At 28.5% G+C, this 72,089-nt stretch overlaps 5 protein-coding genes, 2 long non-coding RNA genes and 1 other non-coding gene across 9 annotated transcripts; 4 read left to right on the forward strand and 4 right to left on the reverse strand.

The window, feature by feature from the left end:
• The first annotated feature begins 6,368 nt into the window (after positions 1-6,368).
• On the forward strand, positions 6,369-9,046 carry LOC129322768 (F-box protein At3g56470-like). Its single transcript, XM_054969140.1, has 2 exons — positions 6,369-6,525; positions 7,485-9,046. Exon 2 carries the CDS (start codon positions 7,486-7,488, stop codon positions 8,791-8,793), a length of 1,308 nt encoding a protein of 435 aa, XP_054825115.1. The 5' UTR covers positions 6,369-6,525; position 7,485; the 3' UTR covers positions 8,794-9,046.
• A 12,257-nt stretch (positions 9,047-21,303) lies between these two features.
• LOC129321500 (uncharacterized) lies at positions 21,304-24,874 on the forward strand (the record flags this gene model as incomplete). Its single annotated transcript, XM_054967275.1, has 6 exons — positions 21,304-21,564; positions 21,931-22,142; positions 22,828-23,116; positions 23,234-23,319; positions 23,398-23,489; positions 24,127-24,874. Coding segments are annotated over 6 exons (1,170 nt in total), but the record flags the coding sequence as incomplete, so codon positions are not given.
• Positions 24,875-26,797: 1,923 nt separating this feature from the next.
• LOC129284644 (non-specific lipid-transfer protein 2-like) lies at positions 26,798-27,461 on the reverse strand. The gene has a single exon (XM_054920169.1). It carries the CDS (start codon positions 27,444-27,446, stop codon positions 27,057-27,059), a length of 390 nt encoding a protein of 129 aa, XP_054776144.1. The 5' UTR covers positions 27,447-27,461; the 3' UTR covers positions 26,798-27,056.
• A 4,920-nt stretch (positions 27,462-32,381) lies between these two features.
• Positions 32,382-34,427, forward strand: LOC129321275 (reticulon-like protein B14). Its single transcript, XM_054966994.1, has 5 exons — positions 32,382-32,529; positions 33,199-33,379; positions 33,609-33,738; positions 33,876-33,945; positions 34,052-34,427. Exons 1-5 carry the CDS (start codon positions 32,430-32,432, stop codon positions 34,219-34,221), a joined length of 651 nt encoding a protein of 216 aa, XP_054822969.1. The 5' UTR covers positions 32,382-32,429; the 3' UTR covers positions 34,222-34,427.
• A 751-nt stretch (positions 34,428-35,178) lies between these two features.
• Positions 35,179-35,252, forward strand: TRNAN-GUU (transfer RNA asparagine (anticodon GUU)). Its single transcript has one exon. It is a non-coding gene; the product is annotated as a tRNA-Asn (tRNA).
• A 2,021-nt stretch (positions 35,253-37,273) lies between these two features.
• LOC129321723 (uncharacterized) lies at positions 37,274-38,092 on the reverse strand. The gene is made up of 2 exons (XR_008596081.1): positions 37,702-38,092; positions 37,274-37,623 (listed from the first exon to the last, which is right to left on the reverse strand). It is a non-coding gene; the product is annotated as an uncharacterized LOC129321723 (long non-coding RNA).
• Positions 38,093-42,528: 4,436 nt separating this feature from the next.
• LOC129322890 (uncharacterized) lies at positions 42,529-43,585 on the reverse strand. Of its 2 annotated transcripts, none has more exons than XR_008596302.1 (2): positions 43,032-43,585; positions 42,529-42,828 (listed from the first exon to the last, which is right to left on the reverse strand). It is a non-coding gene; the product is annotated as an uncharacterized LOC129322890 (long non-coding RNA). The 2 variants fall into 2 exon arrangements; XR_008596303.1 differs by having other exon boundaries at positions 42,529-42,952.
• Positions 43,586-61,543: 17,958 nt separating this feature from the next.
• LOC129284362 (zinc finger CCCH domain-containing protein 15-like) lies at positions 61,544-64,224 on the reverse strand. Its single transcript, XM_054919819.1, has 3 exons — positions 64,108-64,224; positions 63,111-63,859; positions 61,544-62,378 (listed from the first exon to the last, which is right to left on the reverse strand). Exons 2-3 carry the CDS (start codon positions 63,837-63,839, stop codon positions 62,043-62,045), a joined length of 1,065 nt encoding a protein of 354 aa, XP_054775794.1. The 5' UTR covers positions 63,840-63,859; positions 64,108-64,224; the 3' UTR covers positions 61,544-62,042.
• Between the last annotated feature and the right edge of the window lie 7,865 nt (positions 64,225-72,089).

Genomic DNA, 72,089 nt, shown 5'->3' on the forward strand with positions numbered 1-72,089 from the left:
ATAAAATTATTATTTTAATTTTATCAAAAATTAAATCTGAAAAGTTGAAAAGCTTTAATTCAATGATAATGAGCGGGAAAAGAAGGAAAATGGAGGGAAAGGAAAAAGAGAGACCCCTCCTCGACCGATGGACCTCCATGAAGCTGCAACCATGAAGGTTCCCCTGAGTATCATCCATTCAGATGGGGTTTTGTGGCACGAACCCTGTGAAACCCAGCGAAAAGAGAATACTCTAATTCTGAAGAAGAAAACAGAGTAAACTTTCGTTTCTTGCAATATGATGCAGACATAATAGTTCTAGAGACGAACCCGAACTCAGGTGAAAATGAAGTGTTTGATGGTAGAAGAGAAACAGCAGAGCAGAGGGACATTGATGAGGTTGAGAAATGAGCCCGTTCTCCAAAACATGAATCGAGCCACAAGAAAGGCGAACCTAAAACACCTTTGCATGACGCCAATGTGCAGCAATGCGTAACAGTGGAAGAAAGCATGGCATTGAGCGAAAGTGAAGCTTAGAAGAGAAGTCAGGTGCAGTGAGTTGGTTCTTCGGCTCCATTTGGACATCTGTCGTTGCTGAGCCCGAACTAGATGAACCAGTTGGAGAATTTTTTGTCCTCTTGGCCCAGTCCATTGACTCGTCTTGAAAAATTGTTGTTCTTTGTGTGCTTTGTTTCTTCTTGCAATATGTGGGCTTTTCTTCTGATGCATCAAACCAGTTCCTCCTCAAACACTTGCCTCCGTTATTCCTTCCCATAACTTTCTCTCCATGCGCTGTGAAACTTGAAGACTTGCTCATATGAATTGCAAACCTAAGTGACGCCAGAAGCCCATCAGCACAATTTGAAAAATCTTGCTTCGTCATGGCAAGTTTTCCTGAAGCTCACCAACTTCATGCAGTTCACCATGTAGTGTTGGAGTTGAAGAAAATAAATCTGATGAAAAATCTAAATTGACATGAGCTGAATTTGGCCCAAAAAAAAAATCTACCTATATAATAATCTGTTCTATTTTATAATTTGTTAACCTTGGTATTTTATTCCAAAAATTTAGTACCCCTTGGTGGCTGTTAAATGTGACATGAGAGAAATTCCCATGTTTAATCCAAATCATGGCTCCCATAAGATTATCTTCAATAAGAAGACATCTATATAAAATTAAAAAAATTATGAAGTTGTACATTTACCTTAAGTTTATAATTAAAATCCAAACAAAAACATTGTATAAATGAGTAAATTCCAAACAAAAAATTATATATGCCTTAAATTAAAAAAAAATTGTATAGATTAAAATCCAAACTTCTCCCTGTTATATATACAATTTTTTAAAAAACTGTGTCAAAATGGTACGGCAGAACTACGTGCAATTTTGATGCAAATTAATATATATGATATGAGATAGCAGCAGCAGCAGTATTCAAAATCTATCTCATCCATATTGTTAAGCATTTATTAATCTTAAAGTTATAATTAAAATAATTTCTCAAAATCTTAGAGAACATTAAATTGCGATGGCATTCCTTAAAGTTTGACTACTTATATTAACCAATATTCTTCTTTCAAAAATAAGTGTTTCCTAATATTACAAACGCAACAATCTTTTTCAATCTCTTTCCGAATCCAAGTTCCATCTAAACGGAACTCGTATTTCCACACACCCATTCTCGCAAGAGAAAATGGCAACCCCATCTCACAAGTAAAGACAAACAATATATGGAACCGAAATTATGTCGTCGAAGAAAATGAGAGAGTGTGGAACTGTTTTTGTATTGACCCAACCACACTTGTTTAATTATGCACTTTGATTGATCGGCTTCTTCTATACGGTGGCATGTATTCAACCTGCAGACTAGATCAACGATGGTTGTTACATGTGCGTGTGTGTAAGTCATCACTCAGATTTGTTGAATAGGATGAGAGTGGAGAAGAAAAGATAAGACTCACTAAGACTAGTCAAATAAAATGATATCAACGAAGCCCAACTGTCCGCTCCTCACGACAGTCATGAAGTGTTCAATACGTGAGACATGCACTAAAGTGCAGGAAGAATAAATTTCAAGTGAATGAGTTATACTTCTCGATCTCAAATTATAAAATACTTTTAAATAAAATTTTACATATTAATTTATCTTATTAAATGTATTTAATAATTTTATTTTTCAAAATAAAATTATAAACTTTTAAAGATATCTTTCATTTAATGACCTTAAATCTTGTTTGCACCCAAATTGTGAACATGGAGGCCTTGACCCAGCTCAACTTAATTGACTTTAAAATAATTATATAAAAAAAGAATATTTCTAAAGTTTTAGTCATTAAGTCAAAACCATCACCCATGATGAGTGAACATGATGGAGGAAGTGCTTCCTAAATTGAAAGAAAGTGGCAATCATGGGGTTTGGACACCAAGCCAGGGTCATTTATAAATAGAGTAGCTCTCTCTCAACAATTATCATTAGCATCAACAAACTATCAGTCTTAGACTCCGCGTCTGTTGCTTTATTTTATTTTTTCTTTTATCATGTAGTTTTAGTCTTTATTTTTCATTGTACGGTCAACATGGCGCGCCACATTTTTTCTTTAATTAATGTAACTCTACTTATTTGCATCTACATTAATGGTCTTCACTTCGTATTCTCACATCTGAATGAACTGTAGTAAGGGAGCTTGGGTTCCTCGTGTTTGATTAGAAGTCAGGTACTTCCATCCCTTTGAGACCTTGCATTTCTGGCACGCCTCACGATACCATGTTTGATTGTTTGTTTTTTACGAGCAATTTTTGGCATGCTCAGTGGGACTTGTGTGAAAGAAATGCTTAGGACACATAAGGATCAATATATTGTTAGAAAGAATAGACTTGAGTCTTACGACTTAGAGAATGTGGCTGCACACACAGAACGTGAAGTACAAGCTAATGAGAGGTAAAGAGCTCTATTGCAAACTCTAACGGAGGGGCTAAGGAACATCTCTACTATACTATCTAGATCATCACAGGAGCAAGCCCCGATTGGCTCGCACTTTAGAGAATAGATGGACTCGAGAGGCAGTCTCCTAAAGTGCCCTTCAACCAAAAGATCAATAATAAGGATCGCCATAACATCCTTCAAAAGATAAATGGCATGTCTAATTCAATAGTAGGCCCGTTCAGCCACAAAGGCCAGAGCCATTAGGGCCCGCACCATCAAGGCCGAAGTCATTGGGGCTAACACCATTTGGGCTAGCATCAGAGGGGCCAGAGCCATAAGGGTCGAAGTCATCGGGGCCAAAGCCATTTAAGCCAGTACTAGAAGGGCCGGAGCCATAAGAGCCAGCACTATTGGGGTCGAAGCCATTGGGGTTAGCACTAGAGGGGCTGGAGCCACAAGGGTCATAGTCATTGGAGCAAGCACCATTGGGGCTGAAACCATTAGGGCCAGCACCAGAGGGGCCGGAGTTACAAGGGCTGAAGTCATAAGGGCAACAACTAAGGGGCCGTAGCTTTAAGGGCTGGCACCACAAGGGCCAAAGTCAGAAAGAAAAGTTTTGCAAGGGCCCTTTTTACGAGAGCTCTCTCCTAAAAGGCTCTCTCCACAGGAGCCTTGTAACAGCTAGATTTTACAAAATTAGTCCTTAAAGTTAAAAAACTCGAAAGGCCAATTTCAAAACCAGCTCTTGAGGTCCTAAACCTTGAGAAACTTAATCCTAAGTTGGATCACATGGTCCTTAATCCTCAATCACAAGGGTGTCCTTCAAGAAAAGTACCAGATCAACCATTAATCAGAATAAAAATGAGCCGGTTCTTCAAGATATATCCAGACAAAATTGGCCTACGATGACTTTGGCCAATTTGTATGCTGGGGGCATTGTTTGCACCTAAATTGTGAGCATGGAGGCCTTGGACCAACTTAACTTAATTGGCTTTAAAATAATTATATGAAAAAAAAAGAATATTTATGAAATGTTAGCCATTAAGTCAAAACCATCACCCATGATGAGTAAACATGATGAAGGAAGTGCTTCCTAAATTTGAGGAAAGTGGCAATCATGGGGCTTGGGCACTAAGCCAAGATCATCTATAAATAGAGGAGCTCTTTCTCAACAATCATCATCAGCATCAACAAACTATCAGTCTCAGACTCCGCATCTATTACTTTATTATATTTTTTTATCATGTAGTTTTAATCTTTATTTTTTATCGTACGGTCGGTATAACCCGCCACCTTTTTTCTTTAATTAATGTATCTCTGCTTATTTGCATCTACATTAACGGTCTTCACTTCGCATTCTCACATTTGGGTGAACTGTGATAAGGAAGCTCGGGTTCCTCGTATTTGATTGAAAGTCAAGTTCTTCCATCCCTTTGACACCTTGCGTCTTTGGCACGCCTCGCGACACTATGCTTAATTGTTTATTTTTTACGAACAAATCTACAATTACTCCCTTTGTTTTTTTATTGCTAGAGAAACTATCACATTTGACTTGTATTTTTATAAGCAAAATCACCCATTCTAATAAGTATTTATTACATGTTCTCTATATCAACCTTCATAATTTATATTAATGAAAAACAATTAATGTATGGTTATGTTAATTAACATAGGGCATTTTAATTCACTTTTTTTATTTTCAAACATCATTATTATAGTTAACTGACTTTTTAAAACAGTGTGATACAGTTTTTTCTCTTATATATGGAAACGAAGGGAGTATTAAGTACTACATAAAGAGAGATAAAGGGTAATTGGAATAAGCTTATTTAGCAAAACCTTAATGTTCTCCAAGTATCTTATAATTTTAAATAGCAAATTTTATCTAAAAATATCTTAAATTTAAGATGAAGGGAGTAATGTCTTTTAACTATACCAAAACTCAAGGGTTTGTTTGTGAAAGAAGTCAAGAGAGGAAAAAAAATGAAAACTAGAAAAGTGTCATACTTTGTTGATCTAAAGAGCTTATAATATATAGATTAACCTAATGATAACTAATGGATATATCATAACACCCTCCTCAAACTTAAGATACTCTTGAGTTTGTAAGAGCTTGTACTAATCTGGAAAATCTAAACAAAATTTTGGAGTGATTCTCGAAAGATGAATCACTAAGCAAAAAACTCAAGAGTAAAGAAGCAAGTTCGACCAAAACAAACAAGCTTCTCTCAATCTCTGGCAAACTCGAGAGTGATTCTTGAAGGCATTAATCACTGGGTGGGATACTCGAAAGTGATTTTTGGAGAAACGAACCACTACTTAGGAAACTCAGGAGTGATTCTTCGAAGATGACAAACTAGGGAGTGATTCTCAAAGCAATAAATTACTAGATGAAATATCGAATTGAACCATCATGAAAGCAAAATAAAGAGAGAGGGAGGGATAGAGCCTCACTATATAAAACAAAGCTCCAACCTAGACAAAATTGATTAATCAGGCTCACATACCATGAAGGAAGTCATGAGAGAAAGAAATGGAAACTGGAAAATGTTGTACTTTATTGGTCAGAAGAGTTTACAATATATAGATGAACTTAGTAATAACTAATGAATATCCTAATAATATTTAATGAATGCAAAATATTCTCTAAATCTAAGCAAATACATCTAAACAAAAAAACAAATATAAACAAAATAAATATATATAAATAAAATATCCTAACAATTTCTTAATGAAAAGGATGCAAAAACTTGAGATAACATGCAAATAAGAGGATTTCTTATATCTAAACTAGTTTTTTAAAAAATTTAGGAAGCCTTTATAATATTTCCTTCTCTTCAAGATTTTTTTCAACACCAATTTCTCGTAAGGGAAAAAAAATTATACAAGGTAATAAAAACTAAACATTGAGGCATGGATTTAGAATGTTTTTCAGAGTAAACTCCCACCCTCATACTCATATGATCATGCAGCACACATTCAATTCAATTTCATATTTCACATCGTACGTACGTGCTTGTTTACTGAGAAATTTTATTGCAGGTGAATGCTTTGTTGGAAATCCCCCTCCTCCTCTTATTATTAAGCCTATAATTTTGGACATTTTATAATGGCTTGCTTCTTTTCCTCTTTATGTTGTTATATGATCTGGTATCATGTTTTACTTTAGTTTTATATTATATATAATTTAAATAATTTCTAAGAATTGGAAGAAATTTGGAATTAATTTGCTCTAATATCTGCCAGACAACAAGCTACAACCATATCCTGTTGCTGTTAATTTCTTTTTCAAATTTGTATCGGGGTTCGGGCTATTATTTTCTCAACATTGAGTTGTTCGAAGTGTTTGGCTCAAAAAAACCAGAGAGATGTTCGAAGTGGGCCTAGTTTTTTGACTTGAAAGCCCATTTGCTTTCTAGATATTTCTCTCTCGTTTATCCTTCTTTCCTGTGTCTGTGAATCTGTATCCTGGAGGGTCTATTCATCGGCAGTGAAATCGATCATTGTGGGCGCCGTAGGGCATATGCGTCTGTGTCTGGTTCCACTCGAACGCAGGTTTCTGATTACTTTTGGGTCCCGGCGACTTTGTGAATCGGAACATAGCGAGGTATTGCATGTAAAAGGTATGTGGTAATATCATCAGTTTTTTACGATCGGCTTGGGTGAGGGGTTGGGTATTTGTGAGACAGTTCTTTGACAATGTGGATTTCGTGGAACTGAGAACAAGTGAGTTGGTACAGTGTTACAAGAATTCGTATTGTTTTATGGATAGTAAGCGATTTCATTGTCAGCAATTCTAACTTAGTCCTGTCACTTATTATGTAACTGTTGTTTTCTGGGTTTTCGATTCCGACTCTTTAATCCGGTTTTATATATAAAAACTATTACCAATCTTGTTCTTTAAGAGTCTCAGAACTTACCGATGAATGGTCCTGTTAATGAGTCATGCTCTTCTAATATTCAGAATATGACCCTCTTAGACCTTAGCTACTTGCTGGGTTGCATGACCAAGATTATTGATCCCAGAATTCAACACAAGCTATATGCAAGTATCCCTTGTTGGTACAATTTTGTTTATAATTTTGAATTCAGTTATCCAATGGTATTTTGAAAATCACAAGGAACCTCAATGGATAGTTTCATGTATCTGTATATATGCCGGTGCTTGTAAGTTGCAATAAGTTGAATTTTGACTTGAGAGCAATATTCCTGGCATGGTCATTGCACTTTCATGTTATGTCATCCATCCATTGAATCATTCTCCCCAAGTTAAATGTACCATGTATCACCTTGTAGTTTATTTTACCTCTTTTTTTCATTTTTGGTGAACCTTTTTCCTTGCTTATTACTTAGATGTTATTGCTTTATGCATGTTGCTTAAACAGATGTAAGGGATGAGTAAGTGATGTATTCCAAATCCTCAGTATCCTATGATGCTATGAATATGAATGTTTTTGGGCTTGTTTGATCATGTGATAGATAATTCATAAATTTCTTGGCTTTTTGGTTAACGAGAATCTAATCTGACCTTAACCTCTCTATTTCACCCTTGATGTCTCATTCACTCTTAAACATCAAGCAGGATGCCTCCATTTCTGTTGCAATTCATCAAGAGAAAAAGTATGACCAGAAAGAGGAAAAGAAGACACAAAAGAAGAATATTGAAGGGGAAATACCATGCGGACTGGTCAGGTCTCCCTCAAGGTATCATTGAGATGATTGCGGACAAACTGCCTTTAGTTGATCGCTTATCCCTCAGTAAAATTTGCAGAAGCTGGAATGCCGTTCTTGGTGAAGACCTTCCTTGCTGGCAAAGCCATGGACTTCCTTGGCTTCTAGTGTCAGGTGAGCAATGTAAAGAAAGTAGAACTTGTATCAGCATACTAGATAATCGTGTATGGGAGTTGAAGATGTCAGAGGCATATGGAAAATATTGCTGGGGATCATTTCAAGAGTGGCTAATTATGGTAAAAGATATGAACAGTTTCATTCTTGAAATTAAGTTGTTGAATCCTTTCACAAGAAGCCAATTTACTCTACCTCCGATATGGAACTTTTACCACAAGATAGTGCTCTCAGGGCGTCCCTTTGAGAATGACTTTGTGTGTATGGTTCTACACAGCCAGCACAAGGAGCTGGCTTTTTATGTGCCAGGAGTGCAATCATGGCTTAAACATAAGTTGACTGGTGAACCATTTGAAGATGCTGTATTTTGTAAAGGAAGGTTTTTTCTCCTAGATAGAAGTTCTAATATCTGGCAAATTGATGCTAAAAGTATCCACTCTAGCATTAGTAAAGGTGATATTCATTTTGGAACATTGTCTGAATTAGAAACACAGTGTCATGAAATAAAAATGCCAGATATGCCGCAGTTGAATGAAGTGTTAATATTAGAGAGGCATGCTGAGAATTGCATTTTAAGATACCTTGTGGAATCTTGTGGGGAGGTTTTGCTTGTTTGTAGATATTTTCACCCGAAACAAGATCTTGTGCTTGAGACAAAAAAGTTTGAAGTATATTTGTTGGATCTTTGTCAATATTCTTGGAAGAAACTTGAGGACTTGAAGAGTAGAATGTTGTTCTTGGGAAAATGTTCATCATCATCGTTCTTTGCTGAGGAACTTGGAATTGGAATCAGCAATAGCATATATTTTACCAATGATCAGGCTGCTCCTTGGTGGAATGAATGGGATTCTAACCATTTGAAAGATATGTCAACTCGTCTTGGTTTAGTCAAGAACGTTGGTAGAAACTGGGGCAATTTCAAACTTAGAAATGATGATGGGGAGCTTTTTAACTTCCATGGTGATATAGACAAATGGCCGTACACTTGGTTTACTGCACCCATATGGTGGTGCTGCAAGAATGTTCCCCCAATTGAAAGGTATTGAGTCAAATCACCAATATTAAAACAGGTGAATAAAATTTGACTTGTATTTTAAAGCTAGAACTAGTAGTGGGCTCTTTGTTTCGTTAAGGCTGTTTTTGGTGGGAGAAGCCAACATGTAAATATATATCTTGTACAGCCAGCATGGTTGGTGATATGTTGGTTGTGTGTTTTCATTCTGACTATATACCTCTCTCTTGCGACAAAGCTATGGAAAACTGAATCAGTTAGTGAACTGATTAAAGCGTTAGTTTAAAGATTAATAGTCAAAACTATAATTAAAATTTAATCAAATCAATTATAAATAAAATATTTTATTAAACCGGTCAAAGATACTAGTCTAATGATTTATCAATTCAATTAGGCATACTTGTGTCATGCATGCTCATGCTTAGAATCAAAATGCATAATTTGTTTGGTGCTCAAATATTATCTTATTTGTCCTTGTCTTAAAATTTACTGAGAGAAAGTAGTTTAGAATGTTGTCCCTCTAATTTATTCATTAGAGAAAAAGTAGCACCTTATTGTTTAACTTTAATCTCATCAATCTTCTACTCTTAATTGTTTGGCCAAAAAATTAAAAAAGAAAAAGGGAAATTGAATGCACATGCACACATATACTTGACTTTTTGAACTGTATTAGGAGAGTTTGAACTATTGATCTCTCCCACATTCCATCCTTATTTCATGAGTTAGCTTTCAGTTGCGCCCACGTCTTCATGTTAAAAGTAATTTTGTGTGAAACGTGGTTTGATACTAAATCCAAGCACTTTTCTAAAAGTGGTAATATTGAAAATATATACAATTATTGAGGCAAATCTAGACTTGGACTTTATCTTATTACCATTCTTTTAAATATTTATCATAACAAGATTTAAATGGTAATATTGTTTTAACTAACACTAAAAGAACTAAATTGCTAATTTAATAAATTAAAAAAATACCTTTGTACGCACAATGGAAGGAATTAAATTGTTTCTTTGATTAGAGTAACAATTATTTCAACATCAAGACGGGGATTAATATTGAAATTTGGAAGGATAAAAGTCAGGTCTCAAAAAAATTAAATTAATGATATTTAAGTTTCTAATAATTTAAAAAAAATTATAAATATTGATTTAAACAATTGACGATAAATATAGAAGTTAAAATCTAAGAGCTAAATTTGAAATTGAATGTCTTATTTAAAATTAAATTTTGTGAATTTATAATTTTTTAAATTAATATTTTCAATTCATTTTTCAGTAAAATTTATTAGTGATAAAATATGATATTTTCCATTGTCCTTCGTCCATTAATATTCAGTCGGGTGAGAGAATAATTAAGCGCTTTCAGAAATAAAGTATGATAACAGAAATTTTTTTAAAAAAATCACATAAAATTTATAAATGGACATCTCTTTCTTTTGTGAATTATATTACTGCCAGAAACAGGTGAAAGAATCACCACCAGGACAGGACATGGGGGGTTATAAAGAAAGAATCAATTCTAGATAGATGCTCAAGTATCAACCAATCCTTTTCTGATTTGAATATGCCAATCATAATTCAATTCCACTCCACATCCCCTAAACCTAAAACAATAAACAAATAAATGAATAAAGAACCTTCATTTTCAGAGCATCACCAGTAACCCTTCCTAATTCCCTTCTATTTTCTACCACACTTTCTCCCCCACTCAACATAATAAAATATTGTGATTGAGGTGCCTTCAAGTTTTTTTTTTTTTTTTTTTGGGTTCAGGTCAAAAAAGGTTGTGGAGGCATACCATGATCCCGGTAGTTAGAATTTGGACCATAAATCTATAATCCATAAGATCATGATCAAATCTCATTTTTCATGCAAGGACATTATTGATTGGTGCTATATAATTGTTTTTATAAGAGCTCTTTAATTTAGAAATATGCATTTATTTTGTTGAGTTATTGAGATTTAATTCACATAAACTTTTTTTTTTAATATAAGAAAAGGCTCTTTTTTAAAAAACTTTAATTTCATATTAATTTAGTCCGTGGATAATATTGATATCAAATTTAGATTTATATTAATTTAGTACTCCTTTCATCTCAAATTATGTAATAATTTTAGATAAAATTATATATATTAATAAAATTATTAAATACACTTTACAATCTTATATTTTTTAAACAAAAATACAAACTTTCAAAAATACTCGTCATTTAATACTATATTTGTAAAAGAATATTGAAGAGAAAGAATATAATGAAAATGATAAAATTTAAAAACACATCATTAATAAAACTTTTTTAAATTATTTTATAATTTGGGATAGAAGGAATACTATTTTTCTGTTTTAATAACTATGTTACTGTACTCACATTCACAACTTACATAAAATTAGATCAATTTTTTTAAATTATTAATCACTTAATAACTAAAAACATTAGTATTTACAATTATGTCTTTGCCACTATATTTATTTAATGTTTATGTAATAAAATAATATTCTACACTTGATAGTTCATTACATAATAACTAAAACACTTAATTTTCCCTTTCCGTTGCACATTTTGGAGGACTCCATGCATTTTGTTTGAGATTGACCATACAATACAGCTAGATGGAAAGCTGTGATTAAGGAAGAATATTGGAATATTTTTGGGTAAACTAGAACCTGTCTCATAAAGATGGTGAGAGCTTCACGAGTAAGGCAAATTGGGGAACCCTCTTTGGCTATTTATGTTAGGATATTTGGATAGACAGGTGTAGGAAGGTTTTTGATGTGGACAATGATATTCCTTTACATTTGACACTTCCTACGTTCTTTATAGTTTTACTGATGTTGATTTGGTTAGACTAATGACCTTTGTCCTTACCTGTGATTTTATGAGGCATGGATCCCAAAACCAACCAAGAAATGATGTTTTCAAACTAGAAGCAGATGGGTCTGTTAGATCAAATGGTAGTAGTAACTGTGGTGTTATTTGGGATAATAATAATAATGGGGTCAAGGGTTTTAGTTGTAAACTAATTAATGTTCCTTCCGCAATTGTGAAAATCCTTGCTATCATATAGGGACTTCAATTGTGCTGGTCATATGATCTCAAGGAGATCTATATTTACTATGACTGTGTCAAAGCAATCCAACTAATTCAGAGAGGTTGTGAGGATAATCATCCCTTTAAAGATATTATTGATGATGTTAGATTGCTATATCATAGAGAGTGAAACTTAGCTCTCCATCATTTTCCTATGAATTTTAATTTTTTCTGCTGATCCCTGGTAGTTTGGTTGGGCTGTCACACAATATATGTATCAACTTTTATGTCTTTGATTAAGAGGTGGTGGTTGATGAGAGAGATTTCCTATCAAATCTTGTCATTTTGTAAACTTTGACCATTTATGATGCACTTTTTAGTGAAAAAAAAACATCTAATTTATATATATATATATATATATATAGAGCTGTATGATGACTCTCATTATCAACCGAGGCTAACCTCTCTAAATAATTTGATTTGTAACAATATTTAATTTGTATTTGGATCATCTTATATTGTAAAATATAATGGTTGGTTATTGTTCATCTACAGTTCTTTGAACAGTAACCAACCATTATATTTTTTTACTTTTTTTAAAAAATATAAACTACAAAATTAATTGTAAGAAAATAAAATATAAAAATTAATTTTTATAATATAAAAATTGTATAATAAAATATAAAGCTAAGTGATAAATTATATATAAAATATTTTATTGTTTAAATTTAAATTTTAGCTATCTGGGGATAATACATGTCTTGAAATAATAAATTATTCTTTGTATTTTAAAATGTATAGAGTAACAAATTTTTTAAGCTATTTGCATAAAAATAAACAATTTGTTACCAAAAAGATAAAATGATTTTGAATACCAAAAAAGGAAAGATAAAATAATTTGTTATATTTTAACAGTAACCAAATATTATATTTTTTAAATTTTTTATTTTTTGGATACTATAACAGAAAAATTAATTTTTTACAAAAATTAATTGTATAAAATAAAATAAAAAAATAATTATTCTATTGTAAAAATTGTATAATAAAATAAAATATTTTATTTTTCAAATTTAAATTTTAACTATGTGGGAATAACACACATCTTGGAATAATAAATTATTTTTTATATTCTAAAATTCATAAAGTAACAAATTTTTTTGAGTCATTTGTGTAAACATAAAACAGTATGTTGTTACCAAAAAGATAAAATGGTTTTGATTAAAAAAAATAGATAAAATGATTTGTTGTACATATCATCTTATATTGTAAAGTATAATGGTTGGTTTTGTTAATCTATAATTCTTTGAATAGTAACCAACCATTATATTTTTAAAAAAATTAGTTTTTTAAAAATATAAACTGTAAAATTATTTTGTTACAAAAATTAATTCTATAAAATAAAGCATAAAATGCAAAAATCAATCAATCAATTATTCAATATTCAATATATACTATTTTGAATATCGTGTTTTACTATTCTTTATTTTTGTTTAAATTTGATTAAAAAATAATTAATGGATATTTTGTTAAAAAAATATAGATATAGGACCATAATAAAAAAAGGAAGAAGAAGAAGTCAGTGGGGACCTATCATTAAAAACTAAAAAAAAGGTTATTGCAGGACACGTAATTTAATTAACAAAAGTTCTTTACATTGGTTGAACAATTTTTGCTACATAGATTTTCGTTTTTAAATGTCAAAAATTAGACAATATGCAAAAAAGAATAGGATTTTTTTTGTATTTCTAAATATCATATGGGATCCACAGTAAAAATTGATGGTGGATAAAAAATAATAGATATTAAATATATAATAAAATTATATATTTTATTTAGACAGAGTAGAAAAAGTTGGTAAATAATCTAATGAGTTTTTCTTAAAATAAAAATTATAAATTAAATTAATCTAATCAAAACAAAAAATTTGCAATAAAATGTTACTTTAAATTTTATATGTATAAAATAAAAAAATGTAGAATAAAATATAAAATTGACATAAAAATTAATTTTATATGTAGATGATAATAAAATGTAGGATAATATCCTTTAATTTTATTTTTTTTATTTTTTGGTTTTTTTGTTATTTTAATTTTAACTTTAAAATAATATATCATTTAAATATTTTGAGAATAACTTGAATTATTTTTAAATAACGCTTACCCCTATAGTCTTATTTATAGAGTAAAAAGTAAAAAAAAAATTAATCCTATTTATAAGTTAAATTATTAAATTTTTATTATAAATTTTTCTTTTTAACCTCCATTGAATAATGGAGACAAAAAATATGTTTTTAATATATATATATATATATTTAATAAGGACAAAGTTAAAAGTTTATTAAATTTTTTGATAGAGTTAATGAATTTTAAATTTTTTAAAATTTTAATTAAACATGTTAAAAGTAACTCATAAATAGGACTAGAAAAGTATATTTAAAAAGTGACTGAAATGAAAATTTATATAAAATTAAAGGATTAAAAATATACTCTAACTTATTTTTAAAATAGAAGAGGGATATCTAAAATTAAAATAAGATAGAGGAGAGGGCAACATAGAAACGGTTCCTTAATTTTTTTTTTAAAAAAAAAGTGAGTGTACGTGAGACTCATAATAAAAAAAAAAGTGTGTTAGAGACATACTATTAAAAAAAATATGAGGTGAATATGAAATTCATAATTTAATTAATAAAATATATTTATATATGGAGAAAAATATATTTTTTATTTATAAATTTTAAAAATTTAGACAAGGCGTAAGAAATAATAAGATTTTATATTTTGAAAAACCATATAAAATCTACAGTAAAAACTAGCAGTGAATGTAAAATATTTGATAAAAATAATATATACTTCATCCATTTAAAAATATAAGGCATTTTTAACCGAATCTCACCATTCAATAAAGTAGTTACTTACTTTTAAATTAACCATATTTTTTTATACTTATCCCTATTAAATACTCTATAATAAATATAAAATCACTATCAATAAAGGCACTCAAAAGAGGTAATGATTACTTTTAAAAAAAAGATAATGATTACACCTCAAAAGATTAAAAATGTCTTATATTTTTAAATATCCAACTCTTTAAAAAATATCTTAAATTTTTGAATGGAGAGAGTAGGTATTAGATATATAATAAAATTAAAAAATTTATTTTGAAAAAGTATAAAAAGTACATAGGTAAGCTAATGAGTTTTATTTTGAAATTTAATTTACTCTAATAAAAAATTATAAATAAAATAATTTATTACTTTTACATTTATATGTATAACATAATAAATTGTAGAATAAAATATAAAGCTAAGTGATAAATTATAAAATGAAATATTTCATTGTATAATTAGGGAATAACACATGTCCTAGAATAATAAATTATTCTTTATATTTTAAAATTCATACAGTAACAAATTTTTTAGGTTATTCGTTTAAAAATATAACAATATATATATATATATATATTCTTAACACAGATGAATATGTTATTTGTGTTTTTATCATGCAAAAGGATAAAAAAATTCTTAAATAAAGCAAGCTTTTATTTAGTAAAACAACACGTGTTTAAATTCAAAATTTATATGGAATAACACAATCTGGGATAACAATTTTTTCTATTTATTTGTCATCAATATGGGATAACAAATAATAAAATAGTTCGTATGAGAATAAAATAAATTATTGTTCAGTGCATGTAAATACATGAGACAATGAAATTTTAAAAAATAATAAGTTAGATTATATTTCAAGCTGTAGGAGGTAAGAAATTTTAAAAAATATTAATATTTTTTAATATATATATATATATATATATAAGGGTAACACAATGTATGTAAGACCCATAATAAAGAAAAGTGAGTATGGGACATACTATTAAAGAAAATATGGGGTAAATGTGGAACTTGTAATCTAATTAATAAAATTTATTTACACATTGAGAAATTTTTTTCTATATATATATATATATATTTTATTTGTAAGTTTTAAAAATTTAGGCAATGTGTAAAAAATAGTAAACTTTTTGTATTTTGAAAGACTGTGTAGGATTCACAATAAAAATTGAGGATGAATGTAAAATTTTTAGTAAAAATAATATATAGGTGTTAGATATGTAATGAAATTAAAAAAATTATTTAGACAAGATATAAAAATAACATAGATAAGCTGATGAGTTTCAATTCAAAATTTAATTTACTGAAAATAATAAATTATAAATAAATTTATTACTTTTAATTTTTATATGTATAAGATAATAAATTGTAGAATAATATATGAAAGCAGTAAGTTTTTTAAATAATTTAAATTTATTTTATTAAAATTATAAATTTTAAATAAAATAAGTATAAATTATATTGACTAATTTATCTCTCATTATATTAAATTCATATTATATTAATTAACCAGAAAAAATCATATTCCATCAAGTTTTTATGCATACATGTTTGAAATATTATTTTAGCAAACTTATATATTTAAGTTTTTTTAAAATAATAAATCAATAACTTTTATAACATGAATAATAATTTAAAAGAATATATAATTTAATTAATGTTTTGGGTGTAATATGAATACTTTGTAGATAACATTTATATTTAAAAATGAATAAATTTAAAAATTTAAATTTAAATATTTTGGGTGTAACATGAATAATTTTTAGATAAAATTACTCCTTCTGTTTAAAATATAAGATATTTTTAACTAAATACCACCCCTAATAAATAAATACTTTTTTCAAACCAACATTATTTTTTCAAATTTAATATTTTTTAATAAGGTGTTTCATCCTAAAATAAATTTAAAGTAATTTATTTAATAAAAATATTTTTAAAATATTAAAAATATCTTACATGTTTTTAAGGGAGGGAGTATATCTAAACAAAGTTGTTTTGATTCAACATATGTAACTTAATTTTTAACTAATAGTTGAGTGAATAAATATGAAAATTTAAAAACAAAAGAAACATTTGTATTTTATATCTATTGATTTTTAGAGATTTATGTAAATTTTAAAAATAAATAAATATTTACAATTAAAATAAAATGGAGGAAGAACAATGTATTTTACTTTAAATTATAAATACTCTAAAATAATTTTAAAATTTTATAATTATTTTAACTTTTATATTTTATATATTAAAATATTCTTGTGCGCTGCACGGGGATTAAATGTAGTTGATTGTAACGTGCTATCATGATTGTGCCAAGCATGAAGGTTCCCTGCTTTTCTATGGGCACTCATTAGTAATTTAGTATATTTACGAATTGACAATTTTTGTAAATTATTAAATTAAAAGAGCATCAAATTGGGCAAAAGGTTGGATGCAAACAATGTAATGAAAATTATTGATTATTGATATTGAAGATGCCAAATAATGGTCCAGAGGATTGGGTGAATTCACCATTAATCAGCGATTCTATAAGATTTTTATTTTTCAGAGATTCTCCATTTCTCCTTATGCTAAATAAATTCCAATTGTCTTTCATAAACAATGAAGGGTCATTTAATTTTGATTTGTCTTCCAAGACCACATCTAATTTTAGAATCTGTGCAAAAGACAATAATTTAAATCTTTTTATAACTATAAAAGGATTTTAATATAATATAGTAAAAATAAATACTTACTAGGTTTTATTATTTTTATTTTTAATTACTATCTCATTCTCTGAATATATTATTTATAATTATAAAAAAATTAATTTACATTACATCATGTATTTATACTTAACAAATCCTCATGTAGTGTATAATTTTGAGAATTAGAAGAACAACTCTAGGAGACTTTATCATGGAGAAATTTGGAGATTAGAAATATATAATAAACATATGGTTTGAGTTCTTCCTTTAAAAAATCAACTAAATATTGATTTCAGTATTAATCCCATATAAAATTTATAGCAAGTTATGTTCTTTAAAGTATGCAAATAATATAACAGATTTTTTAGATTTTGAATGGCACACAAAACCCATCTAGTTTTATAAATTTAAAAATAAAAAATAATTGTAAAATATATTATTTACATATAGTATATAATAATTTTAAAATTTATAGTTTTCAATATGTATACATATTTCTTACACAATGTTTTCCTAGTTATTTTTTTCAAAACTTGTAATGTATATACATGTATAAGATATATCTTAGAAAAATGATTTAAATTTTATAAATATAAAAAAAATCTAATCAATTCAAATCAGTTCCCGATTTTAAGTTTTAACCATAATATTGAACTGGACGTTAGGTTAGTTCTCAATCCGAATTGATTCGGTCAATTTGGTCTAATTTTTTTTAAATATTAGAGGTGCATTTGTGTAGGTGTACTGAATATTTCAAAATATATTTGAATCATATAGTTTTTTTCTTAAATAAAAATAAACTAAAATTAATAAAATATATAAATTATTAAAATTTAATTTAATTTAAGCAATTTAGGTTGGATTTGTATTTAATATATCACCAACTTACGTGGAGTTCAATGTATATCACCAATATCTGTTTATATGTGATATGAGGACAACTCTCAAAAAAAGGTTAGGATTGAATTTTTATTTAGTGTCCTATTTTGAAAGTTATCTCATGTCATTAAAAATTGTGAAGAGTCTAGCATGAGATCAGGACATTCGGTCATCTCGATAAATCAAATAATATGAGAAAAATATTTAAATAATAACATTTATTAAAATTTTAAATCATATAATTTATCAAGTTTAAAATCAAAACAACATGAGGACATAAATTATAATAATTTAAATCAATTATTAAGTTACATCAATCACAACTACAAATATATAACACATTATTATAGCACTTACAAGTGAGCTTTAGGCTATAAGACAATAATAACAGATAAGTCAAGCATAACATTAAGTCATTTTTTTTTCTTTAGTTGAGATATGCTAACCTAATTACTTTTTCAAAAATAAAGGAAGAAATAGAATATAAACAAAAGTTATTAAATAGATGAATATAAGAATAAATTATATTAATATAATTAATATATTATAAAGAAATATATTACCATGTACTGTTTACTCTTGTCATTAAAATTATTAATATAAAAAGGTTTTATTTTTAAATAAAAATTGCTTGTATTAAATTATAATTGATGATATAATTAATATAAGTATAAATTATATTAATATAATTAATATTTTTAAAATAAAAAGTAATATATATGTATGTACGTAGTTGAGATAGAACAGGATGTCTCGAGGATAATCTCGTGTCTCATCCCGAACTTTTTTTTCATTTGAGCCCTCAAAATCTCGTCATGATTGTTTTTAAGTACTCATCTCAATATAATTGAGATACACTGAACCAATTTAAAATAGATACAAGTTAAATATTGTTAAAAGCAACTTTATTAATTTGTTTTTGGATGCCCAATGAATGCCTGCCTGTCCAACACAAAATAATTCACCTAAGGGTGTATCAAATATTAATTTTAACCAAGGAAAATTACATACAAATTTTACTTAATATAATTAATTACTCTTCGATTCATTGATTACTGAGCTTTAGATGTCAATAAACTTGAGTAATCAATTATATTGAGTGAAATCTTAAATTAATTGTCAGTTTTAAATATATTTTTTTCATAAAAAAATTGAACAAAAATCAGTCAATTTGACTAACAGATGTTGATCTTTCAAAACAGATCTAGGAAAATCTTATCAAAGGCTGAACTAAATCAACTAAAACTAATGGAACTTGCAATCGTTGACCAACTATTTTCATACAATCAGAAAAAAGAAAAGAAAAAAAGAAAAGGGGGCTGCAAAAGAAAACTAAACAAACTAACTCTGAGCATCATCACCAGCAATGGTACTCAGAAAAACAATATCAACATGGTGGAAGACAATCAGCATCCTTGGTAGGCTCTCAGCTAATATGAATGAATTATGAACTATGAACTTGAACTAGTTTATTCTAAAATTTCATATTCGATTTCTATCATCAGTAATGGTATTAATCAAATAAATATATTAAAAGCACCTTCAAAATATTTGTAAGATGTTGTCGATAATAATGATCACATACATCAAGAGTTTAAATTAGTTTGGATATAGATCATATGAAGTAATAATGGCAAATTTAATGCTTGAAATATTTACATTTTTAATTCTATCAAAACATTTACTTTTTGAATAAAAATATAATAAATGGATACTTTACGTATTTATGACAATGGCAAACTCAATGATAGATTTAACAATAATGATAAAGATAATATTGTTAATGATAAAATCCAAATATAATTTCGAGATTCAACTACAAAATACATGTTATTAAATATTATTTTTTTAATAGTGTTATTACATTTTTCAGTGTTTGATAAAAAATAATGAAATGAAATGCAGACAATTTACATGTAGACACTCACATATGCTTTCATGAATGAGTTTGATTGTTCATCAAACTAACTCATAACAATTTTGATATTAAATTAAAATTTTTAATATTTCTCTATCTAGGTATAGAAATTTTTTATGATTGGATTCTCGTGATGAGTTTGTAATTACACTGTCTTAATCTGGTTTGCCTTTATTTTTTAAAAAAGGGCGCATTACACATTTTGATACCATTTTATTGATAATCATTTTAATAAAATTAAAAGTCAGTGTTAGAGTATTTTTGAAAAATATTTTTTATTTGGAATAAAATTATGAATTTAAACGTTTTGTCTTTGATCAACTTTATTAAATGATTGTAAGTCAATTGTTTTATATGAGATTGAGAGCGGCAGTTCAATAACATTAGATAGATATCGTTATCATCTAAGAATTAGTAATATTAATTAAGTTTTTTTTAAAATACAACCTTAAATGACCGTTAGATATTAGATATTGTCAATAAAATTGTGCAGCTACCGTTGTTTTGGAAAAATTTATCCGAATTCCAAATTGACCTGCCCAAGAATGAACTTTCGACAAGATCAAAGATTAATGAACTGCTAATTACCAAGCGATCAGAATTTTAAACTTTTTTTCTTTCTTTCTTTTTTAGAAGAATCGTTTTCTAATTTCTTATTCGTTGCCCATTCATTTAGTCAGAGCCTGCTTCGCCCATCACATTCTTCTGTATCTGCATTCTCTCATTGCTGCTTCATCTTCTGTGCAATTTGCAATTTTGCGTCGATCCGTTTTGCCTTTTGATCTATTTACCCTTTTGCCCTTCCTTTGACCCCACCTGCTTTCCTTGCCTTCCCCAACCAGATCCATTCTCTGCCTCCATCCACGTTGGGTCATTTATTTAATTCAATTTCCCATCACGTTTTCATCTGCTCCTTCACAGAACCTTCAAACCCTTTATCAAAACCCCATTTTTTCCCTGCTTTATTTTTCCGATTGGTAGCCATTGATGCGAACTCCCCAATTACGAAGAAGATTGTCCTAATATCGTTGACTTTGTATATACTTCGAGTTCGTCGGATACCAGAAAAGAGAAGTGTTTTGTTTTTTCCTTTTTTCTGGGTCCTTCTCGTAATTCCATTCCTTTGCAAGCTTTTCACTGGGTGTTGAAATGCTGGCACCGGCTTACAATTTGGGCTCTCCCGGGGAGGAGATCGGTTTTATAATCCAGTTAAGGCACGGCGTTCCACTTTGGAAAATGACAGATTACGTAGAGCACACAGCGACTTGACGGAGAGTTGGCCTGCGAATCGTGTAGAGTCTGAGGAAGCCAAAAAGTCCTCTTTCACGCCCGTGGGGAAGCCATTGAGTAATTTAGAGCGGTTCCTTCAAGCGATCACGCCGTCTGTGTTTGCTCAGTATCCATCTAAGGTTACAATTCTTACTGTTACTCAGTTTGATCTTCTAGGTTGAGTGGGTTTTATTTTCCTCTATTAGTTTCATTGGTTGGACACTAGAAAGTTGTTGATGTAGATGAGTGATAAAATTGCGTTTCATTCATTGACTTATCATACTCAAAATATGCTGTTGTTTGTAACGGGCGGATCAATGTAAAATTTTTTGAAAAATTGAGTCTTTATATGGTTTTGAAGGAACAAAAGGAAGCAAAATTTTAGTAAAGTATTTTTGGAGGAATCACGTCTCTGGTAATATGTCAGTCGCTACATCACTTCTCCATGTTCTTTTCATCTAAAGTATTTGTTAACATATATTTTTTCTGTTAACTTGATATTGCAGACGACCATGAAAGTTTTCAAGACGTGTGACGGGGAGTTTCAACCTTATTTTGTTCTTGGTGACTTGTGGGAATCTTTCAGGGAGTGGAGTGCATATGGTGCAGGAGTGCCCCTTGTACTTAATGATAATGTTAGCGTTGTTCAGTATTATGTTCCTTATCTTTCTGGAATTCAAATTTATGCGGATTCTGTGAAGCCATCTGCAAAGCCAAGGTATTCTGGTAACTGTAAAACTTGTTCGAATGATAAGCATCCTTTTTGTTTTGCCCCTTTGCATATAAAATTAGACTGCAATATTGAATGCTTGGTTGTTATTTGTGTGTCATGTGTCATTCTTCAAAATTTTCCTTTCCATACAAAGTGCCGATACATGATGTTTTCTTCTATATTGTGATGGCAGTGCCAATTACATGATAATTAGGTTTTATCTTGAAAAACATTTCTGTTTTTCCTTTAGTTGCCTTCTATTTCATTGCTTCCCATTCCTACACTTTGCGCATATTTATGTTGTTTTCATTTTATTATTTCTTCCTGATGATTGTACCGCCGGCCTGTTACTACTTATTCTCGTTGAAATAGAGATTGAATTCTCTGTTATGGTATTCTATGTGAGTAGAGTATGTCAAACTGTGAATGCTACACGAATCTCAGGGAAACTGTGTAAATATGGTGCCAATTTTGATAGCAAATTGGCTATTGATTATATTTGTGAATTAATAAGACAAATTGACCAACGTTGAAAGCTCACTTCCTGACCTCCCCCCCCCCCCCAAAAAAAAAAAAGTTCTTATTACTCATGTGGCTCTTACTCTTCTTTACTCTTGGATTCTCACCACGGCAGAAAGTTTTTCACTTTAATTGTATGAAACAATAATGCGAGTGTTTCACTTTTTAACAGGCAACCAGGTGAGGATAGTGACACTGATTTCAGGGACTCAAGTAGTGATGGTAGCAGTGATGGTGAACCTGAAAGAGGATTGAAATGCTTGAGGGACCAGAGAAATCTTCAACATCCTTCAGACGAAGTTTCTCATCAGATGGACAGATTATCCTTGAGAGACCACCTTGATGTTCCTCAGGATGGCTTTTCTAGTGATGAAGGTGAGGCTGTCAATTCTCGAGGCCACTTAATTTTTGAGTATCTTGAACGGGACCCTCCTTATAGCCGTGAACCTTTGGCTGACAAGGTGTGTTAACTCATGCTCTTTCCTTTCTACTCAGTTCTCTAAAGCCTAGTTGTCATCTATTGTCATTAGCTCCCCTTTGTTTAGTTATTTGATAATATTATCTTTTCTTTGGGACAGATATTGGACCTTGCTTTTCGTTTCCCTGAGCTGTCAAGGCTTAGAAGTTGTGATATACTATCTGATAGTTGGATTTCTGTAGCATGGTACTATTTGTTTACCAATGTGCTTTGCTGAGGGGCTTACAGATGTTCAAGCAGCTCAAATTTCTATTCTACTTGTAGGTATCCTATTTACAGAATACCAACTGGACCAACATTGAGGGATCTTGATGCTTGCTTTTTGACGTTTCATTCTCTTCATACACCTGTGGGAGGTAGGATGTAATTTTCACTTCATTTCTGTTGTACTGAATTTTTGCTCTGTAATGAAATCTGAGAAATATAATTATGCGTTTAATGAGATTGTTGTATTATTCTCATCTTGGTTAAATTTCATCTATTAATTCACAGATGCATCAAATACAATGTTTTAATAATTCCAGCAGCTGAATGTATCATCTTCTTTCAATAAAATCTGGAATCATCCCTTAGTACAGAATTCTTGGGAATTTGACTTGATATTGTGTGTAGAGTCCCTTTCTTATCCTCTCTATAGATGTTAGCATATCTCTGTACTGTCATTGACATTTAAACTACACATCCCTTCTCAATATTCAGTTTTTGCAACCTTCTCTGTTAATACATTGGAGCGCCTAATATTCTCTGTTTTTTATCAATTGTTTAGTTTTTTAAGGTATCAACGCATACAGCTATGTGCCATTTTTACTTTGTGATTATAGTGATTTTTTAAAATTAATTTTCATTGAAGACATTATTAAACTTCTTTCTAGATTGTTGGTTAACGAATGACCAACTTTATTAATTTCCATGACTCCCATGACGAACAACTTGTTTTCTTTTCATTCATCAATTGCATTTATGGGATTTGATCATTTAACACACATCTTACAGGTTCGCAAGGGGTTCAGGCTCCCATAGTGACATGTCCCTGTGAGATTGATGGCATCCCCAAAATGTCTTTGCCTGTTTTTGGTCTTGCTTCGTACAAGTTCAAAGCATCTATGTGGACCCCAAATGGTGGATATGATTGCCAATTAGCTAGTGCTCTCTTGCAGGCTGCTCGTAATTGGTTAAGATTGCTTCAGGTCAATCACCCAGATTTTCTGTTTTTCTGCCGGTGATGCCGCTGTGAAGGCGGATCTTCCTTTGGCTGTTAAGTGGCAGTCCTAGCTTGGCCCCATTTTCAAATGCCAAGATTTAAATGAATTCTGGAGTTTCTCACTGAATTCACTGGAAGAAAAAGTGAAAAAGAAAATGATAAACTATGTCTTCCGTGATTTCCTGCTTTGGTTATCAAAGCAGTGAAAGTTTGGACAAGCATCTCTACAGAGGTTCCTCTGGGATGTGTTGATGGTGCAAAGTTCGAGAAGCTTTAGTAGTGCTGGCTTAAATATATAGTCCACATTAATTGTTACTGGGTCTTTTGGAACTATATTTATGAAGAGAAGAGGCTGTTTTCCCTCTTATTTCTTGATCTGATATCATTATTTAGGGTCTACCTTTAATTTATGGGGGAATTTTGACAGAAAAAGATTTTGTTAGATCTGCTTGAATTGCCCCAAATGTGTTGTTGAAGTGCCTGTAGAACTTGTTCTAGAGTAGTTTTGATACTAATAAAAGTGTTGTTAGTAGGATAAAATCTGGTTTTTATTTAATATTTTTATCATGATGGTTGGTTTTTAGATGGTGGCTTTTATAATTTTGAAAACTTGAATCAGCTCTCATTAATTAATAACATCAAAATCCCAAACCACTTCTTGAAAGCAAAAGCCTACCTCAACATCTCATTATTTTTTCATATGGTACACAAATTTATGTCACCTTTTAATATCAATGTTCAATATTTCTTATAATTGTGTCTGTTAAATTCTTGAAACTTAGACAATAATTTCTTTAAAGAAAATAAAACTAAATTTTTTTGATGATTTTTTAAAATGAAATGTGATATGAAGTTAAAATGTCATTTTTTTGGGGAGAATACCAAAGAAGTCCTTTTTAATTTAAGTTAAGTTTTAAATGTCAAACTCTAAAAATTTATAACTCAATTTTTTAATTTTATAATTGTGTTGTAATAAATAGGCAACTTATTTTTCAAATTTTAACATGATTAAAGAATAAAAAATTATTTTTCTTGTTAAAATTTGAAATATAAGTTGTAAATTTATCATAAGTTATAAAATTGAAAGATCAAGTTGCAAATTCTTAAAATTTAACATTTGGGACTTAACTTATATTAGTTAGTTCTTTTGGGACTTCTTTGTCATTCTCTCTTTGTTCTTCAACAATTTCAAATCTCTACTCAATCTCTTACCAAGGATTCAAAGTTATTTGTAGGTTTGATCATCTTTAAAGCAAAAAGGAACAAATAAATCTTGTAGGATTTTCAAGAAATTCTTCAAGTTCTTCCTCAAGCATTCATTTGCTTCTCACATTCTAGGACTAGTTGGGACATTGAGGAATATTTAGAAAGGTATTTAAAGAGCCACGGTAATTTGAGTTTTGGAAATTCCATTTGGATTAGTCTGGGTTTTATTAAAATTTCATCAACTTGATGTGGGACAATTTAAGTATGCATTTGGTTTTCAGTTTGTTAAAAATTTATTTGATAAAAGTTCATTTAATAAAAGTTAATTTAGTGAAAGTCAATTGTTGTAACGAAATTTATATTTGAATATATTTTTTTGAAAGTTGGTTTGATACATTTAAAAGTTATTTGGTTTGTGATAATAAAATGTGCTTTTGAATATACAATTATCAAAAAGGACATTGATTTATAATAATTTATAATTTTTATTATACAAATATAATATATCTAAAATATTTAAAAAATATGATAAAGATTTTAAATAACATAAATTTTGATCTATAATACTAAAAATTTGATCTTTAGTTATTTGTATTTTTTAAATTTATAAATTTAGAAAATGTGATAATGATTTATAATTTTTATTATGTATTAATGTTAATTAATATGATTAATTATTCAATTTGTAATGCTCAAAAATTGATACCTAATTATTATTATTATTATTAAAATAATAATTATATTTTAATGAATTAATTTTTGTTTAAATAAAAGAATATTAGACTAAACTTGAGATAATATGATTAAATAACATCCTACTTTTTAAATTTACTTTTCAAAAATTTCAAATAGTTACATTTTAAAAATTCACTTTCAACTTTCAACTATTGTTTAAATGTACTTTTTAAAATGTGCTTTTCTGTAAAATATTTTACTCAAATAACTTTTAATCTGAACGTGAAACGAAAGAAAACCAAACAGGCCCTAAGATTCCAAGTACATTACACAAAGAAAGAGTCATGATAATTCTATGCCTATTCAATTTGTTTGAAGCAAAGATTCCAACAAAAAATCAATCCTTATTTCAGTCATTGAATTTCTCTTCAATTGATCTAACATGTCCTCAATTATGATCATATCTTAGAGAAAGCACTCTAAATCGGACAATTTTTTTTCGCTTGGCCAAAATCTAAAATGGATAATTGAAGAAGCTGCAATCCAGTAGTGTTAAAAAAAAAAAAAACCCTTTGAAAGTGATAACGAATGACCAGAGCTCCTTTAACTCAAAATAAATAGAAGCGGCAAAGGATCACTGTAAGATAGACAGATGAAGAACTGATCTACTTGACACTTGAACAAACATTTCAAGTACATGAATACTAGACCATACTCATAACACCACAAAACACAACACAGCCTGCCAGATATCAATCCAAACAGAACCCAAAAACTGTATAAAACCATATTCTTGACCATCTAAATGGCTACTGTGAAAAAGAAGACGAAGAAAAAGGTTTCAACAAGTGGGAAATGGTGAGGCACAAGCATCAGCAACTTTTCTGGCATTAGGAGAGTTGACAAGTTTCTGAAGGTTAGGATCCTTCAAGTAGCCACAAAGACAAGGTCTTTGTTCTTTGAGTTTGGTGCAGCAAAGTGACGTGGGAGGTGTGGAGGAGGTGATAGCACTCGCACATGCACTGAGCTGAAGAGCATTACAGGTCACTGCCATTGAAACCTGTGTTTCTGCAGAAAACAGAGCAAGCATCACCCACATCAATAATGTCATATGTGGGACCTTCATTTTAAGAATAACAAGAGTGAGTTTCGGAGTTGAGAGAATGTGAGACTCAGATGGATTGATTGGTGATGGAAAATGTGTTGGTGCTAAAACCTGTGGTGGGATCATTCACTATTTATAGACACAGTGAGAGGACAGTGTGGTTTGGAGCAAAATTGAAATTACTTTGTGGATATTGCTGTAGGAAGGCATGCTTGTCGACAGATTAGATAGCCTGTTAACAAGAAATCTCTAGATAGACAGAAAGGGGAATAAATAGGATTTATTATATATAAAGATATGAAAATTACTTATGCTTTAAAGGAAAAATATTTGAATTAGTGGGGGGGGTTTGGGTAAAAAAATTAGCGGATTTTTTTGTTTATTCACATCAATAATTTTATTGTCTATTTTGATTTGTCATCGATTTTCACATTATGTCATCTTATTCATATTTCAAAATATTGTCAATTTACTGAATGCAATAAATCATATAGTACAATAATAGACCAAAAAAACAAAAGAGCGAATTGAATTTATTGTACTTTATGTTTGAAAGAAAAGGTATTTGAAAACATACCAGTTTACGTATACTCTTCCCATTCCATAATAAAAGCATTTTAAGATATTTGCATACATATTAAGAAATGAAATTAATACAAAAATTATATTGTCAAATATGTAGTTAAAACTTAAAAAATTGTTGCTTTAAAGTTATTGGAGTAAATAAAAGTATAATGCGGAAAATATTAATAAATGATATGTTAAACTTAAAAAAAAACATAAAATGAAATAAAAAAATTTCTCCAAAAGAAAAACTTATATTTTGAAACAGAAGTATCAAGATTTCTATTGTTTGTTTTGATTTGCCCCCATGTAGTCAAATCTTATTATTTGATTTATATTAAGATGAGACTAATTAAACATTCAAAGACTATATTGAACCAATATGCTTAAAAAATTTGAGCATGAGAAGCATGAGAATGTAGGACTGTCATCATCAATGTTCTTGAATAGAATGAAATAACAGATCAAGTAGGCGAATTTTTTTTGGCCAATAGTAAGTAAGAGAAATTTAAGTTATAAAATTCGTAAGCTAATTTAATTATTGACTGCCAGGTCACAATTTTTTTTCTTTTTGGTAGAAACTGCCTGGTCATAATCTTGAATTTAAAAGTGGGGGAAAAAGTTTCTGTAGCATGTCACGCTTAATTAGCGACTTTCGGCGATGTAATGCGTAAAAGGCTCATTGGGATTGTTTTAGGGAAAATTGGTCAAAGGGATTAAAGTATTAAACTTTTTGGACGAAGGACCAGTGATTGAATTAAATATTTTAGAAGACCGTAGTCCTAAAGGGAAATTATGTTTGAATCAAAGGGGGAATTACATCAAAGGATTAAAAAGATTGAATTAAATTTAAACAAGGATTAAAAGATTTGAAAATCTGAAATAAGGACCAATGGTCCTTTAGTAAGTTGGTTTAAAAGTTTGGTATTTTCACTCCATGATTTACAACTCTCTAAATGAAAATTTGCAAGTGTGATTCACTAATTCGTAAAAATCACTGAAAATAGTTCTCTGTCTGGCAAATTTTTCATTCATAAATTAGTGGATTTTACATTTTTACTTGTAAATTCTCTTTTTTTTTATGGTTGCAAATTATGGAATGAGAGTAGAAAATTGTTAAACCAATTTTTATATTTTTATTCTTACATCTTTTTTATAATAATTACTCCTGTTTAAAATTATAAAGCATTGTTGTTTTCTCTAAGAGTGACTAATGAAGCTATTTTAAAAATGTCATTGATAAATATTTAAAATTAATGATATTTTTATATTTATTTATGATCAAGTTAATATGAAAAGAGTATATAATTTTTAATAATGTTAAATTTTTTTAAATTAAAAATTAATTAAAAGTTCTTTATAATTTTAAACAGAAAGTATCTTCTTTTTGTTCGACGGAAAAATAATATTATTAGGAGGTATCCAACTATTCATCACATTAAATATTATACATAGACTTATGTTTTCAGGATATAAGAAAAGGAATCAATTCATTATTTAAATAAAATAATCTATTACATGTAGGTAGCACTTGTTATAAATATACTACACATTATGGCCATTCCCATCATGAATCTATCTAAAGTGGACACTCCACTTTGAAAGTGGATCCAATTTACTACATGAGTGCTTCCTCTTCGATAGAGATTCACACACACACACACACACACACACAATACATAAAAGATGTCACTTTAAAATAAAATTATTGGATAATGGTTTCTTCCCTCATCTACAACATGATATATCATATTATTATCTACAAATAAAATAATTAATTACACAATGTTAGGGGGACCATGAGTGAAAACGTTCCTTTATAATAATGCTTGGGAACTTGTAAGTTTGAATTGTACCAAATGATATTGTTATTACCATTATTATTCAAGATTTCCGGTTTGAAATTTATTTAATTTGAGCTTAGCCCTAACAAGAAATTGAGTCCAAAGATTGAAAAGCTTATTTTGGCACTATACTACTGTAAGGACTTTGTACAGTATTGAGAACACGCATAAAATTATAGTAGTATTGTGTATTTCCTACCAAAAATTTGAAATTTAATTTGTTACGTTGTAAAGAATTAATCTGTTCTGATAAACTCAATTTTTAAAATCATACTAGTAAATATACAAATTTACGATGGACATAAAACCAACAAAAAGTTTATTAAAAAAATAACATCGATTATTGCACATTTACATGAGTAACAATTAAAAAAATGGTATACTTCCTCCATTAAAAAATATAAGATATTTTTAATCGAATCTCACACTCAATAAAGTAGTTATCTACTTTTAAACTAACCCTATATTTTTATATTTATCCCTATTAAATACTCTATAATAAATATAAAGTTACTATTAATAGGGGCACTTTTGAAAAAAAAAAGACAATGATTACATTTTAAAAGACTAAAAATATCTTATATTTTTAACATCTAACTCCTTAAAAAATACCTTATATTTTATAACAGAAGGAGTATATAGTTCATAGTTTATATTGATTTTTCTTACAGAGAATAAACTGACATAGTTTACATCAGTTATATATATATATGGGTAAACATAATTTTTTATTCATATACTTTACTTACGTTTTGCTTTTGACCCCTACACTTTTATTTCAGTGTTTTAAGTCCTTCTATAAGCAAAATATAGAGACTTTAGAAGGACAGAAAATAATAAAAAATAAAAGTATAAGGATTTAAAATACAAAAAAAAAATATAAGAATCAAAAGCAAAATATGAGTAAAGTATAACGATTAAAAATTATACCTATTCGTATATATATTTATGGAGAATAAATTCAAGACAGCCTCGACCTTTGTTGCCATTTGAATCTACAAAGAGTATTCCAAGAATCAATCCACTTACGGGGAACGATGCAAGCCAACATCTTTTTTCTAGCTACGTTTGTTAAGCATGCAGGGGACTACTTGTTTCATCTTAGAGTAGTATCTTTGAACTTTACGTATAAAGTGACAAATCACACCTATTTAGTTGCTCAAGACACTCTTGATCATGTTGGTTGCTTTTGTGCTTTTGATCAACCACCATTTTTTTTTTTTTTACTAAGATATGGTGGATGATGAAAACAATAAGCTTCTCAATTTGTGAACTGATTTTTTTTTTTTGGTGGGGAACAATTACCCAATAACCCACTTACTCATCCATATTTACACACTCCTTCCCATAGGAAGGAAGGAAATACATGCACTTACCACAATCCTTCTTGTTACAGGACAAGTGTTGAGCGTTGACGCTACTGGAATCCAGCGAACTGATTTCTCTAGTATCCTTTGTTTGGATTAACGTTGCCTTTTCATATTCAAAAAAATTATCTTTTGCCAAACATTACAATTTGTTATGATATAAGGCACTTGAAACATTTTTTTCAATAGTACTCTTATTTAAATCCATTAACTATGATAGAAAATGTAATGCAATTTTGAAAAAGTTTCATTTAAATTGGAATAAAATTAAAAATTTATTCTATTTTCAAACAAAATTAATAATTTAACTTAGTTCTGATGAGATAATTAAAAATGCTGAATAATAAAGACGGAGAGGGTACATTGATAGTAATTAATACATGATTAGTTATATTATAGAACAATGTTTTCAGAACTGGACCGACCCAAACAATTGAATCGGTTGTACCATCTCCCAAAAAAGAAAGCAATTTGGTTCAACTATTTGGTCTGTTCTTGCAATTGACTTGGGCAATTTTTGAAGACAGAAAAAAAAAAATGTGAGACTCGAAATGATTGGACCGTTATGTTGTGGTTCATTTTTCATTTAAATATTATTTTTTATTTAATTATTATACTACCAATTACACCATGATGAGAATCATAACGTGCTGACGTTTCTGAATTTTAAAACAATATTGCACAACCAATAGAACCAACAAAAGCCATATAAAAGAAAATGCAATTAAATTATAAGCTATATTTGTTGATTATAAACATGAGTTTAATGGAGCCGGGCTTAACTCAAGTTTATATATAAAATCCTTAATAAGGCCCATCCATATATAGACGTAATGTGTTGCAGCGCTGCAGCCTAGACCATTTTCTATTATACTTTCGTATATATTTGATTATGTTAAAGCCATGGGAAAATATATCTCAAACTTTAAATCACATTTAAATAAACTTTCCACATGCACAGAGAGTTCAAAACTCAAATGAGTCACAGGTAATTACCATTATTAATTAGCTGAATAATATTATAAACATTTAATTTATTTTAACCAATATTTTTTTATTATATATATGGGATAAAAAAGAAGAAGAAACAGAGGATAGGTGAAAGGTGCGTGAGAAGGAGGGAAGTAAAAAGCTTAAAGGGCATGCAAAAGGCATCCCTTTCGTCCATCTATGTAATGAATTAAGTTAATATATCTTTGTCACCAAGTTTAGAACAACAATCCCTCTTCTTCAACTCATAACTATGTATATATTTACCATTCATCCATATCTGAGAGAATTATACATCATCATATTAATCAATCAGAGAAGAGAATTAATCTAAGAATCACATCATGCGAAGCCGTTCTCCTTCTTCTTCTTATGAATCTTCAAAACAGCCAAAAAAATTTGGTTATCGGAGATCGCTTCACGCCGCCCTTGGCGGCGGAAAGTGTAAGATACTTCTAACTATATATGCCTCTTTTTAATCAATCACGCACTATATGGTTTTGAAAAGATTAAGGTGTGAGTAGGAAATATTGGATTGTTGTAACAACGTAGGAAGCAAATATATTTTCATTGCATCCATACCTAATGATGTATTTCAATTTTATGCCATTCATGCAATAACCAAATTTAATATTTCAAACAATGTTACATTTTACAACACTTGAAATTAAACGCGACATATATATATGAAGAAATATAAGATTTAATTAAAGGCGACATATAAATGAAGAAATATAAGATTTTCTTTAATTAGTTCCTTTTTGTCTAGAAGATCCTTCTTAGGAATAATTAATCACTTATACATGTATTTAAAATCATATCAGTTATTGAGCCGGTTAAGATAATGATTCAATAATTACTAGTCAAAATTAAAGTTGAATTGTGATTAGGCGGGTCATCATTTACAAAGCATGCATTTCATTAAATTAATTAAGGTACTAGTTCAATAATTGTTTACCAGTTCAATCAGCCAGGTTCATCTAGTTCTTAATACTATGTAAAAATATAATTTTGCCGCCACAATAATTATGGTATATTTCATGATTTGGAAAAATGAATTATTACTAAGGTGCAAAATAATGAACATGATTTTGCATGAATATGAACATGCAGTTGCAGATATAATGCTATGGGAGGACAAGAAGATGACGGGGGCAATAGTAGGAGCTTTCACTTTCATTTGGTTCCTCTTTGAAGGGTTGGAATACCCTTTTGTTTCCCTTCTCTGTCACCTCCTTGTCGCCGCCATGCTCCTCCTCTTCCTCTGGTACAACGCCGCCGGCTTCATCACTTGGTACGTTTGCCTTTCATTTCTTCTTCTATTACAATCTTGGCTTCTTCACCAATGATGATTGGGTCAGGTGGAAGAGACTCGATATTCTTTGAATAAATTAAAGTCATAGGTTTAACCTTATATAAGATGCAACCGGACAATATTCAAATCTAACTCAACTATAATTATTAAAAAGATTCTTTATTTCTTTTTGCAAATTATATATCTTTGAATTTGTTTCTGTTGGCAGGGGTCCTCCAAGTGTTCATGATCTTCAAATCTCAGAATCCACAGTGAGACTCTTCTGTGCGAGAATCAACTGGTTTTTGAGGAAGTTTTACGGCATCTCCATTGGCAAAGATCTCTCCCTCTTCTTTGCGGTACCCATAGCTAAACTAAAAAGCTATTGATTAATTAATTAAATTCATATATAATTTGATTACTCCTCAAACATCATGATTAATTTTATGGGATCAACTAATTAATTAATCGGGTAATTAACTGTTTTGTTCATCAGACGATCGCTGGCCTGTGGATCATGTCGGCCATTGGGAATTATTTCACCACTCTGAATCTGATATACTTCAGTAAGATCTGGAACTGACCTATGCATTATAATTAATTTTTTCTTATTCAGCCCTGTTGTTAGTTAATTAATTATTAATTATTACTATTTTGTGTTGTTTTAATTAGTGTTTATGTGCATGGTGTGCTTGCCTGTGATGTACGAGAGATATGAATATGAGGTGGATTATCTGGCAAGCAAAGGCAATCAAGACTTGAGAAGATTGATGACCGCACTTGATTCCAAAGTTTTCAACAAGATTCCAAGAGGGCCTGTCAAGGAAAAGAAATATAAATAAAATAACATAACGTGTGTGTGTGTGTGTGTGTGTGTGTGTACTAGCTTTATTTGTATTGAAAAATTCATTTTACGATTGATCTGTTCTTTTCTGTTTAATTTCCCACTACTTCACTTTAATCAAATATGATTCATGTTCCTGTACTATATTAGCTCTGTAAATTTCAAACAAGGGCCTGAAATTATTATTTGGTTCAATATTTATAATTTTTATTAAATTATTAAATTATTTTATAATTTTTATAATTTTTATTTTAAAAAATATAATATATAACAATAGATTAAATTTAGAATGTAAATGGTCCAAATTTTATTACATTGACAAACACGATGGGCACCCAAACCCGAATGGATCATGTTTTAGGTTAAAACCTTTCCAAATGAGAAGTCTGCCCTTTGCCATCGATGTACTAAATTTCTAGACTTGCAAATTAGAAATTATTTTTCTAACTCATATACAATAATAAATATTCGGTATTACTGTTATTCTATTTTCGTATCATTTATTATTTTTAATCATGCACATATCTAATCTCGAATCATTATCAACCTAAATTTTCACTTTTAAGCGAAAACCGATTATTAGCCAAATCATGAATATCATAACATAATTTGAGAAGACAAATATATGAAAATTTTAAAATAAATTAATTTTAAAATTTTCTATGTATTTCTCATGTAAATATACAATGAATAAACTAATTGCTTATAATTGGGGGGAAATGGCGTAACCTTGCTTCAGTATTTTATTTTGTTAATAGTAATGAGCACATCAAACATATTCCTCCTGTACAATTATTCATGGGAAAAAAATATTTCGTGCTTAAAGGGAGATAATTATCAAATTTTAATAGGACCTTAAACTATATATCACTTAATTTATGAAAGAAACATTGAATATCAAAGGTGATTTCCATATTAATATTAAATAAATAAAATAAACATCATAAGTTAATTAGCTGGAATAGCTCAGTTGGTTAGAGCGTGTGGCTGTTAACCACAAGGTCGGAGGTTCAAGCCCTCCTTCTAGCGATACTAATTTATTTTGCCACCAATATTGTCCAACATGCAAACAACATTTTGGGCCTTTTTCTCTATGTAAGCTTGACTTTTTTTTTGGATATCTGGACACATCCATATTGCTGCTTTGAAAGCCCCCAAAGTGGGCCTCACAAGTGACGTTAATACTAATTGGGCCTCCTTTTTTTTATTTAGCGTAACTCCCACGAACCAAAGTTTCATTAATTTTTGACCAAAAAGACTAATCATCTGTACATTTCTTTCGACATGCTGAACATGTAAAAAGAAAGATGCAAATCTGCCTATTTTAAAGGAGACATCTCTGTTAAAGACACTGCTTTTACTTGCACTGAAAAGATAAAGCTTCAATCAAAACTCAAACTTGCATTAATAGATCATGATAGATTTCAAGGACTTGATTAGGTTAAATTCGACACTGATGGTTTTATTAATATAAATAGGCATCATCCATGATGAATTAAGGACTTGAATAAAAAGCTTTTCTAACTATCTTGTCTATTTTTTTCAACATTGCTGCTGAACTTGAACATCTTTGAAGGGTTTTATTTTTGTTGACATAGCAAGTTTTTTAAAATCAATGTCTATGAAGCTTTTTTGATCAATGGGCCATGATTTCAACAACAATTATACTCTCTCAAAAACAATCACAAAGATTAAAAACTTTACTATAAAAAATTGAATGATCATTTTTTATTACATCTATAAAAAAATCAAACAATTGTGCAGATTTGTTCACATGTCGTAGCCCTTAATGATAGTCCAAATATTAAAATTTTAGAAAAACTGCCCCTAGAATGCAAAAGCTTTTTGAGCGCTGACTTCATTTGATTGTTATCACTTGCACGGTTCTTGCTGTTGCCCATCTCATTCTCACCCAAAAAAAAAAAAGCGACATTTTGTTCGTCACATACAGATACTGATGCATATGTAATGTATCTTGAATCTTGACCGTCCTCCACCTTGCTGTATACGTTTATGAAATTATGCAAAGACGATGAAAATACAAAATATTATTTCCCCTCCTTAAATGTCTGAAAATCTGTTACAAACTTTAAACATTTGTTAAAAATTTATTTTCTACTTTTTTTTTTCCACTGGTTTATCAAGCTATCGAAATTTTCCATGAATTTCGCCGTTTACTTATTTTCCACCAACTTTCTTGACCCCTGAGCCATTTCCAACTACGCGTGAAGATAACATACGTCGTTCAAAGCAAACTTTTGAAATTATTTTCCTCGATTTATTAGTTTTTTTTTAACAGTGATTATACAAATGCTGAACCTCAGTTTTCCAAAACAAAGAAATGCTGAACCTAATTGGTTTGGTTTGGTTTCGATTCAACTTTCATTGGATTTTGATCCATTTTAAACACCATTAATCCTTAATAACGAAACCTTCCACAAATCCATCTTCCACACATATAAGTATGACATTTGATAAATTTAAGAAAATATAAAAATTATAATTACTAAAATAAAAGTTGATGTATTATTATTAAAGTAGAAAACATTTTTAAATACTAAAAAACTCAAATCAAATCTATTTAAAGAATATATATATATATATTAAAAATAATAAAAACGTTAAATTTATAAATAATAAAAATATCAATTTTTAAAAGGAAATGTGAAAGAATAAATAAGTGATTCAATAAATTTATAATGCATTAAATACTATTAATGATTAAATTTCAATATAATTAATGTAAGCGCTTTAAAATCTTAACTTTTGATTTGTAGTTGAAAAAGAAAAACTCATTTATCAACAACTCCTACCCAAACATATATTTTTTTAACTTGAAACTAACTTTTAAACCAACAAACCATATTTTAAGCCAATTAAACCAAGTAGCCGGCTCATGCTACAATATAACGTCACTCAAACTTAACTGTCCGATTTAACTCAAATCATGAACCAATTTCTTGATCAGTCTAATAAAATAGTTTATTTATGATCCATCTCAGGACTAGATTTTTAGCCAAAATTAAGTATTACCCAATTGAAACAAATAATTTAAAAATTCATCTTAATTAAGCACAGTCCATAAAGTTCATTCACTCAGTACCAAAATTTTTCTTGACGTACTTCTAACAAGTCTAACGCGTGGAGAGAACGGTAAATAATATATATTTCTTCCTGCAGTACTGTGGGAAATTCTGGAGTATGTTGCAGCTCAAAAGACTAGAGCTTCCTAAAGATCAATGACCTCCTAGTCGATTCTTTGTGAGCCATCAGTCAAACACATGAGGGAACTCCAGATTAGAGGCAGGAACATTCAGATCTGACAACTTAAGCCGATCAAAATTCGAGACGAAACAGATCCATAACTCAGTAACAAAATATAAAAGATTTCGTAACAGAGCTGCACGTTAGACAAAGTCAGATCTAACAAGTCATCAAAAGTAAGCAAGATGGAATAAGATTTCTAAAATAGATATACCTGAAGAAGAAGTTGCAGATCCAGATCGACCGGAGAGAATATGAAGGGAAAACTCAAGGGCATGGGAGGCGTCGGAAAAAAAAGATATGTGCGCGTGCTTTTAAACACGCACAGATAAATGGTGTGTTTCTTTCCAAAGCTCCCAAGCCTGTGAGATTTCCCATGTGGTAGCAGAGAGCTGTATGTGTATAGGTGAAGAAGAAGAAGAAGAAGGATGGTGTAGAGAGAGAAAGGGAAAGGCAAGGGCATGGGAGGCATAGGAAAGAGAGATCGGCAAGTATGTGTGTCTGGATCTCTTTCCCACCCTCCCACGCCTATGACTTTTCCATTGAGCTGCTGTCATATCTGTCTTCTCTATCTTTCGAGTCGGCCACTTCCTTCTCCTCCCCCAGTTATGTCCTTTTATATTCCTCTTTGCCCTAAATCCAGGGTTATTTTTGGAATTTCACTTCTTCCCTCCTTTACATTCATTTCATATTTTTATTATTATTATTTTATTATTATTTTTTTGCTTTAAATAATAAGACATTTTTAAATAAAATTTTACATATTAATATATTTTATTAAATATAATTAATAATTTTATTTTGTAAAATATAAATATAAACTTTTTAAAATATTTTTTATTTAATATTTTAAAATTTATAATTTAAGCCAGAAGGAGTATTTCGGCCTCTTTTTATTTTATCGCGCGTGAATATTTACTTTTTGAAACTTTTATTTTTTTGGCCAACACTTGAAACTTGAAAGTAATATGTTCAAAGCACGGTTATATAAAGCACAAAATATAAGCACATCTTTTGATAACAATACGAATCTAGATTCGCAACAGTTGTTAGAAGCTGACTCGTTCATTAAAGTTACATCCAAGGATCCAAATCCAATCAACCAATGGGATTGGAGTGAGAATCTGCCTCTTAGAAACAGTAGTTGGATGCGTGCAAAAGCCCAAAGTCTCTTCATCCCCTCCGTTGATTACAACACTGTACGCAAAGGGATTATTAAGTATGGATTTAATTAGTGAGAATTTAACTTATAAATTATAAAATTATGAGATAAAAGTTGATATAAAAATATTATTAGTGTACAAATTATAAATACATTTGTAATTATTTTTTGAACTTAAAAATATATCTTGATTTTGCCAAATCTCAAAACTTGATTTTTTTTTTCCTTACGAAAGCTTCAAAATTCAATTTACCTAATTTTTTTTATTAAAAATACATTATACACAAAGGGACAAGCTTAGTTTCTCTAACCCCCAACTTTTAACCATATTTTATAAAACTTTTCTTGTATATTCTTTTCAGTTTTATATATAAAATCACTTTTTACAAAAATTGATCATCAATTATTTTTTTACAATTTTTAATAAGTAGATAGTAAAAAGTTACATGTATTATCAATTAAAAAAAGTTATATGAAAAATAAAGTGTCTTTATAGATATTACATTTAAAAAGAGTAAATTGGAAATTTCATTTTTTTTTACACTATTAGAATTTTTTATTTGAACTCTTACAATTTCATAAATGAGGATATTTTTGAAAAAGAAATAATAATTTGCTGATTGCATCGTCCTCATATTAACCAAATTTATGGTTTTGATGATTCAGTATTTTGAATTGTTTGTTTTTTTATGAAAAAGAAATGATGTAGTATTATGTGTGCATGTATCATGTGACTCCATGGTCAGTGCTAATCAAGGGCGGAGGGAGGAACCAGCAAGGCATGGTTGCCCCCAAGTTTTTGGATTTTTTCAATGTTTTTGAGACTCAAACAGACTTGAATGGGTAGACCAATTGAACTGTCGGCTAATAAAGAAAGCGCTTTAATTCAATTATTTAACTCATTTTAATCGTTGGCCCGGGTTAATCTACTATGATTTTAGTAAGTTTTGAAGATTATTACGAGTTTCATATCAAAAAAAACTTTATAGATAGTGTAAAGTTTATAAATTTAATGGATTATTCCTTTAAGTTCATGCTCTTTATATTAGTACTTTTATTGAAAGGCTGGTGTTATGAAAAAGATTACCCACAGAGGGTTCTGACAGATAGAAGGTCAAGTGAAGTGTCTCACATCAGAGAGTCTCACAAATGGTGTGAAGTTTATAAATTCAATGAGCTCTCTCACCTAACAAGCTAATTTTTTGAAATGGACTCTTTCTTTAAATTTGTGCTCGACACATTGGGTAATAAAAAATTTAAAACCTGTAACAATTAGACTGCTTTGAAACTTTTTTTTTTTACTCTTATTTAGGTAATAAACAATTTATTTAACTTAAAAATATCAATGTCACCTTACTTCTAAGTTATTATATTAAAATCATGAATGCATAATTTTTTCAATGACATTATATATTAAAGAGTAGAAAAAAATGTAAAACTCATTTGATTTAAAAGAACAAATAAAGTAAATAAAAAGATACACACACATGAAAAAAAATAAAAAAATTAAATTTAATATTTTATATTGTGAAACTTGTGACTTGCTGACTTTTTTAGTTCATCATCTGTTTTAGTAATTAAAACATTGATCTTTTTAAAACACTATATAGATATTACATATTTCTAGTATTCTAAGATTCAGGAAAGGTTTGTAACATATATTTCTATTAATCTCGGGCCTTTCTTACTAAATATCGGCTCTATTCATGTTTCCAATTAAAATTAATTGTTTTTCCCCCTCCTCCTCCATAGTGGGTTTGAGTCACTATTACTCTCTTTAAAAATTATTAAAGTATATGATATTTTTTAAAAACTTTACTTAAAAAAAATATAAAAAATTGGGTTGGGAATATTTTTTTTTTTTCATTCACACCATAATAATGAGAGTGTTTTAAATCCTTTTAATTGTTTTCAAATAAATTCTTGTGTGTGTGTGTGTGAAAATAAAATAAATCATAAACAATGAAATATTTACTAATTAAAGGACCAAATCAATGTTTAAATTTTCAAAATCAAACCAAACAAATATAAATAAATTAAACAAGTCTTCTATAAATGTCAATAAAATTATAATACCCAAACATTAACAGTATAGTCATGATGGTCATTGCCATATTTAATATCAACAATATTTGATTATATGTGCTTTATTCATCAAATATTAATAATTTGTTTTAATAAAAGACACACACAAATATATGTATGTATGCTTAAACGAGGTCAGCTTTTACCTTTAGAGGGCTTTTTTTAGCTCATTATGACTTACACGTTTAAACAAGTTTTGACATTGGGTTGGCTCGATTTCTTGACTCAAGTCCCATGGAAAATAGTGATAGGAATCACACGCACGATGCTATCGATAGTTACTCCAAATGACTTTTCTTTTACTTTTAATTAATACTCTCCTCATTTACGCATGTCAATAAGATATCTTTAAATTAGAATAAAAAAAATAATGATTTATTTCTTCAGACAAAATACTCCTTTCCATGTTATATATAAATCGCCAAAAGAATTGATATTTTTTTAAGTAAATATAACTTTTATCCTTACATTTTACTTAAATACTTACATTTTGTTTTTGATTTTTATATTTTTTTTATATTTTAAGTTTCTGTACTTTTATTTTTTATTATTTTAAAATTTATTAAAATTCATATACTTTACTCTTAGAGGGATCAAAAATAATAAAAAATAAAAATACAGACTTAAAATACTGAAAAAAATATAAAGACAAAAAATAAAATGTCAGTAAAATACATGATCAAAAATTATGTTTACCTTTTTTTTTTAATAAATCACTTTGCATAACAAGATGTATGATTAATAATTTTTTTCTAATTTTATCCCGTTACAATTGCTGATAAGTAGATAATAAATTTAGTTACGTTTATGAATTCTTTATCAGTATTTAAAATTGCAATGGAATGTTAGTATTTTTAATCAATAGATGGCCAAAAATTCGCAGGAGCCTTTGTCCACGTTCCACAAAGAAGATAATCTGGGTGGTGTTGCACCCAAGTAGAACACCAGGGAAGTCCAGATAGAACAACAGCCGCACAACTAGCCATGCGAAGATATCATTCAAGTATCAAAGAGGCATTTAATATCAACCATTCGTTAATTAATACATTAAAACTTATATAGATAAATTTATATACTTTAAATTCCTTATATTCAATTAAACTAAGACATAATTCTTTTATACATTATTTTTTTCTAATAAATGCTTGATAGTAATTAAATTAATACAATAAAATTCATATGTCATAATTTAATTTATATCAAGTATATAAAATTAAGTACATCAATTTTATCAATTTTATTTTAATACGAAATCATTCACTAATTAATAAATTCAATAATTTTAAAGAAATTAATTGTAGAAAGAAATAAATGTAAATCACATATCTATAAATTATCATTTAATAATTAATAAATATTCATTCACATTTAATTAATAATCATCCACTAATTGATAAAATCAAAAATTTAAAGAAATCAAGTATAAATAATATTTTAATAAATAATTATTCATTCATTAATAAATACCTATTTCAATAAAAAACTATTTTCAAATTCAGAACAATTTTTAAATCCTTGTTAATATTAAATTGTTTTCATGGTACTCAAACGATATTTTCCCAATGGTTAAATTCCTTCTTTTTTTATTTTTTTTACTAGAGAAAATCATATTCAAGAATTTGAAAAAAAAAATATTCCAAAAAAAAGGAGAAACAATAAGTTAAGAATTCATTCCGCATTAATCATACTCCTTATTTGCGAAGTCTCGGATGCCAAGTCTCCTTTTTTTTTTATCACGAAGGAAACACTATTCTTCCTTGGGTAAAAATAAGTAATACCACACGAACTGAAAACTTCAGGCTAACAGTTGGTCCAGTAGTTAACCAGAATCTTTTTAATACATCAAATCAAGCCGTGAAATCAAATCTCATTATTAATGGAAGAGGATACTGTCAATAAACAGTCTATAAGCACCTAAAGACATTGCTTGAAATTGAAGGCATGTCCACGAGTGGATAAGATTCTTAAAAAATAAAATCGAGCCACAAAAATATTTTTGGTTCAGGATCACTTTAAAGAATTTCATTTCTCTGTCGGTCGACCTCAGATTTCACAGACTACAACTTGGCAGCCATTTATCTCTCTCTAAAGCTTCTGCTGCAACCAGACATAAAATTAAAGCTCCACAGTTGAGCAAGAGAAAGAATCTAGCAGCTAATGGATTCCACAAACAATCAGATTACAAAACCTCAAACACCGACCCAAACATGATCAGATCCTGTATGTTAGAAAAAGGCAGATCTGCAGATAACTCAGAACTGAGGATGATCCAATAAGAGAATATAACATATACATACCTCAAGAAGAAGAAGAAGTTGCTGATCCTGAAATCGTTGTGATCCATATTTGAAGATTATGTGAAGGGGAAGAAGATCAAGGGTATGGGAGGCATAGGAAAAAAAACAGAGAAAAATTCAGTGGTATATATATATATATACGTATTTGTGTGGCTATATATGCATAAACATTCTCCTATTTCTTTCCAAACCACCCATACCTGTGACTTCTCCCATTGAAGCAGAAGCAAGAAGATGCAGAAGATATATATGAAGGTGTTGTGATGGAAGAAAAACGAAGGAGAAAATCAAGGGTATGGGAGGCATTGGAAAGAAAATTCCTGAGAAAATATATTCATATCTTTCGCTTATTTTCTTTCCAAGTCTCCCACACCCGTGACTTCTCTCTCAAGCCTCCGGAATCAACTCAGAATGGAGTGAGTCCCATCATGTACTATATATAGATGCGGCCCACGAAACCCTAGCACAGGGTTTCAAATGGGTTTTCACTTCCGCTTGTCCAATTTCTTTGTTTATTGTGTAAGGTGGGTAACTTGGCACGGGACCATCTTGGGTGCTCATCACTTGTTGTGCGTGCTCATCAGGGTAATTTAATTTAGATTATTTAGATCTCTTTGACAACCTATTTTAAAAATAATTTTTTTATTTTTTAAAATAAAAAAATCTGTTTGATAACATGTACTTAAAATATATTTTAAAAAATAAAAAATAAAATATTATTTTAAAAAACAAAAAAATAAAAATAACTTTTAGGTATTTTTAAATTATTATTCTAAAGAATAAAGAAGAATGAAAAAAATATTTATTTTTATTATTTTTTTATTTTCAGAACATGTTTTATAAAATACTAATTTTTAAAATAATAAAATAAAAATAATTTCAAACAGCCTCTTAGATTTTTAATCTGGATCATTCAAATTTAAAGAAGTAATTTAATATTTTTATCTTATATTTTTTAAAAATAAAAATTTATAAAAATTATAAGATAAAAATATTAAAAATTATAAAAAATTTCTAACAAATATTTTGTGACTAATTTAATCTATATTTAATTTAAAAGTTTAATTTAATATTAAAAATTTTATATTTTTATATATTGATTATTCAGATGTATTTTGTACAATTAAATTTAAAATTTTTAATTTTTAATTTTTTTAAAAAATATTTTTAAAAAATTATAATTAAAATATTTTATTTTTTATTTTTTAATATTGTATTCATTAAAATAAAAAATAAAAACTTTAAATTTGGATTTTATATATAAACATTTAATATGGATTATCCAAAATATATGTAGATAGATAATTTAAAAAGTTATAATATTAAATTAAATTAGTATTATTTAAATTGATGATAAATCTATTTATAAAAAAAAATTATAAATTTTTATTTTAATAAATATCAATTTAAATCTGAATGGCTCAGATTTTATTTAATGGATGAGCACCTCGGTGCTCAACAACTTATTGAACACCAAAGACGAACCCAACTTGGCACTATCTTTAAAAATATTTTAAAGGGAAACTACCGTCATTGAAAAATTTTTATATCAAATACTATTTGTAGTCAAAATCTAAATAAAAAAATATAAATAAACTGTTATTAATTTAAAATAAATTATTATTAAAATATAAATATATATTTATTGATATAAAAATTAATTTAAATGAATAAATATTCATTTAAATTTTAATAATAAATAATTTTAAATTGATATAAATTTTATTTATCGTTCTTGATTGATATTTTTTTATTTTAAAAGTATGTTGATAATTTTCAATAATAAGGGTATACCGATGAAAGAGAACCTCCACTTTATTAATTGAATTATACTGAATTAAAGTCTTAAAATATCAAAACGAAAGTTAAAAAATATAAAATAAAATCTGATCTCCTTTTCTAGCCTTCCATTAAACATTTAGAAGATATCTTGATCTTAAAGATAAAAAGTTGCGATAACAATTTTCTTGAATACACGAATTTAAGGTGATAATTATTGGCCAAAAAAAATTAAAGTGGTGATTATTTTGAAAATTTTCCGAAAAACTGCTTGATAAATCATTAGAATTAAGTAATAAATCAAAGCATTAAATTCTTAAACTTTTCTAAGACGAGACTCGGATTTGAATGCATTCTATGCCCTCTATCAATGCCTTTTTCAATTTTTCGGCCAATGGCCCTCGATCAGTACCTACCTCCATGTTTAATGACATCAGTTTACTTAATTATTTATTTAATTTAATAATATAATATTGTTAATTATAGAATTAAAATAAATATATTATTTATTTAATAGCTTACATAATGAAGTAATGAGCCGGTTTGTTTAAAATTAAACAATTAATTATTTTTAAATAGTTTAAAAATTTTATAAAAAAGATATTTATTTTTATAGAAATTTTATGAAAAATAAATATTACTTTATGTTTAGTTATAATAATAAAAATAATTATCAATTTAGTTATTTTTAAATTTTTTAATATCATCCTTGTTTTTGTGTGTCTATTTATTTAAGACAGTTGTTTTTTTAGTGCATTAAATTATTCTTAAAAGTTACTGAAAATAAATTTTTAAAATATGATTATTTTTAAAGGTCTAATCAAGCATTATAAAAACCTAAAAAATAGATTTTTTTTTTTTAATGAGTACTCTTTTTTATAAAAATAAATTAAACAAACTGGCTCAATATGATTAAAATAAACGAGACAGATATATTGGAGGAGCGCATGCAATAATCCAAATCCAAGGCACACTGCAAGGAAAGCAAAAGCTGAATGAATCAGTTGCCGTGCTCGTTGGTTTTGCGTCAGAACTCAGAAGTGAGGGCAGTACAGCTCACCGCAGGAGATTCGGATCATGTGCAGTATCACTTTGTGGCTTTGTGCAATGCAAGGCATATCATAATATTAGATCATAAATTAATAGTTTAATTAAGATTAAACTGAGAGTTGAACCGATAACAAGCCAGTGATACTTAAAATAATATAATTTAAATAAAAAATATTAATTATAAAAATATTTAATCAAATTCAATTACTTAAAAATCTAATAATAATAAAATACAATACTTTAAATATTTATCCTTACAATTACAATCCTTTAATTTAAAAAGTTTAGAGAAAAGATGTAGACAGAGCTGACGAAGAGATGGAGATTGAGTTGGAGAAGAGATGAAGAGTTAGAGACTAAGCCGAAGAAGAGACAGAGATAGAGCTGAAGCCTGGAGAAGAGACGAAGACTGAGCTAGAAAAGAAACGTCGATTAAGTTAGGGCAAGAGAGGAGAGATACAAACAAAAGACCGAATTGAATGCCGTCTGGAAATCTAAATTGGACTTAGCGTACTCTGCCTCTATTTTTTTTAACTTCAGTTTTTTTTTGTTATTCTATTTCTAAACTCAGCACTCTGAAAAATTAAAATTAAAAAAAAAATTTCCCAAAACAATATCATTTTAGGGGTTTTGTCTGAAAAAATAATAACACATTCAACCCACCGAGATGTTCGACTTATATCAGGTTATACTAATTTATTTTCTCATCAGTTTAAAAATAAACTCAGATTGGATAAGGGATTAAGTCACTAATTTATAAATTGATTCGATCAATTCGGTCCGAATTTTAATGTCATGGTGCAATGGTTGAAAAGTAGATGACCATTTCCGTTCACTTTATCCAAAGGCTAAAAAGAGAGAGGTGCATGAAAAGGCAATCTGTACGGTTTATATTTAGGTAATTTGACCGTGATATTATCAAAAAAAAAAATATATATATATATATATAATATACCAATATACTATACTTTTAAAAATATTTTTTTAAAATACTATAAATTTTAAAACTTGATTTCAATGACACTGAATTGCAATTTTTTTTCTGCGTAACAGTACAAAACTTGACTTCATAAAAGTTTAAGTTTTGTACTTATATTTAAAAAAAATAAAAATTGATCCGAATCCCACCGTTAGACCTTAGTTCTACTTCTTTTTTTCTCTTTTTCAATAATTTAGGTGAATTAAAATTTTGGGTGAATTGCAGTCAGCTTTCCAATAAAAAAAAAGTAATCATTTCTTTTTTTCATTTACGAGTCAAATTTCTATACTTATATATTAAATTTTAATATGATAATATTATGTATGGGTTTTGTGGTGCAAATTTATTTATAAATAAATTTCATAAAATTTAAAAATTATAGTCAAGTCTATTAGAACATAAATATAATTTGACATAAGAGTGCAGAGATAATAATTCTCTTATTGAAGATACATTACATCAATTAAATAATTTATAACTATCTTATTAATAATTTATAACTATTATTTTAACTTTTTATAATTGTAATTTCACGTCTCTAGTAGTAAAACTAATAATGCATTACAAGTTTAACACTACTCCCTTTGTTAAAAAATATAAAATATTTTTAATATTTTGAGGTGTAATCATTGCATTTTTTTTAAAGGTGTAATCATTGTTGAAGTAACTAGGCTCTTGGTTGCCTTAATACAATCATAGACTTACACTTAAGTCTAAATCATTCTCCCTTACAAAGGTAATGATTTAACCTCTTTAAACTCTTCGAATTTAAGATTCTCTGTTTCAAGAATATAAAATAAGGATAAACAAAATAAGTTCAAAGATGAACTACTTCTTCAAATACTCTCTAAAAAAGTTATTTTATAATTAATGACTTATAATGAATATAATAGAAGATTGGTGAAACAATAAAAGAGTAAGCTTGCATATCAACTCAATTGTTTGCTATTGTTCACCATCTTCACAGATGGGCCTTTATATAATTTTCTTTGGGAATGGTTCGTTAGACTCAAGTAATTAGCCATTGGAATGTCTTTCTTCTTTTCTTATGTGTTTCTTTGAGAATGAGGTGATTAAACATTGCTTTTTTGTGGAGTTGCAGGTTTTCGATGACTTAAGAAACGTAATGGCTACATGTATTTAATGCTCTAACAATACTTTCATTGAGATGAATATTGGTAAATCCAAATGCTATTCGAGTATAAAGGACAATGAAAGAATTTATAAGTATTTAATCCAACCTGATGCTATGTTTAAAAGGTTTCAAGATAGGTAAGAATGCGAACTCAACACTTGAAATGTGAAAATAATGTGTATGGAATGAGATTTGAGTTGCACAACAAAGAGAACAAAACAAAGCACACAAATTGATATTTACATTGAAATAAGTAGCACTATACTGACACAGTCAAGAACAATATGAAAATATGTGCTAAGATTTTGTTTGAGTGTAAAATAATTGTATCAAAATAGCTTTTCATAAAAGACAATGATTGGAGAGGTTTTATTTGGGAATAAAAATATTTATATCCCAATAAAGGAGATTTATACTTGAATGAGCAAGCTCATACCTAAATAAAGATAGCTATTCTTGAACAGGCGTGGCCATACCTAAATAAATGAACTGTTTTGGAATAATGGTTCAAGACGAGGCTAGGAGGAACAAGACCCATTGTATTGGTATAAAGAGTGATTTTTGATGAATAAGCCCACTATACCAATATAAGGAAGCTTTGTATGGATATAAGGAAGTTATACGAGTATAATCGAAGAAGATAAGGAAATGAAAAGAGCTTTATAAGTATAAACAACACTGTTCTGGTATAAGCCTTTGAGATAGTATGTGTCAACTTTTAACGGTCATTACTCTTTCATTTTAAATCTAAATTAGGCAAAAGACCTATGGTTAGGGAGCTTCGGATGTCTAGTTTTTAGAGAAGAAAACCCACTTGAAAATTCAATCTAGTTGGATAGATATGATCAAAATAATGTGCAAAGGTCAATAACATTTTTCTAAAAAAACTGAAAGCTTTAACAACCAACTTTAAAAAATCATATATATTTCATATAAAATCTATTTTGAATGAAATATATGTCTTTGAAAATATTTACAAGTATATTTTGAAATGAAAGAAGTTTCATATTAAATAGATTTGTGTATTAAGAGATATAAAGAAAATGCAGATTAAGGGTCAAAATTAAATATCTTCAAAACTTTTAAACTCAAAGCATGAACTTCAAGTGTTAATAATTTAATTAAATCGATGCTAGAACTTTTCAATACCCAAGACGGATTCAAGAAATAATTCAAGATAAATTAAACATTCATCCCAATAACAAATTTAAAAAAAACTTGGAGTTTCAGTTAAGATGACAGAGATTAAGCATGTGAATCAATTACCCTTAATTGCCATTAAATATAAATTGAAGTTTCTAAAAAAAGCATATTCTCTATTTCACAATCATCAAAATCAAGATTCAACACTAATAATTTTACAATAGTTGTTTATTCCACAACTTTACTTGTCAAGTTAGTTGTTATGTTCATTAATTACTTGTTAGAGTAATAATATTACTTGTTAACTTCTTTTCGTTACTTGTTAAGTCTTATGTTATTTGTTTAACATCTAACCTACAATAAATATATTAGTTAAATTACTTGTTAAGTATTCCCTCGGGTCATATTTGTAAGGTGCTAATTTTTTATTCAAAATGTACAGTACTTTTTAATAATTAAATTACTTTTTTTAATTTTATTCTTTCATAATTAGCGTGAGAGTATTTAATATAATAATATCATTATTTAAAACTAAGAATAAAAATAAAAATACCTATAAATTTTTTACAATATTAAAAAAATTAATATTTTTAAAAATATGTAAAATAATTAAAAGTATCATGTAACAAGAATAAGAGAAGTAATATACAACTTATTAAACACGTAATATTACTTGTTTATCCCATAATATTTATTGTTCTACTTATTATATTACTTGTTAAGCATATAACCTATAATAACTTATCACTTGTCAAGTTACTTTTTAAGTGATATAACAGTAGAATGACAATTATGATCTGAAAGAATAATTTAATGATAATTAAGTTTCTATAATTTTTTTTAAAAATATATTGAAAATATTGATCTAGGTATTTTAAATTTTGAAATTTCAATTATAAATAAATATTTAATAATCAAATATAACTTTTATATTGTAATAAATTTTTTTTTATAACTCTTTGAATTGACATATATAGTTCATTTTTTTAAAATTTTTTTTGGGGACCTACTTGTTACTAATTTGACCTCGGAAGACTTAACAATAATTCTCTCTAATAAATTGACTTGCTTGATATATAATATTTTTGGTAACTGTTATTGTTACTTGTTAAGTTTCTTGTCCAATTTAATTGAAGAAAGATATTTTAATCATTTTATACTTTAAATTCTATCTAGACCCAAGCAACCTGATCCTCTCAGCGTCGATATTCTTAGAGGCCAAATTTTGATCAATTCAAATGATCAAAGTCTGATGAATATATACATCACATAACTATTTGGAAAAACATGTGAACAATTTATTTTTTAATAATTAAAAATATATTTTGAAATATCACATCTAGGTAGAAATAGGTTAAGTTTAAATTAGATTTTGAATAAATAAGATTAGCCTATTTATACAAACAAGGCTAATTATAAATTTAAGCATGTTTTTTTTCGGTTAAACAAACGAGATCAAAATTTAAATAAGATAGACTGTATGTTTATGTAAGCAAAGTTAGGCCTGTTGAACAAAAAAAGTTGATTATATTAAAATAAGTAAATAGGCTTACAAAGACATATAACCCATCCCGTTTAAATTTTGACATGGTTTGTTTAACAAAAAAAATCATGTTCAAATCTATAATAAGGCTTATTTTTATAAATATATTAAGCTTGTTTATTTAAAATTTATTTTAAATCTATTTTTAACCGAAAATATGATATTTTAAAATATTTTTATTATTTAAAAATAAATGATTTATATATACTTTTAATTGTCATGGGATATGTCTGTTAATCAGATTTTGATCATTTGAACGGATTAGATTTGGCTGCTGAGCGACGGTGAGAATTTTGCCGTGGAGAGGATCCTGATCGTGACTCAACATCCTTTAATAAAGTTTGGGACTATTCGTTTTAAATGAAGCCTGACAGCTGACAAGAACCCAACAACCATTTCTCATAATGACAGAACGAGGGCTCCACGAAATTTCCTGGAAAGATTCATCTCACCTACCAACCACACATTTTTTTAATTTAAATATTTAATGGACGGTAGAAATTTAAAAAATTATAATAAAAAATTAATAACTTAACTTATAAATATAATAAATAAATTTTTTTATTTTAATATTATAAATAGGAGTAAAGGAACATACGTGTGTGGATTTTGCACACAAGAAAATTCCAAAGAATATATTCATTTTTTTCTGCTCCCTTTTCCAAGTCTGCCACGCCTGCGGCTTCTCCAACGAAGGAAGACTCGTCTGGCTGGCAGGTTGCTCCTTTATTTTATTGGGATAAAAGGCAAAAATGTTCTGTAGCTTTTTCTCATGAAACAAAGTATCTTAAATTAAAAAAAAAAAGTGTAACAATATTTATGAACATGTTATAATAAATATAATAATTTTCTTTTCATTAAATTTGACCAGTTTTTGTTGATATTAATTGTTAAAAAATAAAATGAATATAAGATGTAAAAATGTTTAAAAACTTTTTTTCCACTAAATTAACAATGATATATTAGTAATTATTAGCTTTATAAAACCAACCATACACCCAAGTCTAACCCCAAGGCTTTTAAATTTATATAGGCTAGTTTAAATATTTAAATTATTAGCTATTATTTTATTTTTTTCTTAAGTTAATTTCAATTTTTATGTGAAAAAAATTAAGATATTCAATTTTATCTAATTTAATTTTTTATTATTAATGAAAAAGAATCTTGATATTTGGATTAAATCCATTCGGAGTTGCCCTTGGTTCATATTTCTTTAGTTTATTAGGATTGGATCCAAATTAACTGCTTTATTTTTTTTAATTTATTAAAATAACTTTATATTGACTATGAAGTTATAACTCATTAGAATAGAATTTAACAAATAAATTTTTTTTCTATTTAATAAAATTAATAAGCACCCATACATCATCATCATTATTTTAGAATAACAGAAACTTCTGCAAAACAAATAAATATTTTCATATTCTATACTTTTTTTTAGTAGTCAATATTAAAAAAATTTAATTACATTTAATGAAAATTATTGTACTCATTAAAATAAATTTTCACTGTTTTCATTAAAAAATGTAAGGTAATTTTTAAAAAGTTAAAGTAAAATATTTTTAATCTTTTAAGGTATAATCATTATTATTTTTTAAAATAATTTTATTGATAATAGTTTTATATTTATTATAGATTGTTTAATCAGAGTAAATATAACAAAATAAAATTAATTAAAAAATAAATAATTATTTTATTAAAAAATAAAATTTAATTAAAAATAATTTATATTTTTAAATGGGGGGATAAATATTTTTACACTTGCGTGGATTTGTTAATATTGGACGGTCCTTTACAGAAAAGTTGTTCTGCTTTAACCCAGCTTTTTTTAATCAACACTGACAAGAATATTGACGCGACAACCACTCCTTTAGATTTTTGTGCAACACGAAATTTCCTCGAATCTCTTCCAGTCCCCACCGCCCATTCCCTACGTTTCAATATAATATTCACTAAATAATAAAATAATAAATAATTTTAATTAAAAAATATAAAATATTTTTAATTAAATTTTATTTTAATAAAATAATTATTTATTTTTAAATCAATCTTATTTTTTTATATTTATTTTTATTGAATATTATATAATAAATATAAAGTCGTTATTAATATAAATATTTTAAAAAAATAATAATAATTATATTTTAAAAAATTAAAAATACTTCATAATTTTTAATATTTAGTTATTTAAAACATATTTTATATTTTTAAATAGAAAAAAGTATACATTCAATGCTAATATCATTAGTTTCTTGATTAACCAGCCATGGGATGATTCTTCTTCACCATAAATCTCGAGTACTGATTAGATTTTTGGTAGGAGATACACCTATCTAAATCGATCAGATTAATTCAAGTCAGATATTTTTGATATCAAAATAAAAAAAATCATTGTTATCAGCTATGTATGTCATGATATTATCATTATAAAATTTTAAGAAAGCAACAGTATTTATATGTAAATAATCATATAATTTATTTTAGATTTTAAATTGTAATACAATTTTCGAAATATTTCTTCCAAAATAAGATAATTAAACAAAAATAAATTTTTATTAATGATACTCTTTCCATATTTTTTTTATCCCAAATTATAAGACACTTTAAACAATATCACATATACTAACAAAGCTCATTAATTTTTTAAGATAAAAATATAAATTTTTAAAAATATATTTTATTTAATACTCTAATTGTAAAATAATATTAAAGAGAGAGAATATATAAAAAGAATAATATCAAAAAAATATCATTAATAAAATTTTAAAAAATTAATCTTTTAATCCTTCAACTTTTAACTCACTTGTAACTCAGTCCCTCAACTATGATTCGCTGTGACTCAATCCCTCAATTTTTGATTTACCTATAATTTGGTCCTTATTTTTTAATTTTTTAAAAATTTTTTTATCAAATAAGAGGAATAAAAAAATGCTCATATATTATTTTAAAATACTATTCTCTTACTTATTGATGTGAGATATAAGCTAACATGAAAAAAAATTAACAAAAATTCAGGGACTAATTTATAAATGATTTAAAAGTTAAAGAATTAAAAGATCAATTTTTTCATAAAAATTTATTTATTTTAAAGTGTCTTATAATTTGAGATGGAGAAAATATTACCCTCCACTTGCAGAGAAAGTTGTACTATAATAATTAAGTATTTAGATTTAAAATTATATTAAATGAATAGAATTTTTAAATTTTTATATTTTCGTTTTAAAAAATAAATGTGTAAAGCATCATTATTGAATTTTGTTGATGCACATAATTTTGTATTAAATTATTTTATAATTTAAAATAGAAGCACTAATTAAATAGCACACCTCACATGCTTTGCACAAAACGAGACAAGCAATACTAGTAGTAATTACTGATAAATAATGTTTTTTGATATCTTTTTTATTATATTTTTTTCGTTTAAAAATATAAAATATTTTTTAAAAGGTTAGATATTAAAAAAATTAAAATATTTTTAATCTTTCGAGGTGTAATCATTGCTTATTTTTTTCAAAAATACCCCTATTATTTATTAATAATGACTTTATATTAATTATAGAGTGTTTAATAGAGATAAATATAAAAAGTTAGAGTTAATTTAAAAGAAGGTAATTACTTTATTGAAGATAAGATTAAGTGAAAAACATTTTATATTTTTAAGATTAAGTGAAAAACATCTTATATTTTTAAATGAAAGGAGTATATTGTTACCTGATCATAATGTGCCATTGTAACTAATTCAAATTTCATAAAAAAAATTTAGTTGAAATCTTATTTTTTAATAAAAAGTCCACATCTTTACATTTATGCCATTAATTTTTCTAGTAGGATGTGTATGATCTTTAAATATGGAAGATTTAAAGATAAGAAATAAAAAAAAAATCAAGGATATGAACGGTAAAAAAATAAAACTAACTTAATATCTTATATTTTAAACTAAAAAATGATTTTAGATAGCAACTTATATTGTAATCCAAGAATACATAGACATGCATTTATTTATTCTATGTTTAAGGCGAGGGTGTACAGGGATTTAGAAATTGACCATTAAACTTTCATGTCACTACCTGTCATCCTCGTTGTGTCAAGCTTCGGCGTTAAGGAGTACTATTTCTGTATTTCATTTCCATTCATCGTTACTTGGTTACTGTACTGATAATAAAACTTCAATTTTTTAGCGACCAAAAAAAGGATATATATATATATATATATATAATCACATCCTTAGAATTAACATTACTTGAACAGTTCTTGCCTCTAGAGGTTAGGGCTATGCCAAAAAGCCATTGGTTTACATAACCCAAGCTGGTCGGATCCAATCCGATTCAAATAAAAAAAAATAACCCGATGCAATAACCAGACTAACCAAATTGAGCTGGTCTGACCTAGTGTTATGATGAAGTCAGCTTGCCTTTGCTCTATCTTCACGATCGACTTCATCATTCTCGCCGCCTGATCTATGCTTTTGCTCCCTTTTCTCAGTCGCTGTATTGATGGTGGTGGGTAAAGATGTTTAGTGAGGTAGAAATTGCTCTTTTTCTTCATGATCTAAGGTGGATATGTTTGAGAGGTTTGGTTATTTGATTTGTAGTTGTGATACTTTTGTTACAAATTTGTAATAATTGATGTGTTGTTATGTACCCGTTCATCTTTTCTTGAGTATGCCATTCAAAATTGTTCTCTAGATTTTTTTTTTTCCAGAAAAAGGTTTGGTTTGAAGGACTAGTCTAGTGACTCGAAGGATTTAATTTAGTCTAGTGTCGAGATTTATGCTGGGCTGCACCAGACCATAAACTGCCATGTCTAGCCTGATATAAAATTAAACCAAACCTCAAGTTCGGCTCTAACCTGATCTTAAATGTGCAGCCTGCTTGGGACATGGGTGCAAGCCGCCGCCGCCGCCGCCGCCGCCATTGCAACTTCCTTGAACGTTAGATTTAGGGTAATTTCTTAATTTTTATTGTCATGTGATCGCTAGAACATTGAAGCAAAATTCCAAATTCAGCACCAAAGTCCAATCCAAAAAGGCACTGCTGCTTAGCAATAACATTTGCCTGGAATATGTAAACAGGATTCTATAATCATGCGTTAGGACTTTTCATTCATTCTAGCGAGAGATAAGTGCTGGATTCCTCCTTTGCTTTAGCACAGAACAGTTCCCTCTATTTTTTTACCAGGACATGATTTAATTTCTTACGTTAAATATATAAAATTAAGTATATAAATATTTTCGTTTTTATTATTCCTTGACGTCGTTATACATTTTTATTTTTTATTTCTTCATCCCCATCCATCATTGACCTTGAGCGTCAGGTTTTGAGCACCTTTTTTACACTTAAATGATAGTGATATTTTCTCGCCAGAAGCCTGTTTGTAAGAGGAAGTATCCATGGAAGAAACCTTGCAACAATTATTCCAAAACCGGTGAGAGCATAGTTTTCACAATAACAATTAGTGAAACGTTTAACTTAGTGGAGAAAATAAAGGATTAGGAGTTCAAATAGGATTAGAATCAACATGATGTGTTAATTACTAATAAAAGAACCAAATATTTCCAAATCATTATCCGCATAGCCTCACTCAAACAAGAACGAACATCCAAAAATTTGTGAAAAGGTGTTGGCTCAATAAACCTCCAAACAAACGCTCTCCGGCTTTGCCTCTAACACGTAACGGATTGGATCCGTTCTAGAGATTAGTGATAAATAACAAAGCAGAAAGCACGGTTGAAGAATAATCAAAGAGATTAAGAGCAGATCGGAGCCTAAAAGGAAGAAAGCAGAGAAAGAAGAGGAAGAGGGTTACCTGGTGAATCAGATCTGGAATGAATTAAGAAGAGAGGGAAAGAAGAGGAAGGAGAGGAACAGGAGGGAATGATAGGAATGGGTGGAATCGGAAAAAGGAAAAGAAAATCCGTCCATCCAATCGGAAGGAAGGAATCAGATCTGGTTTTCCCGATCCTCCCATTCCCACAACTCCCTCCAGCTTGCTCTCTTTCCATTCTCTCCGATAGGTCTCGTAGATGGAGAAGACAAGGTCCAGCAATCGCAATTATTATAGCGGTGGTGGTGGGGCGTGAGCCGTGTCCCAGAGAAGGACCAATTGTTTATTGTTATTCTGTAATGGGAAAAAGTAAATTCAGTTCCGAAAACGACCCTTCTGTTTGGCGAAATGAAGACGCGTTTTGGGGAAAGAGAAAAAAGAAGTAAAACGACAAGTCGGGATGGGAGGGAATCCATAGTTTCTTGCAGGCGACAAAAGAAAGCGCATCTCCAAGCGCTACTTTTATTCGTGGCACCATTCCCACGGATATCTGCCCGACGGTGCGCGTGTGACCTGCAAAAGCCTCACTTTTTTATATTTTATTCAATTTTATTTTATTTTTTGCCAGGTTTGACTGATTGTTTTGGCCAGAACTCTTAACTTATTAGTTACTAAACTTTTTTTAACTAAATTAATGCATTCAAAATCTAAAACAGGTTACTTGGAGTTCAAAAGTTTGAAGCGATCACTTTCATAATTTACATGGAGTTTCATTTTAGTGACAGGATACTAGGTGATCCAAATTTAGAAGTCTAAAAGGTTAATTTGATCCTAAAAATATAATTCAAGAATAAAAATAAACTTAAATTTTATACATGCATGCATACATACATATAATTTGAATATAAGGCCTCAGATGTCATGCTTAGATAGAAGATCGTCAAAATCAAAATGTCAATATTATCTTTCAAAACTTGATGAGCAAATCAATTGATGTATTTATTGAATTCTCTAAATACATGATTGAAAGTAATAATGCAGTTACTCATGGTGATGCATTTGACTTTTTTTATAATGTTGTTGAGGGGATAGTTTGGGTTGTGATAATTTTGAATAAGCATCATACTTTTGAGGAAGTCAGAGTAAATCTATCTTTCATATTTTGCGCACCCTAACTCTCCTCGTCTTCCACCGCTCGTTTTCATGACATTCTCAATTTCTTACCGCGTCCATTTTCCTTTACATTCTCAGTCTAAAAATCCGCAGCGTTCTAGTGTTCAAAGAGCCTTCACACTAGAAAGCCGCAGAGGAGAGCAGTGCTAATTACTATTTACTATTATCAAATTGATCGATCTAAACGTTTACATTTTCTATTTTTGTTTTTTTGGGTGAAAAAACCTATTCAGATTGTGGACATAGACATGGTCCATGGGTCTGTGAAAAGTCAAGGAAACAGTCTTTGTTGAGCAAGTTAAGGTCAAGTGGATTCACGGAAATAGGTTAGAGGCTATGTTTAGTGTAACAGCCCATTTTATTGATTTGTCATATCTAATTGGGCTGGTGGGTCATCCTTTAACAAACAATGGGAAGCCCAATTCATATACAGAGTTTAAAAGGTTTGCTGTGTTTCTTTTCGTTTACAACTTCCTTGTCCGAGTTGTCTCATATAATAAGTTTGAGCCAGTTTGAATTTCAATTATATATAATTAATTATAAAAAAATTAATTAATAAAATTATTTTTGATTATAATTAATTATAGTATAATGTGATTTATTTGAATATTATTTTTATGAAATTGATTTTGACAGAATTAAAGATGTTTAAAAGATTTAGTCAGAATTAATTTGAGATATGATATTAATAAAGATTCATATGATATTATTAATTTTTATTTGATTTATTTAACAAATAAATATAATAGTCATATATTTAAAACTTATATAATTACTTAACACACACATATACTGATTATATATTAAAATTTAAATTACATTACACTATAATGTAATACTAGTAATTTAATACAAGTTATAATATTAATATTATAATATAATTCAAAACAATTTGGTGTTGAGATGGGAGGAAGAGGTAAGAGTGGATAGGAGCAGAGACGCCTAGAAGAGGGTATCTGACAGTTGATAAGTGCAACTGAGTACTTGTTTGGTTTGCCCAAATAATCGATTATTTGGAGACAAACCATGGTTTACAAAAAATTATCCAAACACCAGTATTTGTCCTTAATCAATTACATAGCTAAAAATTTTTTTTTGATAAAGCTGTCTCACAGAGCTTTCTGAAATCAATTTTTACTGTTACTATGTAAAAAATCTTATCTACCCATATCACCTTCTCTCATATTCTCGTTTTCTTTTTCGACCAACCTCACGTTCTTGTTTGTGTCTCCCCTGTCTCGCTATCTCGTGCGCTCTGTGTCTGTGCATTCTCAGATTTGCCATCGTCTTCCCACCGTCGAGCTGTCTCCAACTACAACTAGCGGCAACAATCTTCCGTGTGCTCTCTCTAGCGTGTGCTCATCTTTCAAGTCTTTAGATGCACGAAGTAGAGAAGAAGAGTGGAGGACTGCCAAGACACCATGCAGGAGAATGAAGTACTCGTGCTGCTATTAAACAGCTACAAACTTGTTGACAATGAGGTCCAAAGAAATGGGTTGCTGGTGAGGAATTAGAGGAGATCATTTTGATGAAGAGAAGGAAGAAAATTAGACAAAACCAGTGTTATATTTCACGCGAGGAGGATAAAGTTTCTGAAAAAAAAAAAAGAAAAAAAAAGGGAAAACTATAAGAAATGACATAAGAAAAAATTATAAGAAAGGGCACAAAGTTTTCATGTTATAACTTAAAAGATTAGGCATTTTTGGTAATTTTCCAAGAATTAAATGAAAATAAATAAAATATTAATAGGCAAGAAAAATCATTTCCTTAAAAAATTTGATCCTACAAATTTTAATAATGTTTACCCCAACTTTTGAATAAATGCGGATACTTCTCCTGTGTCTCACTCTAATTAAATATCAGCTTATATATTATCATTTTTATTAGTTATTATAAAATTAATATTTAGTATTTAAAAATTAAATGTTTATCTTTTATTAAGTTTATTTTAACTAAGATATATTGAATTACTTAGTTACGTAAATTTAAATGTTAATATTAACATAATTTAAATTTTTAATTAATTAAATATGTAGTAATATATTTTACTTCTTAATAAAATGTAACAACCTTAATAATATTAGATATAAATTTATCAATAATTTAATTTTAAAAAGTAATGTTCTTAATGATAATTTATACAATTAAAATTAATTCTAAATAAATTATTCAAACATTTTAAATTCTATTAAATTAATTTTTAAAAAATAGTATCCAAATAATATTAAAATTAATTTTTAAAAATAGTTTTCAAACAAATTATGTTATAACATAATTAATTATGATTAAAATCTATTACATAATTAATTATTATCATAATCTATTATATCCAACTGAAATTCAATCAGGCACTAATAACAAGAATTGGAATTAATAGGCAGCTCTTCTTTGCTTTTTGCAAAATGTGATTAAGGGCAAGATAATCTATTAAGCAAAAATGAAGGTGTTTGGGTATTTGTTTCGAAAATGTTATTTCTGTACAAATGATCAATTCTTGTAACATTTTCAAACAGGCACAAATTTGTTGTGGGGTAAAATTTAAGTATAGTCTGGTCCTCAAATATTTGAACAAGGTACCCCAACCTTTCCTCCATTTCAATTTAAATACACATCTCTTCTTTCTACTTTTGAAACCTGTACAAAACCTCTTCTAATATAATATAAATAATTACAAAATACAAACATCTCTTATATTTTTATGATTTTATTTTCATATATTCAATGGTCAGTTGACCATTAAATTACGTATGTCAAACCAAAATAACCATCTCTGAACATATAGTCTTCAAGCATTTAAATTGCCCAAAAAATTAATGCATATTTTTTTAAAATTTTTTATTTTTATTTTTAATTTTTAATTATGTAAATGTATTTATTTAGTGTATTTTTTAAAAAATAAATATATATAAATTGGCTAAAATAATGTTCAAACATGTAGTTAAAAAATTTATGAAACAAGAATTTAATATAATAAATTAATTAATATAATTTATGTTTATTTTTCTTTAAATTTCATTAATTTTAACATAAATTTTTTAATTAATCTATTTAAATACTAACATATTTAATTATTTTTAAAATTTGAAAAGAGAGTAGACAATTAGATTATAAGGGCAAATTAATAATTTTAAAAATTTTCATGATTACAAATAAAAAATTAAGTACTTTCAAATCTTTACCAAAATATTCATAACAGTGTTAATGACTAGATTAAAGTGTAAATTTTGAAAATAGAAAAAAAATCTCTATAATTTTAATCAAAACGAAAGGGAAGTCACTATATTACTCTAAATTTGTTTAAGTACTTACTAATTGTCAAGTTATTACATAAAAGGATAGTTTTTACATTTCTTCATCCCATCACTGTTACCATATTAAAAAATTTAATTTCATTTTTATACTTTTATTTAAAGAATTAATAGTAAGGACTTGAAAATTATAATAATTTCTTTTTCGCTACATCGAATTCATTATTTCCATTACTCGTTCAAATCATAGCAGCGTTAGTTCCTAAATTCACAACTCAAAATCTAGGAGACAACATACTCCCCCTTATAGAGATGTACTGCATTTTTTATCAAATCTTATCTTTAAATAAAATAATTACTTTTATTTAAACTTTTCTTTTTTTTTCCTTTTCCAACGAAAAAGCTTCGTACTTTGAATATTTAATTTCAAATTTCAACTGAAAATATAATATATATATATATATATATATTTTATGATAATTTTCGCTGATCAATGATCATGCAAATTATGTGAAATTTAAATACGATGTATCTCATACAAAGATATCAGAACAAAAAGTGAAAAAAAAGAAACTAAAATAGTATTGCAAGCACGCCTTGTCTGATACTCTAATCTATTACTAATATTTCAGATAAAATACCGTATGCGGGCAGAATAAATTGAGAATGAGAGGGCAAAAAAATGTGCAGACCACTTCATGAAAGACAAACGAAAAGGATTTATTCATAAAGCTAAAAGCCAGAGTTTGTAACATCAAACAACTATGAAAGATTGGGTAAAGGCCGATCAAAAGATAACTGACTCCGATTATAAATCGCTCACTTTGAAAGGAATACATCAACACCATTACAATGAATTAGCACTTCTTTTTCCCAGCCGAATATTCAATTCCCACGCCTGGCCTTGGGATCACCAATTGTAAGTGGGTCCAATTCAAACTTCATACTTCGAGGAATAAAAAGAAAGATGGAGATACAATGAATATCGTCCCCAAAAATCCTGCTCAAGGTTCTGAAAGAGCCTCCTGTATTTTTCATCCCCTACTTAATGAAAGTATATATGAAACTAATTATTCTTATCTTATAATTTCTGTCCATGTATGTAATTACACAATCAAGAATATCATTATGTACCATTCTGTTTTAGTGGATATAACACTTTCTCACCATAGTTATCAGCAGTTGAACTGGCGTTATTTCATCTGTGCAGGTTCATCGGCCGGGGCTTATTAGGCTGTGCGTGTGCTATGGCTTTCTCTTGTTCAGTGAGTGCATGGCGGAAATGGCATCTATGGCCGTATGGGCATACAACGCCAGCAAGGACCATCCTGCAGACCTCCGTTTTGTAGCGTGGATGGCGGATGACTGGGCGGAGCTCACCAATACCGTGAGCGAATTGGCACTGATCCTTATAGGGGCATGTTCCCGTCTCCTGCCATTTGTTGCACAGCTCCGTCTTGAACATACCTTGGTTATACACCACCATCTCCAGAGGCTCTTCCTCTTTCTTCCCTCCACGTACATACACCTTTTGCTGTATCATTGGAAGAGATTCAAAATTTAAACAGGGGTAGTTACCAAAGATTATTTCTCAGCAAATACGGAGATAGCAGGAAGCTGATCAGCCCCTTTTTAGTCGCTAGCATATTCAATTTATATCCAATTCACTTATTTACATTAAACTCGAAACGTTGTTATATTCTGGGTCTTCAGCTACATGTAGTAATGTCTTCGTTGGACAAATGAAATGATCTTTAAAGCCTTGATGAACAACCCCTGATTTCTTCTGTTTGTATCATATGCTAATCAAATAACGCGATCGCAAATTTGGCCAGAGACAAGCTAAGCATGTATTATAGGTCCTCATATGTATTTGCAATCACCCCATCTCAAAAGGTTCACATGATATGTTCACAATTAAGTTACTTTTGTTGGGCCACTAATAATTAAACCAAAGGTTAATGAGCAATCCCAAAAAATTGAAGCTTACCTAGTAAGCAAGCAAACAAAATGTCACGTGCATATGAAGAAGGAAAGAATAAACCCCAACAAATATATTTATGAGGCAACAACCAAACTACCCTGTCCGTTGCAGCTACCAGGTAATGACGTAGATAAGCAAGCAATGTTTTCTTCGTTTGAAAGGGTAACAACTAAATACCAAGCAAGCAAATCCGTTCGGTAAATAACGATAAAGCAATAATCACAGGAAGGAGAAGATAATATTATAAAACAAACAGTAAAGTCAAGCATGTTGTTTTCTTACAACGACATCGGTTGGGGTCAAAGATGGGCGTGGCCGAGCAGCGCCCTTGGTGCGACTTCCATTGCTGGAGCCGGTCGAAGCCTGAGCAACCTTCAAGTACCCATTTGATCTCACGGATATGCTCTTGGGCAGCGAGAACCTTTCCACTTCGCCATTGTTCTCAATCACGCTTGTTGGGCTCTCGTTCGAAACCTCTTGATCCTTTGTCCAATTTTCACAGTTCTCCTTCCCATCCCCGAAATTGTCCGCAACACGTAAGCCACGAAACCCATTTATGACGTCAAAGGCTTCTGTAAGACCAGAGGAGCCATCCAATTGATTCTGGACCGAAACCTGAATGAGGAGGCTCAATTGGCTGTTCAGCTCCATGTTCACAGCCCGAAGTTGGCTGTTCTCCTGCCGCAGAGCCTCGACCTCCTTTGAGGTTTCGGCAAGGCGATTTAGGCACATGCTATGGCGGTTCACCATATCTTGATGATTCTGTATGACGCAGGAGTCGTACAGGTGACTCTGAATCGGTGAGTCATTATACTTCATGGGAGAGTTTCCTTCATACGGGTAAGCCGAGAGGTCGCCATTGTCCGTTGCTGAGTAGGACGGCTTGTCAGAAAACAGAGTGGAGTAGATGGCACCATAAATGGCGCCACTCGACTGCACTTGACCAGAAGCAGTAATGTTGGTACCGACTCCGCCATTCGAAGAAGAAGAGCAAGCGTCCTTATTATGCATTTTCGCTATACAAGATTCAACTAGCAACAAAAACAAGAAAATTTCAAAACCGCGAAAACCAATAAATCAATCGAATCTTGAATAACTCTAGCTAAGAACTTGTTCGAATTAAACGCATCAACCATTTCAAAGATCCTTGCTAATTATCAATCTCGGAATTCAAGAAATATCAGATATGAAATGAAATACCTCGAGAAAATCAACTCAGAAAAATTCAGCGAGTAAACGAACAGATTAACGGCGAAAGAGAAAACGACGGAAGCATTACCTTGCCAGTCAAGAAGAGCGAGTGAAGCTGGCACTGTGTTATTTAGAGAGAGAAACGAATATGAGAGAGAGAGGAGTGGGAGCGAGGTTTTATAGCGGACATGGTTAGGAGGGAAAAAGAAAGGAGGGCACGAAGTGTTTGGTGAGAGGGAAACTCTGAGAAAACGAAAAACAAACCGTCCGCAACACACCATCTAACAGAATACAATTCGTATTCGTAGCTCGTTGCAAATTTCGATTGTACTTTTCCGTAATTGCCCCCGCTGAGAAGCATCAAATATCGGTATTCTCACGATCTCGTTCCGGGGTTGTTTAGTAATTTCGTCTCGAATGAAAAATAGCCAATGTGGTGCAGGTGCACTGTATAAAAGACGTCTCCCCCCTGATGAACCGCTGATTTGAATCGGACGGTCCTAGAATCCAAACTGTTGTGGTGGGTCCCAGTGTACTCCATCCATCACCGTACTGCAATTCACTAGAGAGAACGGGTTCTTGTAGTCTCAGGGAGCACATTCTGGGCTCATCTCAGGCACCCTGAAATAACCTGCCCAATATAAACTGTTCAGGTTTAAGTACTTTTTTATTTTTATTTTTTAAATAAAAATGTATAAAATATTAAATAAATATATTAATTATCAATATATACTTATTATATTTAATTAGATCAGTTTAAATTTAATATTATTTTTTTTATAATTTTTGTAAATTAATTATACAGATTTATCTTATATTGTTGGAATTCAAAATTTTTAACTTATTATACTATCATATTCAAAACACTGCTGAGTAAGTTTATATAATCACTTTACAAAAATGTAAAGAATAATATTAAATTTGGATCTACTTTGATTAAACATGAATTATATATTGATAGTTAATAGATTTATTAAATTTTATAACATTTATTATTTTAAAAAATAAGAATATATTTAAATCTAAACTATTTAGATCTTAATAGTCCAAATTATTTTCAGGGTAATAAGCACCCTCATGAGCACTGAATGTGCCTCCTCGGCTTGGTGCCAAGAGGAATAGTCGAATTTCATAACTATCCTAAGGTTTGAAATTAATCTACGGTAATGCCATCACTAGTGCTTCCCTACATTTTAAATTTTTTAAATTTATAGAATCTCAAATGATGGTAAAGCCATTACATATACATATATATATATATAAACAAAATGGTTTTGGCCCCTTTGTGGACATCTATAAAATCTCGATCTCCATCCATTATAATTCGCGTCAGCCATATGATGCAATTATTTTTTTTATTTTTTAAAATTACATTTTATTTAATAAATTTAAATTGTATTCTCTAAATATATGATATCACAACAATAATAAACAATTTTATCATTAAGTGGATTTGACTATATATTTAAAATGTATGATATTGTATTAATATATTTTATATTTATATTTTTTAAAGTTAATTATCAATTTTTATCTTGACATTTTTAATTTTATTTAGAATGGTAGGCATTAATGAATTGACGTTACAATCAAAATTAAACCATCCATCCCCAATTCGTAAAAAGCCTTTCATACTGCTAAGTCACGAGAATATTAACAAATGACAACTATGAGTTTTTTTTTTTTTTTAAGATCTATAAAATATATATAGTTTCGGTGCTTTTACAAATATAATTTATGTTATACAATTATAGGACCAAATCAAGCAAACAGATCAACGTTTATTATATTTTGTATTATGATCGGTTTATTATAATATGTTATTGTATATTAATGATAAATTTTTATAAATTTTTAAATTTTTAATAATAAACTCTTTGTATATTAATGTAAATTGGCCAAACTCACAAATTTTTAAAAATATGATTCATATTTTCTAAGTACAAGATATTTTTTTTTTACCAATGAGCCAAATTATTATAGAGTTTATAGGATAATAAATATTAAACAAAACAGGTTGTTATTTACTTGCGAGAATAATAAATTCTAAACCAGAACATGTTAAAATTTTTATTCAAGCAGGGATTACAGATTTTGAAATAAAAAATCATTCTTTATATTTTTAACATACATATAGTTACAAATTAATAGCTTTTTCTTTTGACGCAATTTTGATGTATGCATACGAAGCAGGACTAGACGAAAAGCATAAAAAGAAGAGATGCATGGGTATTTTTTTTAAAAAAATGTAAATATAAAACATAATTGTAGATATTTTTCCCTTGCACTGCTCGTGGAGTCTAGAGATCAAATTTTAACATTAATTGATATATTGAACATCTTCGAAAAAACTTGACAAAAACTTTAACAGATTAAATAATTATTAAAATAATAACTTTACTTATTAATTATCAATGTTTACTTGTTAGAGATTCTTATCAAATTTTAAATTTTTTCGGGAGCCTTTTTTGATATTCTCTCATATTTATATGTGCCGGGTGATCAATAAAGAAATAGTGTGGAAACCATAATCTAGCTTTCTTACAAGTTATAACATGTGATCAGTGGTGCCAGGACCTTAAGCCAGGGCAAGCAATATTTTTTTGCGTTTCAGCTGAATATATTTAAAATTTCTTTTGGAATTCAAATATTTTTAAAGTTAGGCTAAGAGTGCAAAATATTTAGATCAAGAGGTAAAAAATAGTGAAATGTATAATCCTTTTTTGAATTTCCTTCAAGTTCAAGGGAAGCTCCCCCCTCTGAATTATACCTAAATGAAAATGAAACAATTTGTTCTATATCATAAAGTGATAAGTATAATAAAATTCAATATTACATGTTACAAAGGTGAAAATTATTAGACCCTTCACAAATTTCATAAATTACGGCTTTTAACCTTATAAATTAAATTATGCTGTCTCCTCATGAAACATATATGGTTTATTTATATCTTTTTCATAGTTTCATTATTTTATTTTTATTTTTATTTTTATTTTTTAATCTATTATATTTAAATCCTTTCTAATAACTGAACATGCTCATAGGGTATTGGTAGCTACTTGATGACATTGATAACTACTTTCTAATTCTCTATTACATCTAAAACCAAGCATCTAACCATATATTATGAAACTAGTATAGCTAGGTTATTTACGTTGTATTTTCATGGATTTTTGGATGATGCCAATTTTTTTTACTTTTTATATTTTTTAATTTTTTAATTTTTATATTATATATAGACACATATTGTCTTATTTAAATTTGAATTCAACTAAAAAAAATCTGACCCCCTCCATTTCATTTTTTTTTGGGGGTTAAAATTAACCCTCTCTTTCAAATATAAGGCATTTTTGGAAAATTTTATTTTTTAATATGAGGCATTTTCCAACATATTAATCGTTAATTATTTTTTTTAATGGGAAGAAAATAATTTTGATGTACTCATAGTAAAATTTTAAGTAAAAAAGATAAAAATTTTAAAGACCTCACATGTTTTTTGGCCAATTAAAATAATTATATGTTGAAACATAGAATTTTTTTAAAAAAATATCTTATATTTAGAAGAGATGTAGTACATAGTTTTGATTTGAGAATGCTGGTTAAATTTGGGAGAAACAGTACCAATATCCGAAAGCTCTAATATATGTTTGTGTAAAAGAAAAGATCATCACTTAATTATAACAGTTACAGACAAGTCTAATTGATTTCAGTTTATTCATGTGTTTTAATTTATCAATTTAAGGATTGTCAGCGCATCAGCCTCATTGGGCGCACTAAAATAATTTATATTAAATAAAATTTTGAACAAATTAAATATTTATTAAAACTTAAGCTGTCACTTATCAATTATTAATATCTATATATTACAAGTCTTTCTCCAGTATTAAATCATTTTAGAAATCTTTTATTAATATTCTTCTAAGTTTGAATCATGTGACATGGACCGGTAGCAGAAAACAAAAATATTGTATCAGCCTACAAAAATCTAGGCACCTGTTTGATTTGTTTTTAAAAATTATTTTATATTTTTTTTACTCTTTTTATTTAAAAATGTAAGATATTTTTAATTAAATTTTACTTTCTAATAAAATAATTACTTACTTTTAAATTAATTTTATATTTTCATATTTATCCCTATTAAATACCTTATGATAAATATAAAGTCATTCATTAATAGATGCATTTAAAAAAAAGCAATGATTATATTTTGAAAGATTAAAAATACTTTATATTTTTTAACATCTAACTCTTTAAAAAATGCTTTATATTTTTGAATGAAGAAAGTAATAAAATAAAAAATAATTTAGATATTTGCTTTGAATTAAAATATTTCTAAATATAAAAAATATCTTATAGTTATTTTCATTTTTTTATTTTTAAAGTATACTATATTTAATTATTGTAAATTATCTCTGCTATAATCACTCAGTATTATTGGCTAACACCATTAACCACTATTACTACCTCTATCAACTTTTTTTTAATTCTAAAATTATTTTTAAATTAACGTAATCAAACAAGGTTTTCACTTTATTTTTTTAAAAAATTAGTTTACAAAGTATTTGTAAACATAAATAATGAGAACAAAACTAAATAGGTTCTCTATATCCTGGCTTATACAAGGACTTCATTGATGTGCAATTTGTAATGGCTTAAGTTAGCATTAATTTAGCTTTAAGATTCAACTCATATAAACTTCTATTTTTTTTAAAAAAATAATAGTAAAAATCTATATACTAGAAAAGTTTGTCTCAAGGAAGAGAGATTCGAAATCATTCCCTTGAGTTCAGTGTTATAAAACAATGTTAATTGAATTATATTTCTAATGAATTATTTAATTTAATGTGGCATCTCAATTAAAAAACTTCATTAATTACACCCCTAGTTAAAGGCAATTTTAGAAAAATCTTATTAATTGCACTTTAAAAGGTCTAATTTTTTTTTTGAACATGATACTTTGAAAAAAAATGCATTATATAATATTAAACGGAGGGAGGAGCAGATGATATTGTGTGAGATGTTGAAATAGATTGCTGGGGATCAGATTTTACATTTAGAGTAAAGGCATATGCATGAAGAGGGTCCCAGCAACAGAAAAGAAAGCAAGAAACAGTAGCGGTTAGAGAAGAGAAGGAAAATAATAATGCTTGAAACTGAAGATAAAGGGGCTGGTAAGATAGCAATTTCTCAAGTAATGAATAATTTGATTAGGACTAGTGGTCGATCCTTGATCGGATCTTGTAGGAAGATAGAACACATCATTATATGTATTTTATTTTCATTTCATTCTGCACGACCAACATGTTTACGCTTTGGCCTTTGCTTCTTTATCACATTTACAACAACTTCTTCGTCGTCTCACTTATTCCTTCTCTATCAATTTGTTTGGTTTGGTGACTCCAATGACGTCCATATTCTCTCCTTGTCATTGTCACCCCAAAATCAAATATTTGTTGTTAGAGCAAATTAAAAGTACTCTTGTTTAGTTGATGAAAAGAGTAAAGCAGAGGTTATATGTCAGTGTAAAAACTAAATAATATTTATCCCCACATATCCTTTTATGTACAAAATAAATATAGTTGAATAACGCTAAAACTAGTTCAATTTTTCAAGTGCCAATAATGGTGGGTGGGATATTGAAATTTAACATTTATTTTTTTATTAATTAAGTCCCAAAATATTAAAAATCATAAAGTCTTGTGCTCTAGATAGCGAATAAAAAAAGCAATAACTTCATAAAATTTGAATTGAAATATTTTTTTATCACATTAATTGAATATTCTTATTTACATTTGAAAGTTATCATATATAATAAATAAATATATAATACATTTATCACTCATATTGAGCTTTTGAAATTTATATGCTACGTTTTTCTTATACAATATAAATGTTTCATGCAATTTATATCTATGAAGGGCATGACTTTTCATAATTAATTAACTATTAACGATCGATTACTGATATAACAAACATGCATGTAAAGAACTTTTCAAATGTTGTTGTCATAAGTTTTCCATAACACACAACACATATCCTAAAATTTTGAGTCAAATCTAATCCATAGCGAAATAAAGTTTTTTAATTGCTTATTTATTTTTACTTAGAGAGGCTTTGTTGTTTAGTGTGAGGCGGTTGTTAAGTTAGGGAGACAATTCTTCTCAAGGTAGAGGTTTTCATGAAACAAACAATGATGGTGGTGGTGAGATTAGCTTTCACTTTCATTACAGCTAATTAGGCCTTTCTATTATAACTAATCTCTGATGGATATATATTCACTTGTCAATACATTCTTCATTATCATTTGTATTACGTTAATATGTATTATTATTACTAGGTTTGAACACAAACGATCCTAGCTAGTCAAACTTTGATATACTCTATATTTCATTATGTTTAATCAAATTCATAATAAATGACACTATTTAGGAGCTATATATTTTGTACTCTTGTTATTTCTTAAGCTCAACTCTCTCTCTGTTTTTTTTTTTGTCCATTCCATTATTATAAATTTATACATATTAAAGAAAATCTTTAATTTTCACATATATTATTTGCCTCGAGTGAAATAACTTAACGACACCCTTTTGAGGATTGTGATTTAGTATTTTTCATGAGGGAAAATATTCTTTAAATCGAACCTTCTTCAATTATAAGGTTGTTAATTTATGCGTTTAGTTTACTATTCGGATAGGAGTAGCTTCCACCAAAATCTACTTTTGGTGATTGAATCTCAGTTTGGTTGAAAGAATTTGAATTCTTTCATAATTTTATAAATCACGAAGAGAGCATCACTAGTGCAATATATATGTGTGTATGTACTTTATACCAATGTTTTATGCCAGTCAAAAAAGAATTGGTTTGATGACATTTTTGTAAATAAGTTTCACTGACTTTTTTTAAAAGAAATTACTTTAAAGTCCAATTCAATATAATTAATTACTTTTAAATCTATCGACAATTGAATTTATTAAAAAAATAATATTAAACTCAAATGTCAATAAACTTAAAAGTAATTAATTGTAATGAGAAAAATTTATACGTAATTATCTCTTCTTTTTACACTGAATGTAGAAAGTGCCGCTATTGTCCCCTCCCCCTTAAATCAATGTTGGAGTCAATGTTAAAAATAGACTTTCTACATGAATTTTTTTTCCCTACATCTATTCTAGAGTTTGTGTATGAAGTGCTTGGGGGTGTATATTTTTTTTAGGAGAAAATTGACTGCTAATTAATCTATACAATTTTGGTATACTAAAAAATTAATTTTTAATAAAAAATAAGTCAAATTTATTCATACTGATTGACTTAATTGGCCCAAAATAAGTTCCTCTTTTTCAAAATGATATAAGAGAATATGGATTTGTTTTTGGAAACCACAAATCCTAAAAATATTGTTCATTCTTTTTATGCAAAATAAAAAAAAATAAATCATTCAACAACAGGCACACTAATGGTGGAATTTTAGAATGAAATGAATAAAAAGTAAGGATGAAGGTGAAAATAAAACTTCGGATAGTTGAAAGGATCTTCCGGCCTGAAGTTGCATCCACTGCCAACAAAGCCTTTTCACCATTCAAGGTTGGTTCACGGGTCGGAGGAAGGAAGAATCAAGGATCAATCGTCCGGGAATGACATCAAAAGACAACAAATAATATAATTAAATTTAAATAAAGACTAATATATATATATATATATATATTGACTAAAAAAGTGCATTCATAAGCTAACCACCATTTTATAGTAAATTGGTTTAAAAATTTAATTTAATTGGACTAAAATAAGAATAAACCATTTTATAATAAATTGGTCTAAAAATTTTATCTCCTCATTCCATTATTTGGAACCACAAAAAATTTATAAGTAAAATTTGTTAAAAAAAGCTTTTGAAACATATCATTATCACTATCAATAAGTAGCAGACGCATGTATTATTGATGGTGGAAGTGCCCCCATTCAACTTGAAAAAATTTAAGGAGATTTATAATTATGTCTCACATAAAAAAATTAATTACTGTAAGATTTATAGATAATTAAATTAAATTGTATTGACAATTGATTTTATTATCA

The sequence above is a fragment of the Prosopis cineraria genome, unplaced genomic scaffold (assembly GCF_029017545.1).
Source record: "Prosopis cineraria cultivar Desert tree isolate PC_DT_omini unplaced genomic scaffold, ASM2901754v1 PC10, whole genome shotgun sequence".
Taxonomy (NCBI): domain Eukaryota; kingdom Viridiplantae; phylum Streptophyta; class Magnoliopsida; order Fabales; family Fabaceae; genus Prosopis; species Prosopis cineraria.

Excerpts from the sequence above, each read along its gene's own strand:
- LOC129322768 (XM_054969140.1), top strand. The coding sequence starts at position 7,486 with ATGCCTCCATTTCTGTTGCAATTCATCAAGAGAAAAAGTATGACCAGA.
- LOC129284644 (XM_054920169.1), bottom strand. The coding sequence starts at position 27,446 with ATGATCCCACCACAGGTTTTAGCACCAACACATTTTCCATCACCAATC.
- LOC129321275 (XM_054966994.1), top strand. The coding sequence starts at position 32,430 with ATGCGAAGCCGTTCTCCTTCTTCTTCTTATGAATCTTCAAAACAGCCA. Across the intron at positions 33,380-33,608 it reads GCCGCCGGCTTCATCACTTG|GGGTCCTCCAAGTGTTCATG; the intron begins GTACGTTTGCCT and ends TTCTGTTGGCAG. Across the intron at positions 33,739-33,875 it reads ATCTCTCCCTCTTCTTTGCG|ACGATCGCTGGCCTGTGGAT; the intron begins GTACCCATAGCT and ends TTTGTTCATCAG.
- LOC129284362 (XM_054919819.1), bottom strand. The coding sequence starts at position 63,839 with ATGCATAATAAGGACGCTTGCTCTTCTTCTTCGAATGGCGGAGTCGGT. Across the intron at positions 62,379-63,110 it reads TGACCCCAACCGATGTCGTT|CAAAAGGTGTATGTACGTGG; the intron begins GTAAGAAAACAA and ends CCAATGATACAG.